This window comes from Protomyctophum bolini, assembly GCF_963924005.1.
Source record: "Protomyctophum bolini genome assembly, chromosome: 8".
Taxonomy (NCBI): domain Eukaryota; kingdom Metazoa; phylum Chordata; class Actinopteri; order Myctophiformes; family Myctophidae; genus Protomyctophum; species Protomyctophum bolini.
Window position 1 is genome coordinate 10,241,845 of NC_137869.1, and position 72,089 is coordinate 10,313,933.

General features: G+C 41.6%; 3 protein-coding genes across 6 annotated transcripts in view; 2 read left to right on the forward strand and 1 right to left on the reverse strand.

Annotated features, from left to right (window-relative positions):
- The first annotated feature begins 8,298 nt into the window (after window positions 1–8,298).
- On the forward strand, window positions 8,299–15,159 carry plvapb (plasmalemma vesicle associated protein b). The gene is made up of 8 exons (XM_080769466.1): window positions 8,299–8,821; window positions 9,096–9,281; window positions 9,652–9,742; window positions 10,066–10,267; window positions 10,393–10,612; window positions 12,070–12,219; window positions 12,837–12,977; window positions 14,394–15,159. The coding sequence occupies exons 1-8, from the start codon at window positions 8,618–8,620 to the stop codon at window positions 14,505–14,507; spliced, it is 1,308 nt and encodes a 435-aa protein (XP_080625592.1). The 5' UTR covers window positions 8,299–8,617; the 3' UTR covers window positions 14,508–15,159.
- A 4,763-nt stretch (window positions 15,160–19,922) lies between these two features.
- gtpbp3 (GTP binding protein 3, mitochondrial) lies at window positions 19,923–53,341 on the reverse strand. The gene is made up of 11 exons (XM_080769408.1): window positions 53,054–53,341; window positions 52,327–52,595; window positions 50,067–50,153; window positions 47,684–47,766; window positions 46,381–46,500; window positions 36,217–36,289; window positions 31,992–32,135; window positions 29,243–29,408; window positions 24,304–24,434; window positions 23,921–24,107; window positions 19,923–22,248 (listed from the first exon to the last, which is right to left on the reverse strand). The coding sequence occupies exons 1-11, from the start codon at window positions 53,113–53,115 to the stop codon at window positions 22,017–22,019; spliced, it is 1,554 nt and encodes a 517-aa protein (XP_080625534.1). The 5' UTR covers window positions 53,116–53,341; the 3' UTR covers window positions 19,923–22,016.
- Window positions 53,342–56,049: 2,708 nt separating this feature from the next.
- ano8b (anoctamin 8b) overlaps window positions 56,050–72,089 on the forward strand; it is a 45,144-nt gene continuing 29,104 nt past the window's right edge. For 3 of the 4 annotated variants that reach the window (XM_080770829.1, XM_080770830.1, XM_080770831.1), the window contains exon 1: window positions 56,050–56,373. In XM_080770829.1, coding sequence (XP_080626955.1) covers window positions 56,205–56,373 — 169 coding nt within the window. In that variant the 5' untranslated portion in view covers window positions 56,050–56,204. Of the gene's footprint in view, window positions 56,452–72,089 lie in introns of all 4 variants that reach the window. The other variant, XM_080770832.1, reaches the window with a different exon arrangement.

Consider the following 72,089-nt stretch of genomic DNA (forward strand, 5'->3'; position numbering starts at 1 on the left):
GCCAGCTGGCCCATTGGCTGGCCCAGACAACGAGGCGGGACTTCCCCCTTCTTCTTCGTTGGTTTTTATTTTGACTCGAGTGGGTGGGGGATCCCGTTCATAGACTGTAACGGTAACCACGCCCCTCAGAACATGCGCGACTTTATGGTCATTTTTCTAATAAATGGGACCATAATTTTCCAAAAAGAATATTATGACATTAGAAATGAGACTTTAAACTAGTGACTGGAAGCAAAAAGTATTCATGACCATGTTTATTAAGGTAATACAGTCTAGGTGAAGTTGGGCCCAAATACATGGACTTCTATGGGGCTATGGGTTTTTTTGAGCCCAATGAGAGCGCCACAACAGGCCATTATATGAACTTTCATTTCCTTAGTGGCTTCACAAAATATCCGTCTGACTGCCCCCCTGCGTGAAACCCACCGCTGCACTTGCATATGAAGTTGCGGAGGGCATTGAAGTGTTTATTAACAGCTTGCAGAACTATTTCAAGCACAACTCAATACAAACTGTGAGTGGACGACCAATAAAGCACTAGACTTGTTTACCTTGTTCACTTCATAACATTTAGAGACAAATATACACTTCTAGAGAGAGCGAGAGAGAGAGAGAGAGAGAGAGAGAGAGAGAGCAGGTGAAACTACATGTTTAAAGTAGTTTGTCATGGACAGACTGGGAAACCGACGTTTTGCTGCCATCTAGTGTTCACCAGCAGACACTGCATGTGTCTGAAGATTATTATGGATCTGCAGCAGTTCGTGACAAACCTTTTCATCCTGCTACCCTAATAGACAGGGGGTACATAGACAGGGGGTAGATGAGCACATGGCCGTTCATTCGTGCTCTATCTCCGACCAAACCACACTTCCACCACACATCTCTCTATGCAAAATAAAACCTGCACACTCCCACAAAACATATAGACTACATTGCATTCGCCAAAAATGTCTTATTTACTGTTTAAATATTACTTTTCTGACCTAATAGACAGGGGGTACATGAGCACATGGCCGTTCATTCGTGCTCTATCTCCGACCAAACCACACTTCCACCACACATCTCTCTATGCAAAATAAAACCTGCACACTCCCACAAAACATATAGACTACATTGCATTCGCCAAAAATGTCTTATTTACTGTTTAAATATTACTTTTCTGACCTAATAGACAGGGGGTACATGAGCACATGGCCGTTCATTCGTGCTCTATCTCCGACATAAACCACACTTCCACCACACATCTCTCTATGCAAAATAAAACCTGCACACTCCCACAAAACATATAGACTACATTGCATTCGCCAAAAATGTCTTATTTACTGTTTAAATATTACTTTTCTGACCTAATAGACAGGGGGTACATGAGCACATGGCCGTTCATTCGTGCTCTATCTCCGACCAAACCACACTTCCACCACACATCTCTCTATGCAAAATAAAACCTGCACACTCCCACAAAACATATAGACTACATTGCATTCGCCAAAATGCATTATTGAATGCAATGATATGGTGTGTCCTGTAAGCCCATGTGGGCTGGGCGCCTTTGGTGCATGACACAAAAATAAAGAAATCTATCTATCTATCTATCTATTCAGGCCCATTCAATTAATCTATCACTAATAATAATAATAATAAACTTTATTTGTATAGCACCTTTCATACATAAATGTAGCGCAAAGTGCTTCACAGGGCAAAAATAGAATACAATAAAAATAAGTAGTTAAAATGATAAAACAATGGCAAAGAACAAAATTGAATATAAGAACATAAAATAAATAAAAACAAATAAAAACAAATAAAATAATAATAAAAACACCACATGCAGCAAATCAGTCAGGGCAGGGTGGGAACGTGCAAATTAAAACTCAATTAAAAGCAATGTTGTAGAAGTGGGTCTTGAGCTGAGCTTTAAAAATGTCTACAGAGGCTGCCTGACGAAGGTACAGTGGGAGTTTGTTCCATGCCGACGGCCCATAGAAGCAAAAAGCTGCTTCCCCGTATTTTTTAGTTGCCATTTTTTTCGGCAGCGCGAGCAGGCCAGCAGTGGAAGACCTTAGGGGGCGGTTTGGGACATATTTAGGCAGGCAGTCATTTAGGTAGGAAGGTGCGAGGCCATTGAGAGCTTTATAGACAAGTAAAAGAATTTTAAAATCAATCCTAAAAATAACCGGAAGCCAGTGCAGTGATGCCAAAACTGGAGTAATATGTTCTCTCATCTTAGTTCTAGTTAAAACTCTGGCTGCTGCATTTTGGACGAGTTGTAATCTGTCAGTTGTTTTCTTAGGCAATCCTGAATAAAGTGCATTGCAGTAGTCAAGCCGAGAGAAAACGAAGGCGTGGATTAGCGTTTTTGCATCGTCCAAGGACAAATAGGCTCTGATTCGTGCAATATTTCTAAGGTGAAAAAAGGCAATCTTGGTAACATGATTAATGTGAGAATTAAAATTCAATTCAGAATCAATAATAACCCCCAGGTTCTTTACTGTACTGTTACTTTCTACAGTCAGGTTACCAAGTCTGCTTATTATTGATTGTTTCTGCTCACTAGAACCGATGATGAGAACTTCTGTCTTATCCTCATTTAGCTTGAGAAAGTTCTCACTCATCCAACATTTAATGCTAGACAAACAGGTCAACAGCGGGTCTAGAGCACAGGGATCATCTGGAGCAACAGAAAGATAAAGTTGGGTATCATCAGCATAGAAATGAAAATTGACTCCGTGATTGGTAATGAGTTCGCCCAATGGCAGTATGTACAAGGAAAAAAGCAAGGGGCCAAGAATCGAGCCCTGTGGAATACCAGAGCTGATGTCGTGGTTGTCTGAATCAAACTCGGCTAGATTGACAAAGTAACTTCTGTTTGATAGGTAGGAGGAAAACCAGGACAGGGCCGTACCAGACAGGCCTATCCAGTGCTCCAGACGCTGTATTAAAATTGAATGATCAATCGTGTCAAATGCAGCCGTTAGATCTAGAAGTAAGAGAACAGATACATGTTTCTTGTCGGCAGACACCCTAAGATCGTTCATTACTTTTACAAGTGCTGTTTCTGTGCTATGGCCTTTCCTAAAGCCAGATTGGAATTTGTTGTGCACATTATTATTCTGTAGAAATACATCCAATTGATGAAAGATGCATTTTTCCAAAACCTTGCCCAGAAAGGGTAGATTTGAAATGGGTCGATAGTTACCCAAAACGGAGGGATCAAGATTGTGTTTCTTGAGTAGGGGCCTAACTACAGCAGTCTTCAGTGAGTCTGGGAAGACACCTGATTGTAGAGAGCTGTTTACAATTTTTAGTATATCTCCAATCACACTGTCCAAGACCTCTTTGAGAAAGGTGGTGGGAATTGTATCCAATGAACAGGAGGATGATGTCATCTGTGATATGGTTTTGCGGAGTTCGTCTTCATCAATTTCGCAGAACGTTAATAGGCTCCCCCTGGGGAGATCTACCCTGGGACCATTAGCTGCTGTTTGAAGGTTTGTGCTAGCAGCAGCACCATTCATAATATCGGCTCTAATGTTAAATATTTTGTTATCAAAAAAGCATGCAAACTCATTACACTTAGCTTTAGAGGCCGGGAATGACTGCTTGTAGGACTGGGGGGGGTTTATAAGTCGTTCAATGGTAGAGAAAAGGACTCTGGCATTTTTCTTGTTCTCATTTATAATGCCAGAGAAATATGCCTGCCTTGCTAGACGCAGGGCTTTGTTATAGGCGGCTGTTGATTTTTTAAGAATTTCTAGTTTGCTGGTGAGTTTGTTTTTTCTCCAGGCTCGCTCGGCTCTACGACACTCTTGCTTCAGTGAGCGGGTATGCTCATTTATCCAAGGTGTTATTCTGGTGTTACGTTTCTTTTTTGTTTTAAAAGGAGCCACTATATCGAGAGCTGACTCTAGTTTAAGATTGAAAATTTGAACCATATCATTCACTGGGGGGGTATCGGGCAGGGGGGGGCCCAGATGACGAGAGAACTCATCGGCTGCAGAAGGGCTAAAAAAACGCTTTTTTATAGTATATTCAGTGATGTTTTTCTCTAGTTCAGTGACAGTCATATTAAAACACAGCAAATAGTGGTCTGATAGCTCAGGCCTTTCAATAGTCCTTTCCACAATGATGTTCAGCCCTTTAGAAATTACCAGGTCCAGAGTGTGCCCATGTTTATGAGTAGGCCCAACAACATGTTGGATAAACTCAAAGGAGTGCAATAACTCTAGGAAGCCCATAGCCACAGTATCTGTAACATCATCCAGATGAAGATTAAGATCGCCAGAGATAAGAGTTCTATCATAGTTAGTGGAGCAGATAGATAAAAGTTCTGATATTTCTGTTAGAAATATTGCTTTACTGCATTTTGGCGGGCGATAAATGCTAATCATTGGCATAGAGGATTGACCAAGTAGTATAGTGGCCTGGTATTCAAAGGATTTATAGCTGCCAAGGGTCAGAGCCTTGAATTTTAGCGTGTCTGAAAAAATTATTGCCAGTCCACCTCCTTTCTTAGCCTTGCGAACAGAGTGAATGAAACTGTAATCTAAGGGGCAAGCTGCTGCTAATAGTATAGCTCCGTCGGAGCCAAGCCATGTCTCTGTTAGAAAGATGATATCAAGTTTTTCTTTTATAATGATATCATTAACTGAGGAGAGCTTGTTAGTTATTGATCTTATGTTAAATAGGGCAAGGTTTAGCTGGACTGGTGGTGACAGATTAACTGTGGTGGGGGCCATTGGGATGGATAATAAGTTTGAGTTTATAGATCTGGGGGGCCCATGCTGGTGGGATGAAATGAGTGGTGTGATATTGCTGAGGCTTGCTCCTACAGGCTTGCTGTTAACTGGTGATGCATCTATGACTGGTGTTAATCTATGGGAAATAATAACAGGAATGGAAAATGTGTGGGCTATGTGACTAGGTGCAGGGTTTAACTGATGTCATACAGAGAGGTGCTGCGTGATGTTTTTTGCCAGGATTTTAATACCTTTGTGATTCGGGTGTATTTGGACACGATATAGTGATGGGGATTTCCAAAAGTCATCAAAGTTATTGATATAGCCAAGCCCGCAGGCATGGCAGAAATTACGCAGCCAATTGTCTGCGCCCATGATGCGGCTAAAGTTTTCGGGACCACGGAGGAGGGTGGGAATTAGTCCAAGGAAGATGCAGGTTTTATTTAATGAATTGATAACACCTACTAGGGACTCGTAGTCGGACCACATCTGGAAGGATTGCTGCCGTCTGATGTCATTTGTGCCTATATGGATAATTACTGTGTGAATGGAGGAGTGACGTTTGAGAATGACAGGAATGTGAGGGATCAAATCAATTATTTTCGCACCGGAGAAGGAAAAAGTAACACAATGGGGCACAGAAAGTCCACGAACAATGGAATCACCCAAAATTAAATATTCCAATGGAGGGGTACGGGGGCAGTTGCTGTTATTAGCTGAGATTGATGCAGCAGATCTAGTGTGCAATGACAGCGGGGGGGACACGGCAGGATCTGATGAGAGGGGGGGAGGGGGTGCTCGACTGGGAGCGGTGGGCACTGCTCCTCGTGCTGGGTGAATGATTGAGAGGGACTGGGAGATATCTGGCCTGTGCACACTGGGTGAGAGTCGTCGGGGCCGCTTTCCAACACGAGTCACACGACCACCATTGTCTCTGTGGATGGGAGTGGAGGTGGAGCCAGGTGAAGAGCCCGAGGAGGAGTCCGGTCCCGCGCGCTTCAACGGCCGGGGTAGCAGCGAGTCCGGGTGCCGAGGATTCCTGGGGGAGTTTGCCAATGACTCCTGTAATGGTGCGAATGAGTTTGAGCACGGGAAAATGTCGGCCATGCTACATGCCTCCGACCCAGACGGGTCGAAAAGAGGAAACGCCAGCCTCGGATGTTTTCCTTTCATCACGGAGGCCCAGGAGTCAGCGCATACGGGCCGCGGTTTGTGCTTACCGGCGTGCGAAGCACTGCTCCCCGGCATGGTAGCAGCCGTGGCAGACATCCCGGGTACAGCGCCGGCACCCGGGGGATCCAAGGATTTTAAGCGGCCCTGGAGGAATGATTGCCGCTGGATTAGGTCTTTAACCAGGCTCGATATGGATCGGAGCTCACTTTTGATGGCGGATAATTCCTCTGTCATGACAGGCATTTTGATGGAAGTGGTGAGTACTACTGACTGTCCACTATAACCACCAACAGACTGTTGAGATGGTAGCATCTAGGCTCAAAAAACGAGCCAGCTAAACAAGCCACCAAACTAGCTGGCACCAAGGCTACAAACAAACCTCCGCCAGCTAGCAGGCAGCAACAACACAGTCTGATACTTGCGTAAAATTGAGTGATCAGCAGTGCCGATCGCTGGGATTGCAGGGTTAGTAAGAAGATGTAGGTCACCAGGCTAAAATCCAGAAGTTTGGTATAAAATAGATGAGTGGAAACTGTTAAAAAACGTAGTAGCAAGCGCGTCGAGATGAGCGACAAACAGCGTCCAAGTGACAGCACTGAGTTGAAGAGGAATCAACTACATTAGTTGCCTGTTCAAAACTAAACTACACTTTATGAAATCATTGTTGCAGCCTACACACATATATTCATGCCCATTCAGAACACATTTCCCAAATCTCAGTGATTTATCCACACATCGCTCTGTGTGTGTGTGTGTGTGTGTGTGTGTGGGCGTGTGTGTGTGTCGCGTCGCCCTCCAGCTGCAATTGCGAGTGTGCGCTGTGTGCAGGGCACACTACTGAGTTTAAAAACACAGCTGAAACATGAAGTGGAGTCTGTCAACTCCCGCAATTTCCTTCTTCCCATATTGCGCTGCAACGACACTGGGATGAGCTGCCCGAAGGGGGGCGAAATTCTAGTAATTATTAATTATGAGCTTCTTTCTGTGTCAAGACATTCTGTGCATGTGATTATTTGTGTTGGAATTTGGAGTGTTGAGTTTGCAAGCGCTCGTTTTCTATAACGCAACCTCCTGCTGCCTCTTGCATTATGTGCAATTTCAAATCAGGTGGTATGTACTTGTAGGGCCGATTACCAATGAGCGCTTCCAAACTCCACACTGAAAGTAGCCAACATGTCTTGTCTATGGTCATTGGTGGATCATAGTATGACGATGAGAGCTTTTCATAAAACTGCAATGTTGGTGAGTAATGTTGTTTAACTTTAATACAATCAGATAGGACTTTTCCATCCGGATGTATGGGCTGTCAACGGCTCTAGATTATGAAAAAATCAAACCAAGTATGTAAATTAACACTGGCATCTGCGTCAAACATTGCTTAGTATGTTCATAAATTAGGCTTTCCGGTGAGAACAGGTTGGCAGTGAGACAATGGGGAGCAGGAAAACGCTGGGCTCAGAGGATTCTCCCCTTTCAGACTCCTCCTAGATGGGCCTGGTTGCTCCTAACGTCATCACCACAAACAACAGCATGGGTGGGAGTCTGTGTGTATGTGTGTATGTGTGTGTGTGTGTGTGTGTGTGTGTGTGTGTGTGTATGTGTGTGTGTGGCTGGTGGGGGGGGGGGGGGGGGGGGTTGCCTCCTGTACTACAGGGAGTATTTGTTATTCCGTTGTCCCAAAAGAATGACAGCTCCCCATTGTTTCCCTCTTTCACTCCTCCGCTGTGATGCCTCCTTTCCGTGCTTACTTGGGACAGGATATGGTGGGAGCTGGGAGCTTTTCTCCCCTTTTTCTCCTCAAATATACATGCACAACATTGTCCATCCACTGCCAATGGAATGTGATCAGGAATTCAGTGTTTCTGCTGCATCTATATTTGTCGTACCTCGAAGGGAATTATCTTTTTTGGTCACTTTTATGTCACGTGGATGGAATACACAAAGATAATTGGTGATGTTTGTGTGTGTGTATGTGTGTGTGTGTGTGTGGGGGGGGGCTATTGTGCTGCCCCAGATAGGGATGCTAGGGTTCATATGGTTAATTGATGGTAGCCCATAATTTGGAGTTCATAAGATAAATAAAGCACTTGTAGGTTGAACAGTATACTGTATAGTGCATTGCTCATGAAACACATGTAGAGTACATATTGAAGGTCAATCTGCACGTGTTATTTTATTTCCATACATACATATATCTGTGTGTGCGTGTGTGTGTGTGTGTGTGTGTGTGTGTGTGTGTGTGTGTGTGTGTGTGTGTGTGTGTGTGTGTGGGAGGGGGCGGTAAAAGACAGCTCTTTGTGACAGCGTAGGGACAGGGGGAGGGAGAATGTTGGGGAGGTCCAAGGTGGATAGGAAGTGTGCCTCCAGTACAACTTATAAACACGGCCCACCTAAGGGTCAGTGTTTACATCCATCCTCACATGTCATCACTGTCTCTATATTAGTCTCTTTGTAGGACGGACAAAAGTATTTGGGAACGCTAGAAGAGAGGGGAAAACAAACACCTTTTAGGTTCTTTTTTCATTTGAGATTTTCAGTGACCATATTATTCAGGCTTCAACACCGTGTGAGTTAAACTGCAAGGAAAGAAAAGCGCGCTTGAAGGAAACTTCACAGGTTTCGACAACCGAGGAACTTCACGTGCTCTATATATATTTTTTTTACTATTTTGCTTCCCTTCATCCGCAACCATTTCGCCCCCAACAGCCATGTACAGCCACAACTACTCCCGGGCCAAGTTTGGCCTGGAGGCGAGAGAACCTCTGCACCGGCCCAGAGGGAAGAGCTGCGGTTACTACATGAGGATCGTCTTCTTCTTCTCCTCTCTCATCCAGTCTCTGATCATTGTCAGCCTGGTGCTGTTCCTGGTGTATGGACAACCAGAGAGGGCTGCCGAAGAGAAGAGGACCCAGGTCAGTCCTTTGGACCATATAAGTTTTTTGTATATTTCTTTATGACAAAGTATTTATATTCTTATGTCTAAGCTTAAACACTCCCAGAAAGAAACAACAACATATCAATATTCCAGTTTGTCTGTCTTATCTTGACATCATTATGAATGACAATGTGTTTGTGGATTTGTTTGTATACGCCATCTTTATCCGTTTCTGCTTTCTAACTGAAAGTGTGATGTAAATGTATAATACAAAAACAGTGATGAGCATACAAATGATTGTCATCATATAGGAACTGGAGCAGACCTATAACAGGATGAGTGAGAACAACATTAAGCTGAGGAAGGAGAAAGCAGACCTGGGAGCGCAGCTGGGAGCTCGCACAGGAGAGAAGGCAGCCCTGCAGAAAGAGCTGGACACGCTTAAGACCGCAGCCAATATCACCACCCATGAGCTCCTAGCTTTGCAGAAGAAAATGGTGAGTACATATTGCTAGGTTGTTATAATTAGTATGAGTATTGGATTGTTTTTATTTATTGGACTCAGAATTTAATTAAAATATTTTAACATTACTTGTTTAGTTTGTTGAGTGAATGGCACCTCGAACATGGGTTTTCACTTTTCAGTGAGTCTAACATTGAGTTCAATGGGTTTACAGTATATAGAATATCAAATATAGAAATATTGAATCGAGCAAAAAAGTCTGGGGTGCACTGTACACACAAAAGCCAGAGTAGATTGTTTTTAGGGATTACATTATTTGAGTGGTAAAAGTATAACTCATAACTCTAAATGAAAATTCACTTAATACATTAAAATGACGTAAGTGATGTATTTGTCCATTCCAGACCCAGTGTGAAGCTGATAAGAAGCAGGCAATGACACGAACCCCACCAACATTACAGTGTTCTACCCCCTCTGTCCGAATGCCTGCTACAAGTATGTACTCTAATGATCAGTACTTTACTTACATCATATTTGGTTCAACTTGTGTTGTGAACGTGCAGATCACAGCTTATACATAATGGCATGTTAAAGTGGTTAATAAATAATAAGTGATTTGTGATCTAATACAATGAACACTTACTGTACTCATAATGAATTAAATGAAAATTACATTTCGACATATACAAAATTGTATATGTCGAAATGTAATTTTACATTTTCATCAGTAATGGATCTCTGACTACAGCTCAAAAGTTAAATGTTAAGCCAGTGATTGATAGCTGGCTATTTGACTAATTCTCCACTGGACCCTACAGCCGGGATGGATACGTTGCAGACTCTGAACAACCAGCAGAGAGCTATGATCAAGCTCATAGAGGCAAACTTCACCCAGACAGTTCTGTACCTGAGCCAGGACAGAGACAATGCCCTGAAGGACCGTGACACTCACCATCACACTGTCATCACCCTTCGCCGGGACAACACCAACCTGAAGGAGCAGCTGGACACCTATACCAGGTCTGTCTGAGTGTGCGTTGATCTCTGTAAAAAGTGTCAAAGAAATCGAGACTTTTTGTAAACCTGCTATTTTCTGATATTTGTGAGGATTTTTTTTAACATTTTATATATATCTTTTTTTAAAGGAAGTGTAAAGAGGACTTTGCCAAGGCTCTGGAGGGTATCCAGCTTGTCACCTCAGGTTTCCTGGACAGGATCAACAACCTGTTTTCTACCCAGCCCACCTTTCACCTCACCTGTGAGAAGCAGCAGGATAATATGGAGAGGATCAGAACCGGCTGCACCAACCTCTCCAGGGACGTGGAAGACAAGTTCCAGAAATACTTGAACAACGTGGGCAATAAGGTACCGTATACTGTGTGGAAAAACAAAAAACATTATTGTAACCAATGTGCATGGTATAGTGCTGAATGTTAAAACCCCAGCATCCATATATTCTGGGAGGAATTAACCAAAAATATGAATAGATCTTTGACGAAAAGATTTGGTGTAGACAGAAAAAAGTACAAAGCTAACTCTGGTCCAGTTTACTATAAGTCTAATACAATATAACCCAAATGCAAACTCAAAACGCTTCACTGTGAGCTTGTAGATCTGCAAAAAAATAAATAAATGTTTTTAAACATTTTTGGAACGTTTTTTTTAATTGTAGGGATGCCACAGTGAAAGTGTTTAAACATGTTTGAGAATAGACCACAAGGAAAGTTACTGTGGTCTAGGAAGCCTTCCTGTACAGTTGATGGAATATTCCAGAGAGCAAATTGGCTGGGAAACCAGTTTCTCCAGGGAGGAAGTCCATCCTCAGCATTGTTCATGATCTAGTCTGGCTAAAGAGACAGGTGACCTCTGAGGCGACGGCAGGGTCAGCGCTGGGGCCAATCATGTACCGCTGCTGATACAGCACCGTACAATACAATCAGTAACAGTAGGGCCAAATTAAACTCCTGTCCTCAGCAATGTCTTTTTACAGTTTTTAGAATAACTTCATAAGACATAAGCTTCCATGTATCTACAAATGTCAACATTTGCTGGCCCTAGAATGTGTTTTCACCATGGCTGATTTATATCATTTCATTTTTCAAATGGGAAAAATAAGTCAAAGCTAAACAATATGAACACGACAAGTTTAGGCTACTTTAAAGCAACATCTAATTCTGTTCACTATTTGGCTTAATTTGACTGATTCAAATTTGTATTGTATAAAACATATACACCCAATATGTTAGTGTGTAGATTTGAAACTTAAAATAAAGCTGTGGTGTTCACCAGGAAAATGTTGGGGAAAGCCATATAGTAGGCTACTGTACTTTGCTGACTGGCAACCCCCAGCGGTCTATACTTGGCCCTCTCCCTTTTCCCCTCTTTACTAAATCTACTTTCAGAAAATAGTTCTACAAACTCGCCTCACAATACAATTTGTTGTGAGATTATCGTTGAAGGTTGCACTCCTATTACATGCCCAGATTAAGGACACTTCTCAAACTCATCCAGGTGGTCCAAATGAGTTAATATACATCAGACTTAACATTGGCTATATACAATTAGACAATATTAAAGCTTAACGTGTCCAAATGCAAGGCATTGTGAACTTGTAGATCTTCTTTTTTTATCTTGGAAAAAGTTTGGAAATAGTTTTCATTTATTTAAAATATTTTTATCTAGGCAGTAGGCAAAAAACATTTTCAGATGGGAATCTGCAGCCAATACATTAATTTGAGGGATCCTTGACATGAAAATGTTTGAGAACCATGCACTGCACTTGAATTTATAGAACATTTATCCACCTGCCGCTTTTCTTCCAGGTGGCAGAGATCCAGTCACAGTCCAGTCGCCTGGAGGTGCAGAACTCCCATCTGAACCAAGACCTGCAGCTGTGTTCACGCAACCGCAGCATGACAGCAGCTGAGGCCAGCAGGCTGCTACAGACCAACCAGCAGAAACACGACAAACAGGTAGAGTTCTTGCCTTGTACGTGTGTGTGTGTATGTGTGTGTGTGTGTGTGTGTTTGCGTGAGAGGGCCACACCTCCTCACAAGTATAGTAGAATTTGAGAAATGGACATTGTTTCATGGTCCTCACTAGACAAATGGCAGATCTACAAGCTCACAACGCATTGTGCATTGCACAGCTGCCAGGCTTTGTTAGCTTGTAGTTCGCAATTTTGGGCTTTAGGGTTAGGGTTAAAAATGGCCAAAAATGGTCAAAGAATGGCATTCATAAAATTGCAGTTGAAAATGTTGATGTCCTCAGTACAGTAATACAAACGTGTGTGTTACATTATCCTAGGCCTATATGGTGTGGTTTTAAAATGACTTATCTACAAATCTAATTATCTATCATCTAAATTCCATCTGCTCATATAATAATGAAATTACTTTTATATACAGTCACATATATCACATTATCACATATACAGTAGCCTGGCCCAGCCAGCATGCTTTCATTTTTTGAGCCAATGCGAACGAAAATAAAAGCCTGGGTACTGAATTGCCTATCTATCTATCTATCTATCTATCTATCTATCTAAACTGCTTCCCTGGACAAATTATTTAATGAATGTTTCATTCAGGTGGAAACTTTGCTGATCGAGCAGAACCGACTGCGAGAGGAGAAGAGGCTTCAGGGAGAGCGTCTCTCTCTGAGGGAGAACGAACTTGCGACCGTCAAAAAGAGCGCCCAGATGTTGACCACTCAATTGGCCAACTGCAAGGTTAGACATGTTTAAACTTTAAACTCTAAAGGGTAAAACTTGACTTAAAAGGTCGGGTGTATTATGCTTTCTAATTGCATTTATAATGCATTATAATGTACTTATAAGGGATAATACTATTGTATGGTAGTATAATGTGATTATAATTAGGGATGTCCCTTTTATCGTTCCCAATCCGATCCCGATACCACAATTTCTGTGTTAGCCGATACCGATACTGCCACAGGGGGTACTGCGCCCGGGCGCATTGCCCGTGGGATGGTGTGGTGATGTAAAAACAATATTTGTACAGTAAATATGACAGTTGCGTCTGTAAAAAGTAGCCTAGCCGGTTTCTGGGAGCGTGCAGGTTTTTTTTGGCATGGAGAGATGTGTGCTAATAGTGTGGCTCGGTCGGAGATAGACCACGAATAAATTGCTGTAAACGGCTGTAAACGGCTGTTTTAAATTCATTATTAATCATTAATGTGTCAAATCGAAAAAAGGGCTCCGTTAAGACCTCCATATTCATATGGTCAATGCCTGTGTGAAAACTGGGAGTGCAGTCAATGATGAGATAACGCGCTGTCAGTGACATTCAGACATTCAGACAGACATTCAGACATTCGAAAAAAGAAAATTACTTATTTTATCTCGTGTTGTTAATAGCAGACTCCTCACTCAAATGTGCACTGTGCCGTTTGGGCAACTCGAAAGCAAATTCCACATGCCCCATCATTATATTTACCTGCTATAGTGTCAACTCCTTACCCCTGTGTCGGATCTGTGGTTAGACTGGCATATTTGCCGATACCGATATGAATCATATACGAATGCTGGTGCATTGTAGCAGCAGATAAAGAAACCTTTTAAACTAAAAGAGAAGTCATGACACCCCTCAGCCTTTTAACCAAACCCTATAATCCCTATTCCGGGTATGTCTATAGGCAAAACATTTTCTAAAACAGAATTTGGTGTATAAGGGAAAAAGGAGGGGTACAACTATAGACCTCTGGGGGACTAAGTGGTTTACACGTAGTTAGCCTGTCAAGTTTACTAAGAACACGCATCTGCGGGCAATAGACTGCGGTAGTGAAAGGTACACATATTTCACACACTGTGGAGCTACTCCTTATTACGATGCTAGTGAGTCCCAGTGATCTAATTGGTGACAGTGACAAGGTGCACAGGAGTCAGCAGAACAGAGGTATCGGAGGGCAGCGGGAGGAAGGGATGGACAGGCAAGATAACAAGAGGAAGCCACCAGAAGCATATTTTTGTCAGAAGTCATAAGGGCAAAAAATGTCCAGTGAAAAACCCACATTTTCTAGGAATATGTGCATTGTTGCATCTGGAATGTACAGTACTATATCCAAGCAGTGAAGGTGTTTGAGGACACATAACATCTTCTCGTTTCTCTCTCTCTCTTTTTTTTAGCCTGCCGTTCCTCCACCTGCTGCTGCCGTGCAGGCTCCACGTCAGAAAAGATCAATTGTGACTAACGGTCCTTCTATTGGTGCACCTGGCATCAGCAAAACTCCAACAGTATAATGACGTGACGTTCCAACTCAACGTATACTACGTTAGTTTCATTGGTCCAAGCCGGAATACAATCCATTGAATGATCGTTGAAATAAACATGCTCTGGAAATGCACGAGACCCACCGTGGGTGGGCCACGATTCCACCGAGACCCACCATGGGTGGGCCACGATTCCACGAACGTGTTCAAGATTTTCAGGTGGGCCCTGATCGAGCAAAGGTTGAGAATCACTGGAATAGGCATTCTTACTATGTACAGTATGCATTCAACAGTGGAGGTTAATATTTTTAGATATTGATTGATAGTCTACTTGCTCTTATTTTTGTCATCATTACCGCTTGCTCTCCTATGTGTGATGCAATGGAAAGGAGAGATATTTTTGATGCCATGTGTTTTATCAAACACAACATGTACATAGTGTTTTGATTGATGTATCATTTTGTCACATACAGTAAGCTTTCATATTCCTAGCGTAACTATGAGGAATGGTTGTTAAATGAATGATTGCTGAGTTCCCCTGGAAATAAAATTGCAGATTTTGCTGTGAACATCTTTAGAATCATTCTCATCGAATAATTCTCTCTTAATGTAAAAATGAATCAAACTTTTGTAAATATTGTAATGCTGTTTTTCAGTGAATTGTGTTGTTTTTTTTTGGGGGGGGGGGGGGTTATTAGTAATTAGTAATGTTGAAAATGCTAAATGTTTTTGCTAATTTATGTTTGAATTAAAATAAAATGAATTCTGCTTATATGCATGAAAAATAATAAACCTTTACACTGAATATTCATCTAGCTCATTCTTATTTTTGCGTGTGTGTGTTTAAAAGTCTCTTGAGAGACTCTCAAGTCTCTCAATGTAAAAAAAACAACAACTCATATTTAGGCTACATACAAATAAATACAAGATAATGATATTGTAAATCTAACACCTGCCTGTCTATAGGAAATAACCCAACCACTCTTCAAAAGGTTTCCTTTGAGTAATTCTTGAAGTAAGTCTAGATAAACAATATTAGCCATGTCTGTATATTTTTGGGAAGCTTACTTATTTACTTATTTACCTCTCTTCAAACAGCAAAATAGAGTATCAATTATTAAAGCATTTTGCTTTCTCTGTCCTTCTTCCAGCTCAACCATGTTCAATTCAATACATGCAAATTAGCTACATCTCCCAATGTTCTGCACTGGTCTGTGTCAGTTATGGTAAGGTAAAGCTATACTGAGATATCATCACAGTAAAACTTGAGAAGACTACCCAAATAAAATAAAATGGAGCACTCAACTGGATCGATCATCACAGTCTGTGTATACATGTCTATGTAACACGGTGTGATAATGGATGAATATGGAAATAAGTCAAATAAAAAGTCAAATATTGTATAGTAGTAGTACAGTATAGTAGAGGAATATTAAGTCAAATGTCACACTTCCACCATACGTTGGATCAGTAGCTCTTCTCAAATGAGTTCCCAAAATTTATATTATGTAACTATTTTGTGCCAGAGATGCATTAGAAGATGTGTCTGAAAATAGCAGATCCGGGCGCCCGCTGGTCTAGTGGTCCAGCCGCATGCCACATATAGGCTCTGGCCTGACAGCGTGTTCGAGTCCCGTTCATGACGACCTTTTCTGCATGTCTTTCCCCTTCTCTCCCTCCCATTTTCCTGTCTGTCTTCACTAATAATAACTATCAATAAAGGCAAAAAGCCAAAAAGAAATCTTAAAAAAGAAAAAACGAATAGCAGATCCACAAGCTCGCAAGCTTCTAGATTGGCTATTTTCACATGGCTAATGTACCTGTATAGGGTTAAAGGGATTGAACGTTTGCTGGAGACCCCCTGGAACCCCTTTAAGAACCCCTGGGTGTCCCTGGACTCCACTTTGAGAACCACTGCTCTAGATGACAAGAGGTGAACATCCATACATCCAGACCAATCTATATATTTGTTCATCTGCCAGTAAAAACATCATCACATATCCATGTAGCTCCATCCCTGGGGCTTCTAAATACACATGGATGTACTGTTCCATGAAATTATAGTACAACAACAATGGCTAATGCAGTACCAGTGCATAAAAACAATCTAAAGATCATCATGCACTTGCACAAATGTGATGTGAAACACGCACACTTGGTCATAGGTCTTGGACCCTGCTCAGGTTCAGTCAAGCCAGCGACAGCTGATAAGAGAAATATAGAGGAAAAAACACTTCATGTCTTGCACCAAATATAGCATCTACTGTATAAGCCCACACACCGCATCGCAACACATCTGCTACTTTCGGTAAGATACTGTACACTGTCTGGCGGGCAGCTAAGAATGAATCAGGCGTCAGTTTCTGAGCATGCCATGATTGGCAGAAATATGGTATGGAAGTAATTTTTAATAATTAAATGTATCTAAATGTTGAAGCTGTATGCCTAATAATTTCCCAACATTATAGAAAATGAAACAGTACACTAAATATGATAGCAAATTCTGTGTAATGTTTATGCCAAGACTGACCTTTCTAAGCATCCTGACGGGAACACATGCATGTACAGTACAGTGGTGGGTATAAAATTATTTTTGAGTATTCCTAATCATTAAGGTATACACATTTTATGTATGTTTTGTGAAACTGGATTACAGAAAGGCTTTCAGTCATGATCATCTATCTATAAATGTGCCACGTCTCTGTGTGTACATATACGTACGTCTGTAATCCACGTACCTCGAGAACTGTTCGCCCTGCCGAGTTCAAATTCGACACACACATTCCACACCTCCACAGGAGTGCAGTGCCCGGGGGCGAGTCGGTTGGATACACGGTTGTCCAGAACCGCCACAAAAGGCTCTGGTCAGGCTTTGCCAGTGGACCTCACCTGTACATTACATGACGTCACATTGAGATTAGGCAAAACACTTAGGTCACAGTTAACTATGGAATCGTGCATTTCCTGTCCGTCAGTGTATCACTCAAAATCCCCATACATGGGAAAGCCCATGGTGCCCAGGTCTTGTGACATCATCAGTGATGAAGATCCCTGATGTCATAATAAATGTGACCTTCGGTCACAATTAAGTCCATATACGGAGATCCTTGATGTCATCAATGTTACGTTCTCAACAGGCCCGAAAATTAAGGCCTGGCTCTACCTGGGCCCTCATCAAACGCGTCAAGACACTGCTCCCGCTGTCACCCTTAGATCTCCATATATGGAGCTGACTTGTTCTGTCATTTCATATGTTGATCTGACCTCATCAAACCCTGTACACTCAAGACACGCTCCTTATATGGCCAGTACATTCCATGTTGATCTGAACCCCCATTACAAAGCGCCTGCGCTTGCTCAGCAGTCTGCCGTCAATGAGGCGGATGGTCGCTTCTCGTCCTCAGGCGTCTTACTGGTCATAATGATTTAGAATGGGTACAAGTGCAATAATAAATGCCAACACAATTGTGTACACTCCCACCATACCACTGGTTAAAAACAAATCATCTAATGCTCTAATGCTTTGGATTTAAAAGCCATAACTCAAGAGTCAAACAGTAGTTGGTGGCCTTTGACTCTTAATGAGTTTTGGATTCCTATATTTATTTGTGAAGAGGAAAGCACCCTTCTGTGCTGCATAAGCAAACAAGCTTAATTCAGATGAATTCAAGCTGCTTGCAACAGGGCATCAGTGCTCAACGCAGCCCAATCTGGGGTGGCTGGCTAGACCGGACTGGCTCAGTACATTGACAAATGTCCTCACTGCAGGTGAGGGAGTCTGTCCTCTGTTCTCAGGAAATCCTTTGTTTAACTTGGGAGTGTTTTTCATCCCCTGTATGGACTTGGACACATGGATAGACACAGACACACACACGCACACACATCCCCCCCCCCATCCCCCCGCACGCACGCACACACACACACACACACACACACACACACACACACACACACACACAAAGGTGAGTGCAGTGTAGATCCTCACATGTATGTAAACCATGATATCCATGATAACAACATCCCCCATCAAGTGTCTGACTCAGTGATGTACTTATGTAAGGCCTCCGCCTCCTCGGAACAGCCATGAATCAAGCCCACAGGAAACAGTGCAACCACACAGACCTAAACATCCACTCATCACTCAACCATGGTCCAAGTCATGACACAGGGCAGGGCACGGAGGCTGTGTGGAACATGTTACCCAATTACAGTAGCTGGGGAATGATTTATATATGAATACATCGGAATACAAACATATACTGTAGTACAGTGTATCGTCGCTGTTGGGTCTGAATCTTGGATGTCCAAAGTTCTTGTTAATGCACATTTGTTTTTCAAAAAACCCACAGGCACACTTTTACCTATTTTACCTTCACTTAAATATAGCACCCGTGTGAAGTGAGGGGCGCTAATATATTAAAGTCTAACTCATGTTGATTAGGTGATGTAGTGGTGATGTAAAACAAACGGTGTGAAAACAAACATTAAATTATCTTTATTGTTAATGGCATTTAATGTTTGAGATGAGATACATTTTCCCTTCATTGTCAATGCCGTTTTTAAAACAAACCTTGAACTTAAAACAAACATTAAACCTGTATAGGAGGGACTAGTGCCCCTCAAAAATAGAAAAAACTGTAGTTTTTGCTACTTTTGTGTGACACTGTAGTATGACGAAGTAAAGCATTAAATGACCATTTTAAATATGGAGATACATAGTGTACAAGGTTTATGCCCGACAGCATCGATGTATTATATAACAAGTTTGATTTATCAGAATATAATCATATAGATGGAGTTTGATTCATCAGAATATATTAAACGGTCTGAATAATATAATCATATTGATAATGTTTAATAATCATAATATGAAGTTTGATTTATTAGAATATATACACCAAATGATGTGAAGTTTAATTCATCACAATATATTCATGAAGTTTAATTTATGAAAATATAATCACGTGTATAAAGTTGTATTCATCAGTATATAATCATATATACAGTATGGAGTTGTATTTATCGGAATATAAATAATTATCCATACGTAACCATTCAAGTTCAATCCTCAAATGAGGATTTCCCATTATCATCCAATTGAGTGCCACAATAGTTCAGGCTGTAATTTGGCTTCAATAATTAAATCAACTTAAACAATTTAAATTTAAAACTTTAAATTAAGGTTTAAATCAATGTAATGTTTTCAATAACAATAGTGTGTTTACTTCTGTACACAACTGCATATGATGCTAATGTTCTAAACAGCATGTATTGTACATACATGCTACAACACAGCCTATGTACAGTATGTATCTATCTTCCATTATCTGATCTGTTTCAATCCTGTTTCTTTCCCTTTTACCTCTCCTGCTCTACACTACCTCTATCTTCTCACAGAATGATGGAGCATGCACAAATAAAATAAGGCACACTGTAGATCGTAAATGGAAAATGTACAGCATTTTTATAGCATTTTTCTCATCTTTCCGACACTTTAAAGTGGTTTCCAATGTACTTCACAATGAACCAACCTGCTCATGGGAAGCAAGAAAAATGCACGTAGTCCACACATCTGACCACTTAACACAGCGGCTGACTGGCTGCCGTGTTAAGTGGTCAGATGGGTAGGAAGGAACCATGCATGCTGAATGGGTATTTGTATAGAGTGAATTCTCTGTTTTAGAGCAGTACTCTCTGCAGAAAATGTATCTACCCACTCTAGCTTTGTGACAATGGCATTTTAAAGTGCAACTTAACAGGGGAACTTAATTTTTATTTGTCAACACTTCAGAGTTTAGCTCACATTTGGTTAACAATCAATGTCAGGACTTTGGCAATTAAAAGACACTAATGATGAATGCATTCAGGAACAGGTCCTATCACAGTGCTTTCAATGGGCTTTCATCAGCTACAATGCATTACTACACATATTGAAAAGACCAGCTGTTCATTAGATTAGATAATAGATAGATAATTCAATATCATCATCATCAAACGTCACATTGAAAGATGCAATCATACAGCATGACATTCAGATTGAAATGAAACTGTAAGCTTAAACTACATATCACAATTACAAGCCATTGTAATTTGTGACAGGTAGTGAGAGCAAACAACACGTGTAAAATGTAGGGCTGGAAATATGGCTGTCACAATGTTATTGAGTTTGATGTCAAGCCCAGTTAACGTATTTCCAGTGTATTGGGATACAGAGGGAGGGATACAGTGACAGCGTGTGATCTTGGCATTTGCGTGTGGTTTATGCCACAGTTGGCATGCCCTTAAAAGCACCAGGTACTACTTTTAGCTGGAACCCCTCCTGTCCTGTAATAAATCTGCAAAGAGATGAAAGGGGGAGAAAGCGGTGACAGAACTGTGTGGAAAGAGGACGAGAGGTTAGCTCAAGTCTCAGAGACGGAGAGAGGCTGAAGGTTTGTGGTGCACAAGGTAACCAATGTCGTCAGAGTCTTGGAGAGAAGGAGCCAACCGGGGGAAAGGGTGAGGAGTTCAACAAGGAAACATAAATATTTAATCAAGGCCAGATTGACAGGGAAACAAAGGACACAGACAGCACTGCCTCCAACAATGTCTCTTTCCCACACAGTGGATCTCTGAACGAAGAGGAGCAGGGTCACCTTGGCTTGTGGTCCTTACGTCACATAGTCATGGTGGGAGGCGGCGCGAAGAGATAGAGAGCCTTGTACAGATGTACAGTACACTGTAATCCTGAGTGTTATTTTTACTCTGAGTGTGAAAAGTGAACCTGTAAGGGTGACTCATGGTTTTACTAGTCTGTTGGACTGCTGGAATAAATGTTGACTGTGCATAAAGTAGTAGAACACTGTCTAATATTACACAAAGTACTACATCGGCTTCAGCACACTTTGTGATGAGTAAGTAAACGTTGTTTTTGTTTTGAATGTTGCAGCCAAATATACACTACAGTAAAAGTGTCTATCATGAAAGAAAAATATATATGAAAGTATAAATAAAATGCCACTGAGGTCAAAACCACAAATATTTCCTAACCGTAAATTATTAATATTTATAAGTTGTTAGCACACAACCTACTGTTGGGATGTGGAGCCCCTTTTGGAAGACAGCTCAGGCAAGTTTTATTAACTACTTGAACCATACACATTTTTGGGATAGGTGTCCCCCAGGGGTCTGTACTTGTCTTGCCCAACTTATTTTTTTCCTCCTACACCAATTATCTTCGTTAAAATAACGATTTATGAAGTTCACAACACATCACAAAGGAACGCTAGGGTTCAAGTAGTTATGTCTAAAAAGTATCATCTACAAAGAAAGAACCAACCATTACATTCTCTTTTATCCTGAGTGAACAGTGAGCGTTCCTACAGCAAAGAATGTGCCTTTTCCCCTTTTTACACTGACTGACACATACTGGCACTCATTGCACCCATTCTCTTTCAATTTCACTGATATTCTGGGACAAGAATGCTGACTTTGATACAGCCTTCCTTTGTGTCCCCTTACCGAGGTTCATGATAAGTCGATTTTCCTGTTTTCGTCTGGCTATTTCCCAATGCAGAAGTCTTTGAAGATGATATCTAGGATCTCCTCGGCTCCGACCCGTCCAGTGATCCGGCCCAGACTGGTGAGGGCCAAGCGGACACCCTCTGCTGCTAGTGCCAGGTCTGTGTCTCGGTACCGCTGGTACTGAGCCAAGGCGGCGATGCACTGCTGCAGGTGGGCCCTATGGCGGGCCTGGGTCAGACTGGGAGCACCAGACAGAGGGTCACCACACCTACAGAGGTCAAGTACAGTAGTTTAAGGACTCTGCACAATGCACATATTATGAAGATACAAACAGTAGAAGCAACCGACTGAGCACATACAGTCAAAGAGAGAGTAATTTGCTTATGCGCTCAATGTTACAGTATCTATTCTAATACATACTGTACGTCTAAAGTTTAAGTTTTTAAATTGAGAAAAGTAATGATTTGACAGCTGTTACATCCCAGTATGTATGATAATCAGTTGTTTTTACACAAAATAGTGCATGCATACATACATACTCTGTATTTACTAAGCATAGCTGTGAATAACTGCCAGGGCTGCAAACCTCTCTGCACTTTGCTGCAAGTTTTCAGTTTAACAGGGTATTTAGTAAGTAAGCACAGCCGCAGTGAGTTCATTTGAATGCACTGCTGAATTTAGTTAGTTAGTTGTTGCTCTTTGGTCTTGATGCCACTGTGTCAAAGTTCCCCACCTCTCTCCTGTAATATATGTGATAGCTCCTGAACACTGTTCCTAGAATAACGTCTAGTCCTGCCCATGTTAACTTGTTAAAAATAATTCTGATTCAGCAGCACGATGACGTAATTTTTTGCTTTTTCCGGGACATCGAGGTGTCAACCTTGTTGCACATGTGTGAGTCACCGGTTGTGTCACCGAAGTCCACACAGCACGACTGAGTGTCAACAGCTACGCTCTGTCCATAGCAAATAAACACAGAAATAAAAAGCTATCTGGAATTTGTCCTATGCATTTGACCAGCCCTAACGATTAGGTGGAGTCAAGTGGGCAGATATTGAACAGCACTCAGGGAGCAGTTGGAGGTTCAGTGTCAGCTCAAGGACATGCACTTCGTCACAATGTCAGGGTGGGACACAATGGCGGATCCTTCCGATTCCATCCCCTGATCCCCAGCTGCCCCATTAAGGCTAGTCACATCAAAGTGTCTCAAAATAAACTGTACTAATGCAAAATGTTTATGGAAATGAACCGATCTATTCCAGACACAACAAGAGAACATGAAAGGACCTTATTGAAAATGAACAACTTAAAGGACCACTTCACACATTTTCAACCTATCTTCATATAATTGGTCTAGTCCTCACTAATGTTCATTACCAATATTGTCTTCTTGTGTGAATAGACAAAAATGGTACCATATTATAATAAGCGACCAATTATATGAAGATAGGTTGAAAATGAGTGAAGTAGTCTTTAAAGAGAATTACATTTAAGGAGGACAGCTGACCACACACAAAACCCAGATAATGTTACAGAACCCAGACAGAAAAGCACTTCCTTGGACATGCCAAACAGTTAAAAAATAGTGATCCGATGTCAGAACCAATCTTGCAGCCATACTTTAGCTTCAATTCACTCAGTTTGGGTTAAGGGTCAGGTTTAACTTTTCAAACCCGTTGAGAACTCTAGGATAGTTAACCCAAAATTCATACTGCTGCAGCTAATAACAGGAACTGCACCAAACAATGGAACTGCACCATTTTAATGTAAGCAATAGATTTGTCATAAAGGATTTAAATGACTAAGACAAAATATATATTTGTCAAAATAGCAAATTTGTTATAAACAATACAGTTAACAAACATAATATATCATTTCCCCATAAGTAACTGGACACATTTACGTTCTAAATGAATAAGATGAGTCATAAGTGTACTCACAGAGCCTTGACTTTGCGGTGCAACACTGTGAGGAAATGCTCCACTCCTGCTTTAGTCTGACAGGAGAGCGGACAGACGGGAGGGAGACCAGCACTTTGATTTAGTTCGGTCTCCAGTTTCTGCCATTGCTCTTCAGGAACCAGGTCAGTCTTGTTCAGCACCAAGACGCACCGTTCTGAGGGAATCTCTTCATAAAATGTATAAATGAAACAATACTGTTGTGAATAAAAGTTACCCCCCCAAAGAGGGCTATTGTAGCCATACTACTATTGATAACTTTGATAAGGGGGACAGATTCTTGTGTGTCTGCTATTAGTAAAATAGGAACAAACAACTAACAAAATGTAGTTAATGATTTAAAATGCGTGGGGAAACAACAGTACCAGACTCGGAGAGTTCTTGACTGGACAAGACTCCTCTGATGTGGGCTTGAAGGAAGGCTGGAGCCCGCTGGATGTCGGCACCAAGCTGAGTGGCGTCCACCACAACCAGAGTCAGGTCTGCCTGCTCCACCCTGGGGGGAAAGAAAGTATTCTGAGTATCCAGAGTCAGGTCTGCCTGCTCCACCCTGGGGGGAAAGACAGTATTCTGAGTTTCAACCAGAGTCAGGTCTGCCTGCTCCACCCTGGGGGGAAAGACAGTATTCTGAGTTTCACCACAACCAGAGTCAGGTCTGCCTGCTCCACCCTGGGGGGAAAGACAGTATTCTGAGTTTCTGACAGCTTCATTCATGAGCACCTATGGATTAGTTCAACTATTTATTTCAGTCCATTTAACAGATACATACATACATACAGGACATGTAAAGGACATATACACTGTAGAACCTTATGTGAAGTATCATTTCGATCTCTCTGTGCACAAATACGGTCAGGAACATTACCATTAGCACTGGAGACTGGCAGTTTTAATTGCTTGTTCCGTGAACTTGGTGAAATTGAAAACGAGGTTCACTTGTTTTATTGCTCTAAATATGATGACATGAGGGATATTTTGGTTAATAAGATGTCTTCTATCTGTGGGGATTTCCTAGATTTAAATGACTAGGTAAAAATGGAGATATGTTTTGCCAAAGGGACTTTTGTTGTGGCAGATTTTATTTGTCAAGCTTGGGAAAGAAGACAGAGTACTCTGTATAACTCTGGTCTGTACTGTAATGAACTATGTAATGTAAACATGCTGTAAATGCAATTGTCTTATAAACCCATGAGGGTTGGGCACATTGTGTGCAGGACACGAAAATAAATAATCAATCAATCAATCAATCAATCATACAGTTAAGTCTACATTATAGATGTTAGTGGCCAGAAAAGGTGTAGTCTGAAGCTGAGACTTATTTTGCCTACCCTATTTGAAAAAGTAACGGTTTTAAAACAAACAGTTTCAATGATTGGTTTAACAAAACTGAAAACATCGGACAAATTAATTAATTGAATAAATCACTATTTAGATATGGAATAATGAAGTAAAATAGGATCTGTTTGCTTTAAAGACTAATGAGAGAGAAGGGTTCTGGGTTGAGGTCCCACCTATTCTATTTCAAGGACATTCTTCCTGATGTAAGCTCACTTTGATTAAATACTGCAGAGGTCCAAAACAGAATGTCTGAGTGTTTGCGTCATCCATCTAAAGTACAGTATAGAACTGTACTATAGATGGATGTATTTTACATAATATCACTTGTTAAGAGTGACATGCCCTTTGTCTTTGAGCAGTGACAAGTGTTTCTCATGAGCACATACTATACTGTGTTGGTTGTTTATCTTAACCACTTAAAACACTATATATTACATTGACTGGAGTTTCCCAGGGGGCTATACTAGGCCACCTCCAATGCACGACTTTTGAAGATTACGTCATATGACAGCCAAGTCTATGGGCTTTTTTTGTTTAGAGCACTTATGACGTACATCGAATGGTAGCCAAGTCTATGGACTTTTAATGTTTGTTTAGGGCAGTAGTCATGTGGCCAATAGAAATACAGTGGTCGCCCCTCACTTCACACGAGTGTGATTTCCCCCCCCTCCACACCAAAACATTTGGCAAAAGAAATTGCAGATCGACAAGCTCACAATGCGTTTCAAGGTGTTTTAGATATTCTATTTCCGTGGAATGTTTGCCCCAGTATGGGGACGTGAGAACTGCAGGACTGTCAGTATGCAAACATGTTCTAGTGATGCCCTGAGTGGAGAGTGGACTGGTCTCTAGAGTGGAGACCATTCAATACTCTCTTAAATACTAAAACATGGGACAGTGCAAATGCATCATTATATTGAAATCAGGTCTTGAAATAAGACACCGATTGAATGATTCTGCTTCATAACTGATAATGCTATAATACTCAGTTCTGTCGAGATAAGCTCAGTTCTACTGTATGTTAAATTGTCAGCAACTATAATTACGCAGTTTTGAGTTTTTATTTAGGTATGAGCGAGGGCAGAGAGATGGAAGGACAGTACAGGACTCCAGTTAGATTCTACTTGGCGCTGATATGGTTGATGCACATTTCGGTCAGCTTCTTGTGCATGCCAAAAAACGATTATACTATATATATATCCACAAAGTAAGTTCGTCATTCACAGGAGCAGCTCCAGGCTGTGCATGACACCGTGGATCAGAGGTCTTGAACCTTTGGGCGTCTAGATCTGTTATTCTGTACTTTTGTACGCTTATGAAATGTAATTTCTTTTTAACCCATTCTGACCGGGCACCCATTTTGGTGTTAGCATCATGTTATGCTTTACCTATTGAAAAATAGCAGATCTACAAGCTCATATCGCGCCACCGAGTGGCGCGATACGAGCTTGTAGGTCTGCTATTTTTGAAAAATTCGAAGAACGACTGACATTTTTAGAATCTGATCTCAGGTCAGAATGGGTTAATCAGACCAGTGTGTGTCCAGTGGAAACCTCGTATGAATCTGATCTCAGGTCAGAATGGGTTAATTGATTGAATATGACCACTACTGAGATTCCTTGGTTGGGCGGAACGGCGGTAGCCCCCCCCCCCCCCCCCCCCCCCCACCCCTCCCCATGTCACCCTAACCCTCCCCGCCACGAGGGAGCGTCAGTGGCAACAGCGGATGCTTACACTTACCACCTCCTTCCTGTCCTAGCCCGGGTCACAAGAACTATGACCTGCTGCTGCCTAGCACATTTTGGGCGGGAACGCCTTTTGGTGTTAGCATTATGTTATGCTTTAGCTATTGAAAAATAGCAGATCTACAAGCTCAGCTTGTAGGTCTGCTATTTTTGAAAAATCGAAGAACGACTGACATAGAAACAGCTTTTTCAGAAAACTGTCAGGATGTAGAAGACATTTTTAGATCTGATCTCAGGTCAGAATGGGCTAGACAGAAAGTCCCCAAAAGCACAATATCTTCCAGCACTTCCTACCCTGGAGCAGCAGCTGCTCCCCCGCTAGGCCTGTGGAACACAGTCAGCATGCTGGACCAATGTACTACTACTCACTGTTTGTGTAAGACCGCAAGCGCATCTGAGTGTGCCTGTGTGTGTGTGTGTGTGTGTGTGTGTGTGTGTGTGTGTGTGTGTGTGCGTGTGTGCATGTGTTTTTTTTGTGTAAGGTATATTTCACTGCACATTCTAATCCGTATCCCCATATTCTCGATATTTGCCATTGCTAAAGTAATTTTCTTTTGTACTATTGCCAACATTTTATTTTTTCATCTTTATTGTCCTCGTTGTATTTTTATGTTTATTACATCCTATATTATCATTGTCTTATTGTTATATTGCATTGATGTCGTTAGTGGTCGTGTGGAACATGCCAAACCAACGTTTACTGTAGCTGCTTGTACTGTTCTCTTTGTTTTTACATGGAAAAATGGAGATAATTATATTTTTAAAGTAAATATATTTTCTGTTGAGTCTTTTTACATATATTCCACATGCGACAAGTACACCTTATTTAAGATGAAATTAACTGGGACAATGTTTGAAGTGCCCCTATATCCAATATTAAGCCATTATAACCGGAAAGTATCTGTGTCATTTTAGATTTTTGCGTTGGCTATTCAAAAATAGCAGATATACAAGCTCACAGCACGTCACTTTGTGCTGCGCTGCAAGCTTTTACATCTGTTATTTTGAACATTTTTTTAAAAATCTTGAAAGTGTGAGAACTACTGATGTGATTTATGAATCAGATTTGAATGTTTTAATATACACCTGACAGCCAATCAGATGGGAGCATTTTCCCTGGTCAGGGGGGGTATAAGTCTGTATAAAGGTCAAGTTAACCCATTCTGAACGGGAACCCATTATGGTGTTAGCATCATGTTATGCTTTAGCCATTGAAAAATAGCAGATCTACAAGCTCGTAGCGCGCCACCGAGTGGCGCGCTACGAGCTTGTAGGTCTGCTATTTTTGAAAAATCGAAGAACGACTTACATTTTTTAGAATCTGATCTCAGGTCAGAATGGGTTAATCAGACCAGTGTGTGTCCAGTGGAAACCTCGTATGAATCTGATCTCAGGTCAGAATGGGTTAAAAGTGTCACTGGGTGTTCTTTTGTCTGTCTTGAGTGTTCTCCTGCTTATGTACCATGATGGAGGAGTGAGACTCGAGTCTCAAAAATGTTGTTATTCTTCCCTGGTGTAAACAGTGGAAACAGCGGTCAAGGAATGGTCAGTCAGATATGTCCATTTTTGTTTAACATATCTGTGAAAATGTATGGCGTATATTGTACCACTTAAGGTTACTACATATTATTATGTAACGGAGTCTTTGCACTTCATCGCGTGACGTCCCATGACATGTTTATCCTCAGCAGGTATTTATAACCGAGACTTGGTAAATATAAACATTGGATGTTATGTCACAGGGATTTTCAAAATATAACCCTATATGAGGAAGAAACATTGAATAATTTCTTTCCTTTCTTTGTTTCGAGGACATTGTCTTTTTGTTCTGTACTGCCATGAAAATTCAACAAAAGAAAACGTGCCGTTAAGGGGCCGGATATCGATTCTTTACATTGCAATCTCATAAGATCTGACTTTTAGAGGAAGTCAGAGATTTCAGATTTCAGCCTTCATTTATGTAGTTTCAAATGTTCGTAACCAAGGGCAATGACCTGGTGGATATAATTGAAAACACAAAGTGAATTTGTTTGTGTGTTTCTCGTACACAAAAAACAACAACAAAACAAACTAACAAATAGTTTGAAAAACATGAAAAAACCCTCAATACACAAATTAATAAAATGTTGAGAAATGAAATAAATCACATAAAGTGATTGAGTACTATATTCCTCACATAGACAGAAGGATGGTCAGACATGGCATATCTTCTAAGTTCTACCTTTCCCGAGCCCTGCGGACCCCCTCTCTCTCCACCAGGTCAGCACTATCCCTGAGACCAGCGGTGTCACTTAGGACGACAGGGAATCCTCCAATGTCCAGTGACGTCTCCACTACGTCCCGGGTGGTTCCTGCGATGGGGGACACGATTGCTGCTGGCCGCTGGCCTGAATTAAAATAATCAAAATAAAATGAGTAAGTAAGTACAAATAGATTAGGTCAACATCTATACAATGGCCTGTAAAAGTTAAATCTGAAGAAATAGTAGTAGTAGAAATGTACACTCTTGCCATATCAATCAGTAAATGAAAACAACTTCACTTAAAAATAGAACACAGCTAAATGTTTCTCACAGGTCAAACTAATGAAACCCACTTTCTTCTAGAATATACAAAATAAACCTTTATAGACACCTTTTAAAACCATCCATGTAAGGCTACTAATGTTCTTAAAACTCGGAATACAATACAGGTTATGCTCAACTGACCTTTCTGCTTCAGCTATTATCAGGAACTACGCAATCTGGCTACTGTACACCAGACTACACAGGCAATGCATTAATACTTGTCAGTGCTGACCAAGTGGGAGCCTGGGCCATGGGAAAGAGTAAGTGAAATAGGAAACAATAACAGGATTTTATCTGAAGTCTGATAAATATGCCCATTATTCTGATAGGAAGCTGTGAGGTGCTCCCGCCAACTCACCACTTCATTTAGTTTAAATGCATGCCAAATGACCTCAGGATGTAATATCTCAAACATGTAGAGGCACATTTGTAAACATGTATACAAGTTTCATTAGGTAAACATGAAATGTGTATACACAAATGCATAAGTTGGTAGACCCCATTTGTAATTTTTTAGGTATCAAGGATATGGGTGGCATTTACATTTCTTCAAACACGTGGGGAAAGAGTGTAAGCAGTTGGGTGTGCTATATGGATATATGAATATGATGATTGTAAAACCTTTTTTTTTTCATGATTAATGATCGCCAGTGTGCTTACAGTGCATTTCTGTTCCTACAGTACATTGTCTCCTACTGTATTTCCTATACTATTCCTTGGAAAGTCCATCCATCCATCTTCATTCGCTTATCCGGAGCTGGATTGCAGAGGCAACAGTTCCAGACTTCCCTTTCCCGGGCAACATTAGCCACTTGATGGGGGATCCCAAGACGTGGATATATAATCACATCTGGTTCTTGGTTTACCCCGACGCCTCCTCACAGTGGAAGGTGCCCAGAGGACCGCCCCACCGACGCCTCCTCACAGTGGAAGGTGCCCAGAGGACCGCCCCACCGACGCCTCCTCACAGTGGAAGGTGCCCAGAGGACCGCCCTAGGGAGACGCTCAGAAAGCCTCCTCACAGTGGAAGGTGCCCAGAGGACCGCCCTAGGGAGACGCTCAGAAAGCATTCGTACTGCACTCGAGTGGCACAGAGGTAAATGGCCTGCCCTCCACCGCGGAGGATGTGGGTTCGAATCCACCGTGGTGCAACCAGCTTTGTCGAGCGTCTACACCAGGGGTGCACAAACGTAGATCGCGATCTACCAGTAGATCACATAGGCTGTGCAAGTAGACCACATGACATGCTCCTAAAATATATAATATAATTATAATAATTGGCATCTGCCACTTGAATTAAAGTGACCTGATTGATTGACATAAAAAGGACCTGTCAGCTCAAACCCACAAAGCAATACATTTGTTTTCAAGAGCGTTGCAGACAAACATTACAAAGTTCAAATATATGTAAACAACATACCGATTCCATTTTGCCCTACTATTTCCCATTCTAAGTGCGTTTGTCTTATAATTGAGAGTTGGGTGGGAGGAGTAGGACGGAGGCTTGACGTCCTCTTGGTGGGGGCTCTTCACTGGTAGGTGTGTCAGTAGGATTATACAACAGAAAAATGTATTGGCTACCCTAAATAAATAAATAAATATATATTTGTAGTAGACCACCATAACTGTCTCCTTTCCATGTGAAGGAGCAGCGGTTATACTTATTCTTTCCATTTTATGCAACTTTAATGGACAATAAAGATCGCAGCGCAAGGAAAGCTTTACTATAGTATACATGTGTTATTTTCATTGTGCGCGGAGACTGAGGGAGGGTGGGGGGGACTTGTGCTTGCTCAGCCCACTCAGGTGGTAACCACAATAAATGTTTCATAAGGGAGCTACAGTGTGCAAACTTTTTCTTCTGTTTGTCGTTTGAAGTTCAGCACCTGCCTTTAAATGGTATGTGGATGTGTGTCGTCCTTTGATCCTCTGGCCTTGTAGAGAGAGACAGACCACTCTGGAGAGAAGGACAGAGCGCTTGGAAAACAAGAGGTCTGTCTGAGCACTTCCAGCCACTCCTCCCCCCGTATTCACGTTGGCTGATGATTATTATTAATAATATTGCTGAAAATGTGTGCGAGAATCTCCCACATTATAAGTGCTACATTTGTGGAAATTAATAAAAATATCCCAATCCCATGCTTAAATTAAAGCTCTGGAACCTAAATGAATCTGTAGGTTTGTCAAAAGAGACAAATGTAAAGAAAGAACAAAGGGTCTGTGCGCATGCAATGAAAAATGTCCTAAGAATCAAGTCGTGAGATAAAAAATAAATAAATAAACTATAATACCGAGTGTTAAAGCCTGTTACACTCTCAGCGTTAAGGTAACACTAATGGTTTGCAGTCTGTGTGTACAGTAGGTGCGTGCGTGTGTCTGATGTGTGTGTACAGTAGGTGCTCACAGAGTGTGTTGAGGAGGCTGCTCTTCCCAGCGTTGGTGGCTCCAGCGATGACCACATGTACTCCGCTGCGGAGCCTCTCGCCCCTCCTCTCATCCTTCAGGTGTCTCTCTATCTCTGCCTGCAGATCTCTGAGTGAGCTGTCCACTATATGGACGGAGGAACAGAGGACAATACCAAGTCGTTTTTTCACAATCACACCGACATACACATTAAAACTTGGGTCCCAGTTACAACCACATACAGTTGGAGCAGCTCCTTTGGAGGTTCAGTGCCTTGCTCAAGGGCACTTGATGGAGGGTTGCTTATTCACTTCCCTACCCAGATATATATTTTTTGCCGGTCCAGGGAAACTAACAAACAAACAAATGCTCCTATAAACTTTAGGCCACAACTGCCTCATGTTTAATGTAATTGAACCCCAGGAACCCTATTCTGGCCGGGCAAAAAGGGTAACAGGTACTGTCACCCATAATCCATCTCGCCCTCGTTTTATTCCGCCAGCTTCACACAGACCGCTCATAGAAATAAGTTTAGGGTTAGGCATAGTTTTACTGGGGTTAAGTTTAGGAATAGGGTTAGGTTTTGGCACTGTTTTATTGAGGTTAAGGTTAGGAATAAGGTTAGGTTTAACCGTTTAAGGATAATTTACTTAGGTTACTTTACGAATAACAGGCTGAACAGTTCCGCCGGCTATACGCCCGGAGTGAGTTGGTAAAAGGGCGACTTCGTTGGTATTCGCAAAAATGACCCCGGTCAACTACGTATACAATAGAGCGTCACAGTCCTGCCCCCTTTCATGACGACGCCAGGCCCAGGAAATGAATCCCAATGCATTTTTCCCAAACTTCAAAACGTATTTTTTAAAAGACCTTTTGACCTTTTTGTCACGAAGCCAACTCTTGTCGTGACAAATCATGACAACACACACACAATATTTTGGACCAAACAAATAATTACAAAGAAGAAAAACAACAAAAAAAGTGTTTTTTTCTACTTTCGAATTCTTAGTTTGGCCCGAAAAATGTAGTTTGTTGTCATGATTTGTCACGACAAGAGTTGGCTTTGTCCGCGGTGTAGACGTCTTTAAATAAATACTTTCTGAAAAGTCTATGAGGAAAATGAACAGGGATTACTTTTTCGAGTCTCTCAAGGGGGCGGGACTGCAACGCTCTATAGGGTTTAAGTAGCTAAACTTTACTTTCCTGGTTTCCTGTATAAATTCCCGTATAAATATGAATTTATCTTTTACTGTAGGTCTAGGGTGAAAAGAACACTAATTTACTAGTTTATTATCGCTTCATACACAGTAAATTATTCAATGTTAATTCAACCATATAACAGTCAGTGGACAATCAGAGTTAAATTTACATTAAGGATTTGAACGTGTATGTTTATGTTAACTGTGCAGGTGACTGATAACAGTGCAAAATGTATTCATGGTAAGGCTCCTGTTATGGTTATTAGTCTATAAATATGTGTCGGCTCATGCCAGCGCCAACGGGAAGATGCATCTATATGCATCCAAAACAAACATCTGTTCCCGGGCTTTATTGTGTTAACAAGATCACGCTCCTTGCTAACGTCAGACGGCTGTCTGACGTGGGCGTTGAGGGGAAATCCCTGCCCTACACCCTGACAAACACACATTTGTGGGGATGTAAAAAGATATTTAAATTAAAAATTAAAAATCACACCGTGTGAAGTGAGGGGCGCTCTTATCATCGTACATCATCATAGACACATATGACAAAAATTCTCCATTCATTGTCAGAGGGAATGTAAAATTGTGTAGGACGAAAATAGCCGATTTGCTCGTTCACATATGATGTAAATTCTCCATTCATTGTCAATTGTGCAAGACGAAAATCTACACTAATAGCTGAATATAGGAGGGGCTAGCACCAGTCAAAAATGGTGGGTGCCATACATTTGTTGCACTTAGTTTGAAAATATAAAGATGCGATTATAAATACATTTCTAATTACTTGCGGAGAGAGCGCAAGTACTGGTTTCGTAGCCTGGCTAATAAACCAGACCGAATTGCCTGCCGGTGCATTACGTTCTGGAGAGGCACAATTGTACGCCCATTTCCTATACACCAGATTACTGGTGTGGCCAATCGTGACACGGTATGCAATATGGGCGGGCTTTGGTACAGTGACGTTCAATGCTTGAGACCTTTGACTGACCGTAGCTCTGACCAATTGCGTCAAAGAGAAAATGTTTGAACCCGCCCCCCCGGGAAACAAGATCCATACACAGCATCTCCAGACTCAAATACCACACAACAGTGTGATTTGAGTCTGGCTTATTTAGCCAGGCTACTGGTTTCGGCCACGTATGCCGGTGGCGTTGCTCGGCCAATCAGGGATTGTGTATTATTTTTTTAAGATTAGCTTTTTGGCTTTTCTGCCTTTATTTGGCCTGACAGGGGACAGAGACGTACAGAGACTCACTAACAAGACTTGACACCTGTTACCAGACAGACCAAAGTTAATTAGGTGCAAGAACCTATTAATTCTCTAAAGTATTTTTGTAGGAAAGGAATTTTATTTTCTATTGGTGTTATTTTAAATGTTTGTTTATAGCTTTCGTCTTTTTAAATGTTTTTTTTTTTGTGGCTTTCACCTTTATTTTATATTTTTTATGGAGGGACAGACAGTAGGCTGACAGGAAATGGGGAGAGAGATGGGGGGGAAGACATGCAGTAAAGGCTGTCGGATCGGGAGTAGAACCCGCGGCACACTGCCAGACTGGATTACCAGCCAAGGTGCCTGGACCATTAAGCCATGGCCCAGGCCAGCTTTCGTCTTTTAAGTTGACACGAGTCAGCAGTAGGTTACACGCTCACAAGTTGGCAGCTCGACAGAGTGCATTTCTAGTTGATAAAGTATTGGCCTGGAGGTTATCAGGTGGTCTCCAGCAACTTTCTTAGAGTGTTTTAAACCTCAACACTCCAGTTGGCGTTCGAGCAGTGATTGGTCAAATCACTGCCCCTCCCTCTCATCCAGGCTTCCAGCTACAGTATAGATGAATCCACGGAGGGGCGCCCCAGGCGCAGCCATCAGTGAGGCGCAACCAGCACCAGCTATAGAATCAGCTACAACCGGCCAACAGGGCACCACATTCATGGAGCAGAGCCCTGCTGGCCAGGTGCAGCCAACCAGCGCAGACCACACCCCAGCAACCGCCGCGCCCAGGGCACCCCCTGCGGACTCGCCCATTGTCCTTTCTCTCATGCCAGAGACAACAGGAGGCTCTGCCTTGTGTGTTCTTGGGGGATTGCAGGCACTGAGGTCTCTGCGACTATGGTTTGCTTCCTGCCTAGGGTCAAGCCTATGGCTTCTCCCTAGCCCTTTTTCGGATATCGGACAGGACATAAGCAACCGACACTCAAAAGAACTGTATGTCTACCATTCCGAAAATAAAACTGAACTGAACTGAACTGAAGGGTTTGTCAAATTATGTACAAATGTCTTGTAAGTCATTTGACAATGAAACATACTGTTTGTTGGCTTCAAGGATGTATAGCCAGGACTGACACAGTCCTGGGTAGGTCTTCACAGTCTGGTGAAGACCTGCACTTCCAGGAGCGCCCTTTGGTTTAACCATAAAAACCTCATCGTTCCTCATGAGAACGATGACAAGGTCGCCCCGCCATAGTGATTTTTCTAGGTTTTACTAGAATATATATATTCTCACTTTGCGCATTCCTTGGCAATACCCATGCTGAGTTTAAAGTCGGCCGGTCTATATACACGCATGCATGCACGCACACACGGTATATATGTATATACCGTATACTGTATAAACACACACTCTGCACATTGTGTGTAGGTTGAGGCAATTAAGTGGATGCTGCTGACATCAGTGTTGTCTTTGAAGGTAAGATGAATGGCTCCAGTGTCCCCATGGTCTTCTCCTTACACTTCCTAAAGGAAGCAGCTCTTTATGCAGTTTGATGTCCATCGCTTCTCCTTACAGTGTGCCGTACTAACTCATCGTCTGGTAAAGATTCCAAACAGGAAAGCCAGCCGGATTCCCCTCGCATGTGAGAGAACATCGAACATCCCCCCCCCCACGCCCACACACCCACCCACAACCGCACGTGCACACACACACACACACACACACACACACACAAACGCACACAAACCCCAGAAATGTCTTGTCTTGTTATTGTTGCCCCCCGTTGTGTACAAAAGTGGGCAAAGTGCACACTTACCTTGATTTAAGACCCCATCCTCTATGAGCTCATCCTCACTGAAGTCTATGAAGGCCTCCACATGAGCCAGGCACTGTGAGAACATACACACACACACACACACTATAATTATTTCGTGATAATCGTGTCCATGATGAAAAATGTTCATACTTAAAAAAGCAGAAATAGCAGATCTACAAGCACAACGTGTCGATGTAGATTGGCTAGATGAACTATTTTAAAATGCTTTTCAAAATATTAAGAAAATGGCAAATAAGTTTACGGATGAAGGGCAAGGGTGGCGCAAGATAGGGCCCCAAATCTAATATCAACCTATTAGCGGCCAAATACCTCAATGTCGATATTGTGACAATATCGATATTTATGACAATATCATATTTTGACAATACAAATTTATTTGAAAACTGCAAACATAGGCAATCTAAAGCTGTGATGCCTTGTGAGCTTGTAGATCTGCTATTATCATTATTTTGGGTTTCTTCTTTTTTTCTCCCAATAAATAAAATAATAACAAAACAATAAATTTGTGCTTAGGTGACTACAACCAGGAATCACAATATGATATCCAAAATTCCAGATGATATAAAGAAGTCTCATATTACTATATATATTGCCCAGCGCTATTTACACATCTATGCTGAACAAATGTATGTATCATCATCAGATTCATCATCATCTACGTATATTTTAAACAGCCACATGCTCATATTTTCTCTTAACTTCACGGAGAAGAATTTTTTACCTTCAGCTGTAGGATTGTTGCTCTTTATTTAAAAGATGTATGCACTTTTTTTGAGTTGTGCAACCAATCCAAGGAACAGCAATGTCCCTGTCCATGTACCGTACGTGTCCCTATGTTTAGAGTACCAGTAGGGGCAAAAGTGGCGCTGTTGTGCTAGAAACAGAGAGAGAGATAGTGTTGCACTCTTGCCTGCTAATTACAGAGAGAGAGAGAGAGAGAGAGAGAGAGATACAGAGAGGGGGATAGGGAGAGGGGGGGGAGAGAGAGAGGAAGAGGTGTCTGCTAATTCCCCCACACAGTAACTCTGTCATTTCTCGACCGTTTCTGACGTGGGCGGCTTGCCGGAACCGGGCTGGCACCCTAGGCACGTTCCTGTGGGTCTGGAAGTTCCGGGGACCCACCGTGGACCCCCACACAGAGTTGCACCACTCAGTTCACACGGGCGTGATTTTTAAGTTGGACTATATTTTCATCCGAGCAATTTTTTATCCCACAATTTTGTAACCCATTTTTCACCCGGTGCTAATCGCCTAAACTGTAATCCTGGACGTTACTCTCCCTCTGCCAACCTGGGGAGAGCCCCAAAATGAGCTCATGCTTCCTTCAATGCATGAGGAGTGAGCAGGCTACATCTGATCACTCTGGTAGGACGTAGCACGTGGTACTTCCAACCAGTTCCTTTACCCTCAATCAGGCGCAACATGCAAACTCCACAAAGAAAGGCCCTTTCGCCAATCCGACCTAGGGTATGGACACTGATGCTGTGGAGGAGAGAGGACAGCCCCAGCACCCACAGCATCCCTGCTTGGAATCGAACCCGGGACCTTCTAGTTGTGAGGCGACAGCTATACCGAATGTGTCACTGTATCCCCATTTTATGTTATCTGAGAGCAAATGTAGTAATTATTATTATTATAATTTTTTTTAATCTAAAATGTTATCCCACGATTTTGTAACCCCATTTTCTTCACCCAGTGTCATACAAATCTAATGTAATCCTAGGCACTACACTCCCTCTGCCAACCAGGGGAGAGCAACGGACTGACCGCATACTTCCTTCACTGCATGAAGGAACACGTTATTCCAACCAGTTCCAGTATTTGATCAGGTGCCCTGGCTGGCCAGGGAGAGGCAGTTTAGAGACCAGGATTACTGTTTATGTGCAATGCCCAAGGACAGGCGGTGTAGCAACAATAAAGCATAGAATATAGCAGGGCTACTCAACTTAAGATGCCTCAGGAGCCACTCAGCAAAATTCCAAGGGCCGCAAGCTAAAGATGTCAGTATAATTTTTAGGGATGTACCGCACTTTTTCCGCTTCTGATCCGATCCCGATACCTCAATTTCTGTGTTAGCCGATACCGAATAACGATACCAGTGTCGTGATCTCATGTTGTGTGTATCGGGACATCTCTAATCATTTTGAAGCGTTTACAAATTTATTTTGTAACAGACTACATGACTAGTTAAAATTCTATTCCAAATGTTGTGCCAAATGTTTTGCTACACCACCTATCCTATTGGCATAGGATCATGCTGCAGCATGTTGTGAGCTTGTAGATCTGTTATTTGTCACATACTGGTACACATTAGGCTGTAATCACGCTGCCTGTTTGGCGAATAACGACTTATGTTACATATTTTGTGTAATGTTATACATGTTTTGGAAAAAGGTTTTTATTAACAAAATCAATAGCAAAAACAATGCATAGCCTACTAATATTCGAGGACCCTTGATAAATTCCAGGATCCTTGACAAATTCCAAACCTTTTCCAGGACTGGAAAATGTTTTTTTTTTCTAATTTCAAAGTACTTCCAGGAATTTCATGACCGTGGGAACCCTAACCCTAGGGGACACGGGGAGAACGTGCAAACTGCACACAGAAAGGCCCTTTCGCCAACCCCACCTAGGGTATGGAGACTGATGACGCAGAGGAGAGGACACGCGTCCCCAGCAGGAATCGAACCCAGGACAGTCTAGCTGTGAGGCGACAGGCAGCGCTACCGACTGGCACTGTGCCACCGGGTCCACGCAAATGCATTACTTGTGTCATGTTTTGAGGGATACCTTTAAATAGAGGCAGACAAATAACACTGAAACACACCACACCGATCACTATCTTGATTGACACTGTGGAATTCAATTGTAAACACAATTCTAAACACAACAATACTAAAGACATACAAAAACAGGAAGCCTCAGTTTCCCATAACTTAATCCATTCACACCCTGTGCAAAGCCAACTGTACTGTATATAGAGAAAGACATCTTCATTGTTTGGGCACCACTTAGATTAGTTTGACCTATAGCAGAGAAGAGGGGCTTTCTTTCCAAAACACTGGGTTCTTAGAAGCTTCAGACAGAAATAAAGGGGCTTTTTGGAATGACATGTATCAGTCTTCCTCAGGAAGGTCTGAATCAACAGCTGAGGGGGGGGTTCTCATGGGGGAACACCTGGGTGATCATTGCTTCAGATCTCCTGCCAAGGCAATGCAAGATCTCACATGCAATTGGTCTCTATGCACAAAGTGCTTCAAAGTTAGAGCAGCCGTATTGGCCGCTGGCCAGGGCATTGGTCACCTAGGGTCAATCACCCTGTTCTCTAATCAACCGCAACATGATGTGTGAAAAGGACTGGCCCAACTGTAGATAGGACCCTTGATACATATCAGCCTTGATTCAGGACCTATTCTTGCTTTCATTGTTAATTTGATTAAGAATAAATAAATATGAATAAATCTTGATAGCATACTGTATGAGACATCATGCTCTACAAAAGTGGGTCGGATGTGACTGAGAACAAATTGAGTTAATGCACTCTCATAAAGAGGAGATTCCTTATAAAGGTGTGGTGAAACAGTGGAAAATTCCTGCCCAACACCACAGAGACTATACCGTAGAGGTCTGAATCCTCCATGGTGCATCCGGCTTGGCTGGACACTCCAACAAACACAATTGGCAATGTTTAAGGGTAGGAAGTGTTACGCCCTCCCAGTGAATCTCCGTAGTGTCAGGTGAAACGAAGTGCTAGGTGACTTCATGTGTAAAGGAGGAGACACGTGCTCATCTACAACCTCGCACGTGACCAACTGTACGTGTTGGCAGGGACAGGCACTACACGTGTGTGGGAGGAAAATTGGGAATTGGTATAAGACTAAATTGGGAGAAAACCCAATATAATTATACAGTTAGAGCTGGACCCCAACCAATATATGTTTGGCCGATATATAGGAAATCGTCAGATTAATCAAACACACAGCTCCTCCCCATCAAACTCTTAGAAACATTAAGCTTTCTTTAAAGAATAATGAATTTGTACCAGCATACAACACATATACGGTATATTAATAATGACATAAAGAAATACGGGTGCAGGCTTTAGTTCCGACATACTATTGATCCGAAACCTCAATCCTAACCTAACGCTAACCGCAAGCACGGGAGCAGCGCATGTCGGACCATCGCTTTTTCGCATCGCATCGCATGTCCCCCCACTTCGGATCTTCGGTGTGTCGGAAAAGCGTGCGCACCCCAAGAAATACATGGGCAGGATTTCGGTTGAGGTCAGCACTCTTTGTCTAATTGTCTAAAAGATGCTTTTCTTTGTTTCCTTATTCAGGGATTTAATTTTCAGTTACTGAAGTGTCATTAAGGAAGCTTGGGGTCAGTTCTTGAGACTATACATGTTGCACTTTTAATTTATATAAAAAAAAGTTATATAATCGATTTTTGACATTTGTGCATCGATGAATTATCGTCCATGAGTCATGACGGCATCGCGATTTATTGAATCATCCATTTTTTTCCCACCACTAATATATTACCGGTATATATATATATATATATATATATATAGAGAGAGAGAGAGAGAGAGCGAGAGAGAGAGAGAGAGCATGAAAGAGAGAGAGAGCGTGAAAGAGAGAGAGAGAGATTTTTATCATTTTTGTTTAAAAAGAAACACAAAACTGACAAAAGCATTAAATTCATTAGCAAATGTTGCACTTTTTGGCAAAATATCGGTCAAAACATCGGAGGGCTATGACCCAAAATCGGGATCAGAGCCAAAACTCAGGACAGGCTCTATAAATAAGAGATACGTGAATTTATAGATCAAACAAACTCAGAATACCTGACTCAAAGTAGTACAATTGGTATAGTATAAAGAAATATTCTTGACTGGAATCAATTGATCAATGCATGCTACAACTTGTAACAGTAAAAAGCCACCTGTTCAGAAACATTGTTTGGGTGTCATTATTAGTCAGGGCGGAACTATAGTGTAGTACAGTAAAGTACAATACAATACAATACAATACGGAAGGAGTTTTTTTCCAAACACCTTGTTACGAGTCGTTAGTAAGAAAGTCAAAAATAGAGATATGTCTTTGCGTGGCCACGAGCCTCCTTCCTGAGGAAGGTCCAAATTATCAGCTCAACTGGACAAGGTTTCTTCAAGACTTTGGAGTGTAAGCCAAGGTAGTGCAAGGATATACACCGGTATTTTATTCACGTGAGGTTATTGACCTCTACTTATTCATTGTGGTAGTACTACTAGATTTTCTTATGCCATTGTTTTAAAACCATTTAAAAATAGAAAAAAAGTGGCACTTATTGATAGGTGCTCATTGGTGATACAAGTGGGAACATAATTAGGAACAAACAATGACTGTGTTTTGTTGTGTCTTTCCTGCTGTCCAGCTCATAACATTAGCAGCTGTTGTCGCTTCGAGGCTGCGGTCGTACAGCTTGCACGCTGCGGTGCGGAAATCAGTCCTTTCACGGTGCGTGTGGCATAGCTTAGGAGGCAGGCAAGCATACCACACTCCCATTGGCTTAGGCAGCGTGTGTGGCAGCCAATCAGGCTAGGCCGTCAGTATGACTAGGTGATCTTGTCGTCTACATTTCATGAGCTTTCATTAGTTAGGTTTCACCTGACAAAGTACTGCTTTATTCCCTAAAGGTGTGGACTGCAGAGAATCGATCTGATCTACAGAAAGACCCTGATGAAGACCTTCTAGGTCGATACACATTGATCATAATGGTTGCCTTGCTCAAAATAAACCCTTCATATTTTTTCATAAAAAATGGAGTCTGCAATTAGAGTCTGCAGTCCACACCTTTTGGGAATTAAGCAGTACTTCTTTGCAAACCCTTTTTTGTTCATGTTTAAACCCTGTAACACTTTGTGATGTGCAAAAATGTAAAGTGTGTTCTAAATAAAATGTATCATTTATTATTACTACGATTTCTACAACTGCTGCTATTGCCAAAAATGATGGCTGAAAACTATTCATATTTTCGTAGCAGTTATTCTATTCTTCATTAATCAAAACGGAAAAGCGTTATTTTTATATATACATGTATATATTTCTAAAATGTGTTATCACGATCAATTACTACTTACAGTAAGTGTAATTCATCATACAATGGTGTTGTGCAGTTACAGTAAAACTACTACACTGAACATTAAACTTTAATATAGGCTACTAGACTTGTGCCCGTCGGCCACCGGCCTACTTGGGAACGATGCAAGTTGGGAACATAGTATGCAATACCCGTAATACCCGCAATACCCGTCATTATAGCACCCGTTTTATCCATATGGAAATCTCTGTATCTGTCTGTCTGCCTGTGTCTGAAGAGTGCAAACTGACTGTGAAAAGTGGACTGGCTAAGTAATGAATTGGCAGGTGTGGGGTTGCTATGGCAATCAATTGTCTGAGGCAGAGGCTGGGAATTCTACAGGTAAGGGTCTTAGGCTCATTCGGTCCACTGGCAGAGCCTGACCAGTGCATTTTGTGGTGGTTCTCGACAACTGTGTATCCGACCGGCCCAACCCAAGGCCGGGCACCGCACTCCCTGTGGTGGTGTAGAACGCGTGTCAAAGTTGAGTTACTGCACAGATTGTACAGAGATGTGGTGCATTTATTGTAAGATTTCAACTTTACTGTATCCTCCGCAATGATTGTCCAAGGAAGATTGTCACCATTGAGGATTAGTTCCATAAAAACTCAATGAACTCCATAAAAACCCATTCCTGTACGCAAGTAAATAAAGCAACTGACATAATTGGCAGAACAAATGGAAATTATCAATACCAGCTGTCAAACCGATTAAGTCCCGGGACAAGTCACACAATGTGAGCGCAGGCAGGCCACGACATAATTATGTCCTATATTTGTAAAGTAAAGTAACACTTAATTTCTAGCAGGCATATTCTAGGTTACTCCTTCTGTTTTGTTGTTTGTTGACCCTTTTCAGTTTCTGATAATGACGGAAAATGTATACATATCAGTGCAACAGATACAGATCAGTGCCTTAATTGACACTACATGAATCGGGAGCCAACACACAATTGCACTAGAAGCTGTACAAAAACAGGATGCTTTGCCTTCCAATACGGTTATCGTTTCACAACAGTGCAAAAGCCAAGTGCAAAAAAAGCCAGTCCAAAACACCTTCTTCTGAGAAACGTCATTCTAAAATAGAGATGGAGATCTGCACATGGTTTCTCAAGGGACTCCTTCTGGCACTTCGGCTAAGGTGTGGTGCCAAGAAGACCATGCAGAATTACACACAACCATGGTCTATATTCACCGAACACCTCTGAGCAGAATTAAGGGACTAGGTTCATGTGGTTTATGGAAATTCAATCCAGCGACTTTCCCGTAACAATCTAATTTCTCTAGAGTATCACTGCTGGCTGCACATAAAGTACACTCACTGTGGATGAACTCCAGCCTCTGTAATCTATTGTGTGAAAACATCCGAGTCTTGAGAGCAATATTCTGTACTTGGAAACTAATCTTTCTCAGAGTCAGACATGCAGGACTAAATTATAGGGGTGCAAATAGAGAAATATACTCTAGTAATATTTGCAGCTCCATTTCAATTATTTTAATTACCAATGTTTCAAAAAGCTGTCTTCACCAGCCAAGGCAGCTTGTTGAAATGTTGGTAATAGTTTAAAAGGAGACATGTAGAGTGTACAGTATTTTTTTATGATTTCAATCTTGCTGCCAGTACCAGCACCTCACAAAGACTAAAGTGGACTATTTTTTTATTTAAACAAATCACACCTGTGTGAAGTGAGTGGTGCGACTATACATGTATTTTTATAGTTACTGTACTGTAGTGTACTGTGCTCTGTAGTCTGTACTGCATTGTAGTGTACTGTGCTCTGTACTGTACTTTAATTATCTTTGGAAAAGATCTTTGAGAAATGACAGAGTTACCGTGTGGGGGTCCCTGGGGGGTCCCCGGAACATCCAGACCGACCAGGGGGCCCGGGCCTTCCCGTGTCCGAAACGGCTTTCCGTGCTCGGACACACATACATACATATGGACATACATAGCTGTGTAATGGAGCGGAGGCACCGCTCAAAATATATATTTTGACTGGAATGCTTTGTGTCGATTTGTTTATATTGTTGTATATTGTTGTTGATTTAGAAAGTAATTGATAGAATAACCGCAAATAAAATAATCAATAGTTACAGCTATAGATTTTATTACGACTTTCAGTTGGCAACTGTTATACTCATCCAGAATCTGTAATTTCACCTCAATTTGATTCCATTCTATTATTCTTTTGTTCTGCTACTGCTCTACATCCTCTACCAACAACACATTAGAACTCCAATTGCTGGGGGCAGGTCTGCAATTACGGCACCATGAGATCAGCATCAACTTTATCACAAGGCCCCAGACTTCCCAAAACAAAATGGTCAGGCTACTACTTGGCCTCACTCCCCGAACGCACCTCACCCCTGCCCATTTTGACAGGCTGGAATGGCTTATGGGTCTGGTGGTCCACAAGATTCTCTACAACACGAACACGAAGATACCCATGTACAGTACCTGTATACTTCCTTAATGTCAACGAAGTCCACACACAACACCAGAGGGAGTTCAACAAACCACGTGCAACGTGCAAACCAGATTCGGACTACATTAATTTCGCTCCTATGCCACCAAAATGTGGAACGCCCTACCAACAGGCATTAAGACATGTGAATCCCTTGACTCCTTCAAAACCACTCTGAAAGGGGACACGGGCACCTACAGATGGCTGTAATTTGAAACTTCCCCTCACTGTATGTTTTTCCCTTTTTAATTCCTTTATATGATGATTTCCTGTTTGTGTATATTTGTAGTGTATATTTGTGTATATTTGTGTATATTTGTGTATATTTGTACGTCTCTAAATGTTCTGATGAATTGCAAATGGTGGACCCTGTTGTAAATGCGTATATCTTTTCTACGTCCGAGCATAGACATGGTAACGCCCCGCCTGCATCTGATTGGACTACAGACACTGCCAGCCTTACCAGAGTTTCCTCCGAGGTGGAAGATACATGCTGGATAGTCTGCGAGGTTACTCTGTGGTGAGAAATAAATAAATAATACAAGTACGACTCCTATATTCAGCTATAGAGAATGACAGCTTGGCACGCGCGACAGTAACTTTTATTTTTGTAGAAGAGGCAAACTAATATTGTTTAAGCCGTTGGCCTGTTTATTTGTATACATGTGTAAACTTGAAACATTATTGTACTGTAAAAAGGTCTCTTTTCCCTTGATCTTTTTTGTATAACAGTATTAGTTTACTATAATTAGATTAATACACGATAATCAACACTAACACTTTATTCAATCAAAGCAAATGGCACAAACAATATTAGTTTGCCTCTTCGTTTTTTGCCTTTAAATTTTTATCCCACGATTTTGTAACCCATTTTTTACCCGTGTCAATTATCTAATGTGATCCTGGGCTCTACACACCCTCCGCCAACCTAGTCCCCATATATGGGGGACATAGGGAGAGCAACGGACTTGAACTCATGCTTCCTTCATGCCTGATTGTCCAAGTTGCTCCTTTACAGCTGACAGGGGGGAGTTTCCCTGGTTGGACGTAGCGCGTGGAAGGAACACGTTATTCCAACCAGTTCCTTTCCCCTCCATCAGGCGCCCCGGCTGGCCTCTTCTACAAAAATTAAAGTTACAAGTTACGCGTGTTGCCATTCCCTTGTACTATTTCCCACCACGGAGTACCCTTGCATCTCGGAGGACAGAAAAGACGGGCAGTGTCGGTAGGCCAATCAGAGGCAGGTGGGGCATTACCATGTCTATGCTCGGACGTAGAATAGAAATACGCATTGTAAACAACTGTAATGCATCATGGTGTCGTCCAAAGTAACAGTTTTGTATTGACTTGTGCTTTCGTTTGAAATGTACCCATTCTACATACTGTGAAATAAACATTTCAATCACTCAATCACACAACCCTCTTGACATGCCGCTAAGCAATAATTACACATTTTCTATTGAAAAAGTGCCTATCTACTATTTCTGCCATGAAAAAGATGACATAAATGTAGTTTGCCACACTATCAAGCGTTGTACATTATTGCTACCTACCCGTTTCAGCCTGTAGCTCCAGTCCTGGTAGATTTGTCCCAGCTCTCCAGACATCTGCCTGAGAGCCTGCCTCCTCTGGGCCTCAGTCTCAGCATGGATTAGATCTCCCAGACCTTCAACCTAAGGAAAAAGGAGCATAATTTCACAAATTTCACTGTAGCCCCGTTCACACTTGAAATCCTGGTCATTTACTGGGATCAGAAATCAAGACTATGAGTCAGATATATCGGTGGTGTGACATAGGTGTGAGGGCTGCGTAGACTATTGAACTATCTGGACTTCTATTACTACTGTATGAACTGTCTGGATGTCTAGTTCTGTAAATTCTATGTGTTTATTTAACTCTGAGGGCCCTATTTTAACGGCGGAACTTTGTAGCTTGGCTTAACTTGCACGGTGGGGGTTGTGTTTGTGGACACTGTGTCTGCACCCGCTAAAGGCCTGAATTAATAAAACGAATCAGAATGTCAGGTGGCATCCTTTTTAAGAACCAGGTTTGCGACCAGCGTGAGGCACAGTCCTATCTAAGTGGCAGAGAGCTGAAGATGCCCAGAATGATTTTCTAGCGAGAAACCCAAAGTTCTCGTGCATGAAGTGAAAGCATGCAATCTACAGGATCATTAATGTGATATAATGATGACAGGAGACACAGGGGAAACAACATCTCCCTGCTCACCAAAACATGAAACAAGAGGTGTCCAAAGTAAACACAGTGCATGGCTTTCAGAATCACTGTAGCCTATGTCTCTTGTCTAACAAACATCTGTGATATCTTGACATATCAACTTAGTGCACATGCCCATTCTCTGATACTATGCATTCACACCACATTACGTTAAAAGAGGTAGGCTCTTTTTATCAGCTGCATGAAGATGGCTCTCCCTTTCTTTCTTTTTTCAGATGCATTCTCCAAAATGCACAGTGCACACGGAGTGGAGACACATTCTTATACGTTATATGTACACCTGCTGCTAAAACGGCACCGAAGATCTACTACAAGCTAACGTGTTGCAGCATGACACGTTGTGAGCTCGTAAATAATATATTTTTGCTGCGCATGGCGTGCAACTACTGTAAACTAAGCATACGCTTCGTTTCTTTCCATCACTACTCGTCTGACACACATAGCAGCGACTTTTTCTTGTACTTCCCCTAGGATAAATGAAGAAAGCGCTTCCTCAAACGCAAAGTGTTGCAATCAATGTGTGCACTGCACATTGTGAACCCACAACGCCAAGTCCAAACAATGTCCCCCGCGTGCGTGCGCACGTGACTGTTTGCACGTGTTTCTGTTGTGTCTTACCTCTGTTAGACCCAGTTTCCCTGCATGGAAGGCCCTCCGCGTGAACTCTCCTGCCTCAGCCGGCCTCATGCTGGGCAGGCTTCCTGAGACACACACACACACCGTACAAACATGAAAACCCTATAAACCTCCACATCAAACTCATTTCATTAAATAATCGATTAATAATCAATCCCTATTTTGGGAATGTCATTAGTGGAAAAAAAGTTTTAAATATATAATGAAAATAGCAGATCTACAAGCTCACAAGTGAGATTGTAGATTAGCTATGTGTCGTGCGTCACTATGTTTGCATGTCACAGTTGTGTGACTAAGTGTAAAATAATGCTTAAGTGGCTAATCAAGTCGTTGATAAATAAACTTTTTAAGTATAAAACATTTGTTTCTTGATTATTCGATTAGTCGAAAAAGTAATCGAAAGTATAATCGCTAAGAAAGTAAGAAAATACTTGATATCCCTAGAACACACATCCACACATAAACAAACTTTGGCAGGGTCAAATGCAGGGTCAAAGGGTCACCCAGAGTTCACTTTGAATGACGAAAACAGCCACTGATGGGCGGGTTAAAGAGGTTATGTTTTCTGACATTCTTCAAAGTTAATTAGGAGAGGAGGATACTAAAAACAATAGCATTCAGCACATGGGGTTTTCCTGCACGTAGATGCTACCAGGTACCCCTGGGAGTTAAAGTATAAAATGAAGTGAAGTGCTGCTGCTATTGTTATTATTTGATCAATATATATTATACAAGCGACTGTTATCTATAACTGTCATGTACCTTTAATTACAGCTAATGCTCGAGTTGCCCATGAATACGGTAATATAGGCTAGTACTAGTACTGTTATGTAACTCTTACAACTTTTCATCACTGTGAATATTGCAGACCATGCCAATGATAAGTGTGAACAATCCTTGATTTATACAATACTGCCCTCTATCTGCAGAGTGTGTGTAATGCATTCTCTTCTAAACAGGAACCATACCGAATGAGAGTGTGCTACTGTGACAACTTAATAACACTTAATTGCCAGCGTATACACAGTATAGGCAGCATTTGCTCTTGCATGTCTCTACTGTTGGTAGAACTTGGTACAGTATGTGAATGAATGTGTAAGGGAATGAGTGAATGTAACACCTAAATTGCAAAGCACAAAATGCCCAATATCAATGCAGACCATTTATAGCACCATAAAATGTACATACTGTACTGTAGCTGTACTGTAGATGTAGAAGCTTCATGTATATCAAGTCTATAGAGACTGGTCTATAAGACAACAAACTACAATCTGATTGTGTAAGAATGCAGAGGCAAACAAATATTCCTGATGCTTTTGGGGTTGGCTTTGTATGAAGGAGGAAAAAAAAAAGAATAGAGTAGTATAGTGATGTACCCTGTTTGATATCATACAAATCATAATGTATGTCATATAGGGTAAGGGTTCCAAAGGATTTATGGAAACTGAATCCTCCTCTCAGCAAAAATGTGTTTATGTTGCAACATGCTTGTAGTGTCTCTGTTTTAGGTGCATAACCAAGTATAGTTTAGGCATACTGTAAAGGTCTCCACACACCGGGCACATTTTTAAGATTTTTAGCGGCGTTTCTCCATCGGTTTTCCGAAAAACGCGTCCAGTGTATACTCAAGTACTGTATAATAAAATGGTGTGATATCAAACATGTACTCGCATAATTAATAATGAGCATTTATGGCACAGTGTTCATCATCATGTGTGCTATTTAGACGCCGGGGTATCTGCAGTTTCTATTGTTATTTTGAATTCGTATGGCTTTTTGATTGCAAGCTGTGTGCATGCATTGCTAACCCATATACTGTATAGAACAAATTACAATCTATGATCTAATGCTCACTTGAAAACTTTTTTTATAACAGGCCCCCATTTTATGGGGGACATTTTTTGGCAACCCCACTTTATTAATAGTGCAATTTTAGTTAAAGGAGTTGCAAGTTGCGACTACCGGTACGGTTGCACTGGTACAATCTGGCCTGGCTTAATGTGCAATCATATTTCAACCATTCTCTGTGTAAGATAGCATTAGGCCAGACCACACCTAATTTTAAGACCAGCACACCCATGGGCACAGTATCATTTGGTAATTCTTTCATACAATGTGGGTACTGTGCATGAAAATAAATAACAACTGGGTCGGTTGAATAATAGCATGGATAATTGCGCTCCACTGAGCGCCATTTACACCAGTTGGAAGATATTAAGATAATGCACAATGTTTCACATAACTCAGTAACAGTGAAATGTGATACAGATTGTATCACATTTCACAGTTAGTTATGTCATATCCTATTACAGTATGCGTTGTACTTTATTAAATCAAGCTGTAACAGATCTTATCTGGTTCTTACCTAATGCCTGTAAGATGGAGGTGACAACAGCAGGGCCACCGTGAATATGGAACTCTGCACTGTCTTCCCCGGTAAAACTGTGTGGGCCTGGTGATACAAGTACAACAAAATATCCTGTAAAACTGTGTGGGCCTGGTGATACAAGTACAACAAAATACCCTGTAAAACTGTGTGGGCCTGGTGATACAAGTACAACAAAATATCCTGTAAAACTGTGTGGGCCTGGTGATACAAGTACAACAAAATACCCTGTAAAACTGTGTGGGCCTGGTGATACAAGTACAACAAAATACCCTGTAAAACTGTGTGGGCCTGGTGATACAAGTACAACAAAATACCCTGTAAAACTGTGTGGGCCTGGTGATACAAGTACAACAAAATACCCTGTAAAACTGTGTGGGCCTGGTGATACAAGTACAACAAAATACCCTGTAAAACTGTGTGGGCCTGGTGATACAAGTACAACAAAATACCCTGTAAAACTGTGTGGGCCTGGTCGTAAAAGTACAACAAAGATATTGTAAAACTGTATGGGCCTGGTGATACAAGTACAACAAAAATATTGTAAAACTGTGTGGGCCTTGTGATATAAGTACAACAAAAATACTGTACAACTGTGTAGGCCTTGTGATATAAGTACAACAATAGTCAGGCTTCTTTCGTGTAACGTCAGAGGTCCAACTCGGTGAAGCCACGCCCACATCTCTGGTTCCAGGTCGAAGACGCTGGCTTCCGAGGGTGCTCTGTATATTATTACATGATTATATGTCTTCTCAGGGTCACTCAGGCACTCGCATACTGCACTGTCCGCCAAGCCCCGCTTCACTTCTGCAGTGATGCCTGGAAGCGACCAACACCAGTTCGTAGGCGGTTCAGTGTGGTCCATTGCCGGCGTGGTAGGTCGTCTCCTCCTATAGCACCATCTCCTGGGTCCCAGATGCGATGGATGCGGGAGGGCCCGGATGACTCCCACTCCTGCTTCCACGCTGCTGATGTTGTTGGAAGTCGTCGAGGCAGTGTGTCTCCTGCAGGAGCAGGACCGCGGCCCGTTGGAATCAGACAGGTGATGTAGGAGTTTTGCGGTGGTTAGGCCCTCGACAGAACGTGCAGACCAGTCTAGTGCTCCAGTTTGTTTTATTTGGGTAGTCTCTCCTGAAGTGAATATATGAATATATATTCTTTCAAAGTGAATGTTTTTAACTCAGGTCTAAATGGGTTAAATTGCATCATATCTTGATCAAACCTCATTCTGACAGTAAAGGAATGCATCCCCAATTCTGACACAAAATCCCATCTCTCATGATGGATTTGTGACTCACTTACACATATATTTTTGACCTCCTATGCCCAGCTTTGTGTGTTTGTGTGTACCAAATTTGAGATGATTTGATTTGGCTGAGCACGGAATGTGATATATGATGATGTTTGACGATAATAGCGCCCCTCACTTCACTCAAGTGTGATTTATAGGGGGCGCTAGCCCCTTCTATAAACAGCTTTTTCCCCCACACGTCTCAAGATTTGCCATAGACAATAAACGGAGAAATGACGTCAGAATTCCGCTAAATAATAATATAATATGAAATTAAAAAATATGAGAATTAAATCAAAACATTAAACGCCATTGACATTGAAGGGAAAATGTACGTCATGTGTAAACGAGCAAATCACATGTTAGTGGGAGTGCTTGGCCAATAAGGGACCACCTTATGTAGCAATGTCAAATATCATCTAACATAAATTGATTTATGGTAACAAGAGCGCCCCTCATTTCACACGGGTGTGATTTTTACTTGCACAAGCACTAAAGAGCAAGTACTGCGATAGGCTGGGTATGTCGGTGTTGTCCACCGGCCAATAAGGGATCACCATTCTTGATGATGTAACTAATGTACGTTTAGTGATTGGCTGGGTATGTATGTACAGTATGTATGTATGTATGTATGGGTAAGAATGGTTGTCCCTTATTGGCTGTCGATGGTGACGTAACTACGGTACGTTTCAAGGTTGTTATAAGGTCAACAGCGGGTCTGAAGGATTTAGAACAGCAGTTGTAATGGACATTAGTTAGTAGCAGTACTTGCACGCTCTGCTTGCGCACAAGTAGGCCATACGTATGCACGGCTTAGTTAGTAGCAGTACTTGCACGCTCTGCTTGCGCACAAGTAGGCCATACGTATGCACGGCGCGAGTTGGCATCTTGGGAGAGAGAGTGCATTTCTAGTTAGTAAATGTAAACAAATGACAAAGTATATCCCACCTGGGAACCAGAAAATGAGCCCACGGTCTAACACCTCTTTGGTGTAGGGGTGCGTGACGCTTCGCAGGAGGGCGGTGCGGGGAGTGGGCAGGTTTTTTGAGATTCCAGCCATACTCCTCAGGGCCGCAGAAGATGCAGGGCCGCTGACACGAATCACAGCCACACCACACCGGCCTTGGCCAGACGATAAGGCGAAGATGGTCTCAGCGTCACTCATAGCACCCAGGATACCACTGCAGGTGCCCAAGCATCTCCTAACTGGAACTAGTCTGTGGAAATGGGAAACATATGCTGTTCTTCTAAGAGTATTATACTTATGTAGTAAATATATAGCACAATATCTAATCTTGTCAAAATACAAGAACAAATGATAAACACAAAGAATAATAATGTAATGTACATATTACAGTATATTATATATTAAGTGAAGGTAGGCTAATAAGGCTACATAACTATTCCTATCAGAAAACAATAATGGACCTGGTTATCAGTTATCAATCCTAAAAGTGCCTCTTTATGCTTCATGTCAACTACTAGCCCTACAAGCAGAACCCAATGCTACTGAAGTTTCTGACATTTTTTTGACCAAAGCGACATCCAAATTTCATAAAAGCTTTACGGAGGGTTCCGAGAGGGGCTAGTCAACTACATGAGTAGCCTAGTACACAATAAGAACATGGCTACACTAATATATCAATACAGTTCAATAACAAATGTTGACACAAACCTTGTCTTAGGTGTGTAAATGCCACATCTCCATATTCTAGTGGACATATATAGCAACAGCATAGTTAACGTAAATGTTCACAAAGCTCTAAAGAGATTTAAAAGACTGAACACAGAACGTGCTGTCTTTGACAACGTCATTTTATGGTTATCGCACGAGTTTCACATTTCACGACGGGCAATGACCTTAGAGCGACAGACTACCGTTAAAACAATTATAATTATTGACAGACTGATACAGTCTCAAACGTTATATTCACAACAAACGGGTCATTTGGTAACCGTTCTGTTCCCGACGCCGTATGTTTACAACATGTACAACCTCAAGTTTACAATTCTTCCGCCAGCTGGTTTTCATTGGTCTAATTTGTCCAATGCAAGTCGATCATCATTTTAGGACCCTCCCATTGTGCGCTGGTAAAATTGGTCCGTGTAGCTATTACTTGATGCAAGTTGGTACCGTTTCTTTGTGTGTGTGTGTGTGTGTGTGTGTGTGTGTGTGTGTGTGTGTGTGTGTGTGTGTGTGTGTGTGTGTGTGTGTGTGTGTGTGTGCGTGGTGTGGGGTGTGTGGTGTGTGGTGTGTGGTGTGTGTGTGTGTGTGTGTGTGTGTGTGTGTGTGTGTGTGTGTGTGTGTGTGTGTGTGTGTGTGTGCGCGTGTCTGTCTGTCTGTCTGTCTGTCTGTCTGTTACCTTAATTGAAATTGTTACAGGCAAAATGCTTATAACAAAAAATTGTAAATGTTTGTAGGCCTACACAGATCTTTAATAGTTTTGAATCAAATGAAGCCTGTATACTTTACTTATTTATTATTAATAATTGATGAATATTAAATGACTATAAAAAAAATTATTAGCCAAATAATAGTCAGTGAAAGTATAAACTGTCTTTTCAATTTAAGGCCATTAGGCTATGTGTTGCTTAAACAGCGGAGCATTCATTTTTAATAAACTCTGGAACCAGTGATGTGGTGTATAGCTGTTCATAGCCAATATACCTTATTTTTGTACCGTGCAAGCACAAGAACTTACATGGTGTAGGCCTGTGTGTGTGTGTGTGTGTGTGTGTGTGTGTGTGTGTGTGTGTGTGTGTGTGTGTGTGTGTGTGTGTGTGTGTGTGCGTGCGTGCGTGCGTGCGTTCGTGCGTGCGTGCGTGCGTGCGTGCGTGAGGCCCCAATGCAGATCTTTGCAGCTGTCAGCTGACAGGGTGGTGAATGGTGAGGTGAGTAAGCAGAATGTATATGCTTGTAGACCGACTAGGTACCTCGGTTCTCTGAGCCATACTGAAGGGAGGGCTGCCTTCCTGCCTGCTTTGCTGTATGAGAACAATGGTATCAGTATAGATATGCATGGGGTGGCGAAGCTAAATAGATTGTATAGCCAGAGCCAGCACGTGAGGCCAGGGGTAACAAACCTTAACCAGAGATCTTAATAATTTATAGCCAACTTACATGTGCGCACCAATTAAGCACGCACGTCATTAGCCGCCATCACCAGTCCCTTCTGACCAAATGGACAGACAATTTTTGGCATCTGCCACTTGAATTAAGGTGACTTGATTGATTGACATCAAAAGGGCCTATGTGCACAAAAAAAATGAAGTGGCTCTCAAGTCAAAAAAGTGTGCGCACCCCTGGACTATATGTTTGTTGTAGCCATGCTAATGGATGAATGGGCCCCCATTGAAATGAGCAAATGTATCCCCCTTTTTTACATATTGTCTTTCTTTTATTTTGCGTGAACGACAAAAAGTGTGACAATTACTAAAATGACAATGAACCTGTTGTAATGTATACCACAGGGCATGGCAGGCCACACCTAACATAACACACTATACCTGACATTACAGGGATCATCTGGCAAGCCTTCAGTGTTTACTGTAGAGGATGTGTTTGTTCTTAAAAGTAAGAGCATATGTTGGCTACATCGGTAAAGGTTCAATGTACAAATTGTTTGCCCATTGATTGAACATTGGTCTTTTTACAACATAATAATTTGTTCTCACTTGAATAAAAGTCAAGACTATTATGCAAAACGGTGGACTTCCCGCACAAAGTTACTGACAATTCACGATTTAACACAATGTGCAGTGTATGTATCAAAGAATAAGAAACGTGGCTCTTTGAGCTGTGTCAACACTTTTTTCAGTAAAACATGTTATTTTTTGTAGCTGGAATATATGGAATATAAATATAATAAATCATAAATCAGGCTTTTTGTACTGTATAGCGTGTCCAAAGGACAAGAGAGAAGACAGATAGCCTAATAGACCCCAGACCTCGAGAGACTCACTAAAAGATTAATCTATGAAGATATTTTTGCATTGATAAATAAATCATAATCTATTTAATCTTCCAGGAGAGGACAGTGCATTTTCATTCTCACAGAGTCACTGAGGAGCTATAAGCAACCTACAATACTGCACCTTCCAGACAAGAGTTTTATATACTTCTGCTGTTGAACATTGAGGTATGTGAATGTTTATTGTATAGGCATATGCTATAACATGTATTTATAACTACAATATGCCTAGATGCAACCATGCAGTCTCCTTTTCATCTAGTCAGTGTACAGTAGGTGCTACCAGAGCTGGGGTTTATGCTGTTGCCTATAGAATATTCAAATTGTGGTTATGGACTATATGGCAAACAATGAACTCTGACAGCTGCCAGAGGTCAAGTAGGAAGAAGATGAACGTCTCTCTCCCCTTCACCTCTCCCTTTCTGGTTTTAGCCACATGTGTGGAATTGTGGATTAGTGCGCGAAAGTGTGTCTGTGCACTGTGCGCGCGCGTGTGTGCGCGTGCGTGTGTGTGCGTGCGTTCGTTCGCCTCAGTAGAGGAGCCTACCCTACGTCCGTGTATGATGTATGCAGTTCGGCCAGTCCCCCCCCCCCCCCCCACCGTCTTTGTCCCTCCTCTATAGTGAGATCCAACGGGGTGCTATCAATCTGCTCGCGTCGCGCATCCTGCTTCAAACCAGGATGAGAGCCGCCACAACAACCTTCACTTCACTTTCACACTCATTTAACCCTTGAATCAGACCCGCGCCGGACAGTGCCCGATCCAATGCTTTGCCTTCCTGAGATGCGATACCGCTCCAGAATTTACCGGAGAATATCATCCGTCGTCGTCGCTCCCCGCTGAAAGAGAGCAGCATGCCCGACACGGGGGTGGCAGCCGCGGCGGCCAGTGCCGCAAGTATCGCCGACGGCGCCGAGAGCTCCTCTCGGCACAGACACCGTCCGCAGGGCGAGGGAGAGAAGCCCGAGATGGGCGCTGCTGCTCCGGGGCAACAAACGTCCTCCGGCGGCAACGGTGTATTAGGTGAGTCTGCCTTTCCGATGGCCGATATAAACGCCGGAGACTGCTGAGAGCGACTCAGCAACGTACACAGGGCTGCAGGTGAATGTGATGCACGCCTCACACCCGCTCCCCGCACCGTCCTTTTGTCTCCCGAACAGCTTTTTTGACACACTAGGCTATATTTAATGATGTCATCCAGGGATTTCATTTACCGTCCGTTGTCTAGCCTAACTGGGTAGCCTTGACTTAAACTAATTGGCAGACCTTGGCCAGGCTACCTCCACTGTTAAAAACATTAAACTCAAATTTGAATAGCCATATGTCACTGGATGGCAGGTGCATGTATTGTTCTTTTCAGTGACGGAGGATTTAAGGCCATTCAAGCTTTTGATGCGCTCCCCCCTTAAAAGAACGGACACGCTGCTTCATGCATATAGCTGATTTGAATTGGCTCTAGTCTAGTGAAATCATAGCGACCTCTTTGTAAAATTTTAATTGCATGTTATTTTTGGAATATCCCACGTTATTAGTTGAGGGAGTATGTCTGAGCAGCGCCTCATGCAACTGCCTGCCATATAGGATTGTTTTCCCATGTGTGGGGCCGCAAAGCCAGCCTCTGATCCCCACGAGTTGTGCTGCAGAGTGATGCAGTACTACAGTATATGAGGCTGAGCAGTGGGTTGCCGGGGGATGAGGGCTCGATTCCAGAATCCAGAGCAGGTGAAAGTAATCTAAGAATGCTGCTGGAGCAAAGCAAGCATCATATATTGTTAGTCTATATTATGTAATAACAGTTATAGCACAATGGGCTTAAGCATGTAGCCAAAGTTTGATGAAGCCCTATTGCAGAAGTGAGGGAATGAGAAAGCACATGTTTTACAGATCAATAATGAAAAATAAACATAAATCAACTGTGTCCTGCACAGGATCATGCAGTCACTAAGACAAAAGCCTGTATACATTGTCTACACATTGCAAAAACATTAAACTGCACGTTGACAAAAAGTGAATTGTACCATCTGAGCCTGTTCTGCATTTTCTGCATCTTCATCGTTCTTAATTTCTTTCCATGGATCAGGATACAGTATGGGTTGGTCATGAGAAATTCACTGGGATTATATCATATAACTGTCCTCACATGTGTTAGTGTCAGTCAGACAGCAAGGCAGGGTGCATTTTCTTGCTGAGATTTTAGTTCCAGTCTGGAAGGATTGGCTTGGATGTTTGATCATCTGCAGCCTCCCACCATATTTTCCTAATCCCTTCACAGTATGACTTTGATCCTCTCAGCCATCTTCGACATTAGTTCTTCTTCATTTCAAAGATTAATTAAGCAGCCATAATTGGAACGAGCAATGTAAAGGTCTGCAACTCTCTGAAATTAGTGCTGATACAATACTGTGTTGTAGTTCTGAAACCAGGCAGTGTGTGTGTGTGTGTGTGTGTGTGTGTGTGTGTGTGTGTGTGTGTGTGTGTGTGTGTGTGTGTGTGTGATTATGCTGTGTTCCACTAACATGAGTTGAGTTGAGCATCAACAACAGCGTCACTGTAGTGTACTGTTAGTAACTTCTTCTTTTAGTCACATGCAGTGATCAATCATTATGGAGTGTCAGTAAAAGGCTGCTGTGACATAAGCCCTTCAGAAGTCAGTGTCCAGTTACATTCCTGGAGCATGTGGAAGATTGGCACACTAATCTAAAATCCTGAGAATGTACTTGGATCTGTCAGTTAAATGAACTCTGAAGTTTTTGCTATGTAATTACATTGGACCTGCTGCTGCTGATGTAGCCTAGCTGTGCATTGCAAATGCTGTATGTGCTTATCCATAGAAAATATCTTTCAGTGACAGTGGAGAGAGACAGGAAACACAGGGACAGAGTAGGGGAGTGACATGAAGCAAATTGTATCTGGCCGGCCGGGAGTCGAACCGGTGACTCACTGTCAGGTATTAGAGCCCATGTGGTACTACTTGGCTACCGGGTCACCCAAAATCCTCAGTGTTTAACCCTGAGAGTGTAAAAGTAAGATGATATCTGGCACAGCCCTGCAGTGTGGTTGGTGTTTTTAAATTATCTGATACATTAGATACTGTAGTTAAACAGAACTCTTTTGAGTTCCACAAGATGGAGCAAATATGAAACTGTCTAAAGCTAGCTCTTTCTTTAGCCACTCTGGACTTATTTATAAACATGTTAGACCAGGTTTCTATGATTCATGGTATTAAAAAAGGCACTTTACATTGTGCAAAATGCATGAGTGAAATGTATTAAGCAGGGACCTGTCAGGACTGAGTGCCCCTCTCTCCTTTCTGAGTGAGTAGAATTCCTCTGTCTGCATTACTTCAGACAGATTTAGTCAGACAGCAGGTTGGTTTAAAATAAATACAGCACAGTGTAAAGCCATGCAGCAAGGTAGGTAAGGTTTGAGTGGTGACTGGCTAAGTTTTCAAACTGAAGGGCTCTTCTCCCCAGCAGCAGTTGCACACAGAGCCAATGAACTTACCTTATAGATGAAGGGGTGATGAATATGCTGCAGCAATGATATATTGACATAAGTGTGTGTGGTGTCTAATGACTTTGAACCTAATGGCTATCTGTCTGTGCCTCTCGGTGTTGGGTGAAATCACCCCTCAGCTATACATTATTCTCTCTCTCTCTCTCTCTCTCTCTCTCTCTCTCTCTCTCTCTCTCTCTCTCTCTCTCTCTCATTGCATGTTAGATGGAGATATACTTCCTTTCCTCCCATTCATATCCCGTTCCAGACCTGCATTAGCAATACAGGAAAATTGTCTATGCGCAGGGTGACCTTGCTGCCGGTAATAAGATAGTTGTCAGATTGTAACATATTTCCAATACTCTTAATTCCTTCCCCATTGTTGGGCGTTCCCTTTCGTGTTAATGTTACCTGGAAGGGTCAAACACGATACAGTACAGTATGTGAGACAGAATTTTATAAGAGAGATGACAAAAAAATATCAACCCATCAACCTAACAACTAAATGTACATGGCTAGGGCTAGGATATGGGCACACTGCCCATGCCTGAAATGGCATCTTTATAGTTGAACATACATGGTTGGACCTCCCATGTATAATTACCCTAGAGCCATTACAAAGAGATCATTTGCAAATGTCCTTGATGATACAGTTGGGGAATTGAAAGCCATGCATCACTCCCCCGGTCCCGACTTCCAATGTGCTTGTCCCAGATTCCCAAGGGTTTTTCTTTTAGAGACTTTAATCATATTGACCGTCTCTTTTCTAGCCAATGGAATTATGAATCCTCATTCATGCCCTCTGGAATTTAATAGACTTTATAAACCATGAAGATTATCACACATTGTAAGCAGGGAATGGTAATGCCATACCCCAGAGATTACTGCACCCTGAGCAGAGGGAAACCGCTGCTAGTACTGATACAGGTCTGCTCTGCTGCCTTGTGCTCGATATGGGATGGAAGCAAACTACTGCATGTAGAAGAAACCCTGTCAATGTATTTAGAATGTCTTTCTCTGTGGTTATAGCTAGGGTCAATACCAAGCCTTTTCCTGCCGGCAACTGATATTGCATTGCTTGGGGAAACGATATGCATTCAGTCACCCTGTCCTTTATCCTCACTAGGTTGGGATTTAATTTTGTAGTTGCTAAGCAAAGCTAAGAGAAGTGCAATGACCATGGTGAGGAATGCTTCTCGTCTCAGTCAGTATGTAGTCCTTCATTATTCCCTCTTTACTTTCTGGCGAAGAATAACAAGTTCTGAATGTATAGGCTAAAATCAACACGTCAAAACAAACATGTCAGTGTGTTTAAGTACCATTGTTTCATCTGTATATATGCATTTAACAGTGGCAGGGTGTTGCTGTTTTATTACAGACATTTCATATCCAATTCACACACTTGTGAGAAAACAACACAGCTGGGGCTCTGTCTATCTTCCATCTACAGAACATTCAGCACTACGAGTGCTCCATATCTAGGTCAATTCACTTCACACACTGTGGGTAAACCATCTAAACAAGAAACTTAGCCTGTATTATGTCAGCATCACATTGTAACAATTTAGCACCAGGTACAATAATGAAGTAAGCAACGCAACTGCAAAGCAAAGCAACTGCGTGTTGATTTATTATTAGAAGAGTTCCATAATTTATTTTGACCCCTCCCCCAAAAGTCCCATCTGTCCTGACTCCTGACCCCTTTATCCATAGTTTATAAATTATGGATAATTATTATGGACTTATGGTTCTTCGTTTTGTTTTAGACCATGCACCTTGAACCTTGAGTATTTGTAATTCTTCATTTGTGGTGGTTTTCATTCAATTAATGTCAATAGTTTTAAAGATTATACTTTTATTACAACTCATAATGTAAACCACTAGACAGACATTTCCCCTGCTCATTACTGTGCATAGGTATTGTAATTGTAGTGACTATGTGTACTTAAGCATCAGTAGCCAGAACGTTTCTAGCTGCCAGCCCAGTATGAGTGAAATATGTGCAAACATTGTCCACCACTGCTGCTACAACTCCATCCATGATGTTTCCCATCAGACTTCTTCACTCTCTTTTGTTTTAACTCATTTCCTCTAGTGCTATCCCATTTAGTATTGTTTTTTTTAATCGTTGTTAAGGAGAACAACAACTCTCCATTACCCATATGCAATATCTGGCTGATTACACTGTGTTTACCTCAGTCAAGTGTCATAGGAAAGCAGCACATTTTGTTCCAACTAAAAGAGAGGCCCACTTGCATTTGGTGTCACTGTAGTGCAGCCTAACACACACATACATATTAACTGTATATATGATGATTTCAGGTGTATCAGTACAGTACAGTACAGTACAGTACAGTACAGTACAGTACAGTACAGTACAGTACAGTACAGTACAGTACAGTACTGTACAGTACAGTACAGTACAGTACAGTACAGTACAGTACAGTACAGGGACACCCACATGGTAACTCAGTCATTTCTCAACCGCATTCCTGGGGGTCTGGAGGTTCCGGGGACCCCCACACGGAGTTGTAAAACTTACTTCACACGGGTGTGATTTTTAGCTTTAACTTAGCTTCTAGCTTCTTCTTACATTATTTTTCTTCAGTAAGTATAAGGACCATGAGAGTGTAACCTACATCTCTGCATGAAATAATACAGTACTTTCTGTTCCAGCTGATACACATTTACATACTGTTACTGTAGCCTGTTGTTACTGATGACTGATGATGAGCTCCTGTGAGGACCAGTCCTCTCAGACTCTCTCCTTGATTTGGTTCATTCTACCCTCTCTCTTTCAGTCAGTTGTCTTGCTTGTTGTGAAGAGAAGACAAGGGAAAGTTTGGTCCCACACTATCACTTTCCCCCTTGAGACATTTTCCCCCTTCTCTTCTGTTCTCAATCAATCAAGACTGTTTTCTTTTTTTGCAGCAGTCTGTTTAAGACACTGAAGGAGACAGAAAGAGTAGGGGTCCTAGGAGAACATTCTGTTCCAGCTACTGCATTTATACATACAGGTATAGTCAATGTTGACAGATGATGAAAGCCCACCACTCTAGTAATTACAGGCAAAGTGTTGTCACTTTCTTTTTCCACATGTTTTATTTCAATGTAGGCCTACTGTACAGTACTGCCTCTGGGCTGGGTGATATGGAAAAATCTAATATCACTATATCCTTGACCAAATACATCAATCGATATTGTGGGGAATTGGAGATTAGACACTAGTACAAATAAAAAATAAAGTCATGTCCCCAACACTGGCATGGTCAGAAACAGCAATATTTCTTATAGTGGACAGTGGACATGCTTACATCATTGTCTTTAGTCCTATATAATTTACCATACGACCTAAAATAACAGATCTTTTTGTATTCACTTGAAAATCTCTTATTTTCTGTGAACGATACAGGGGTACAGCAAAGTACAAATTAGACAGGCAAACATGAACATTGCACAGTGTTTCTTGTTTCTCTGACATTCTCCGTTCATTCAGAGCTCTGAGAGTCCCAGAGCGTTGCACAGGACGGTTGAACAAATTGGCTGTCAGACACGTCACCTTTGCTCTCGTACAACTATTTACATGTGAACTATTTCCAGTGATTGTCTTTCTAGTGATTGTCTCTCTTCTGATTCTTGTTGACTGAGGCAGGAAAGTCAAGGCCTGTTTACGTTAAGTCAGTGCACATCCCTTTTGAAAAGCAACCGTAATATGGAGAATATGCCCCCCTCTTGTGGCCGTGGGGGGTACTGCGCCCGGGCGCATTGCCCATCGTGTGGTGATGTAAAAACAATATTTGTACAGTAAATATGACAGTTGCGTCTGTAAAAAGTAGCCTAGCCGGTTTCTGGGAGCGTGCAGGTTTTTTTTGGCATGGAGAGATGTGTGCTAATAGTGTGGCTCGGTCGGAGATAGACCACAGACGGATAAACGGGGGTAAACGGCTGTTTTTATTCACTAATAAATTCATTATTAATCATTAATGTGTCAAATCGAAAATCTGTTAAGACCTCCATATTCATATGGTCAATGCCTGTGTGAAAAGTGGGAGTGATTCGTGCAGTCAATGATGAGATAACGCGCTGTCAGTGACATTCAGACAGACAGACATTCAGACATTCGCTGAATTATAGTATGATGATGATGCTGATAATTCTCTTGAATAAAATTCAGTTGGTCAGGGTTAGTTAGTTTGGTTAAAATTATGTTAATGTGAAATGAAAACCTTAAAGGGACATTTCACCGCTGGAAGAAACTGCAGTCACTCAATGTTATTAGTATTTGTAGTAGACAGTAACACAAATTTTAATTTGCACCCTAGGGCCAGAAAAAGAATGAAGTCTGTGTGTTTGACTAGGGTTTGACTGGATTGCTGAATTCCTACAATGCCCATAATGCTTTAGTGCACTTCCCCTCCTTGTGGAGAGGGAGGAGGCTGCATGGAGGTGTGACTTGTAGTCCAGAAAGGAAGTTAGACCATGTTCATGACCCCATGAACATGGCTTCACAACTAAAATATATATAAAAACATATTACACACCCCAAGAAAGTGTTCCTTGTGTCCTAAACATCATTATAATATGCTCTGGTTGCAAAAGGGGTGAAGTGGCCCTTTAAGCTTGGATTAATTCACAATTCATTAATTCACATCCATGCGATGCATTTCTTTGTTATAATTAGCATTTTACCATTTATAATATTTGTGTTTGTTGTCCAGTGTTTTTAATTTCTCCTCCATTTGTGTACTATATATCTTCTCTGTTGAAGTCTGTTATTTGATGTTATTGACATGCTGCATTCATGTAAATCCAACATCTCTTACTCACACAAATTGGGGATTTCCCACTGACCAACGGAGATCAGGTCTACTCTGCTACAGTACACTTACAGTATATGTGCTATTCTTCCATTCTATTCTATTCTATTCTATTCTTCCATCAAGGCCTTTTCAAAGACAAGAGAAATCAAAGCCACATGATCACTGATGCTGGATGTCTTCCTCTGCTTGTCATTGAGCAGACAGGAAGTGGATGCCAATGTGTAGTAATATACATCAGAGTGAGCCCCCTGGCTATTGATCTGGCTTAGTGCCTCCTGTGTTTCCTGTCCAGGAATAGCTTAGCGCAGTGGTTCTCAACCTGTGGGCCGCTGCTATTGTGGGCCCCCAAATGATTTAGGGAAAAAAATAAGTTTTCTTTAAAATCTTGAAAAATTAGTTTGCATTGTGATAAATAGGAACTTTAAGTATACTGATCCAGATCAGAAGTTCAGAACACCATCCTTTCATTAATTATTAAAATAACACGCTCTGAAAATGCATGTGGCCCTCCCATCTGACCACGTCAGAATAAAATCACACCTGTGTGAAGTGAGCGATGCACCTGTAGTGTGTGGGGGTCCCTGGGGGCAACATCCAGACCCCCATGGACGCGCCCAGGGGGCTGGCCCGGTTCTGGCTAGCTTTCCCATGTCCGAAACGGTCAGAGAAATTACAGAGTTATCGTGTTGCAGCTTTCCGTGCTCATCCGTGCTAGGACGCGTAGACATACATACATACCCATTTTAACCAAATACATACATACATACATTCATACATATTACATACCCATTTTAACCAAATACATACATACCGGTACATACATACAGACATTCATACATACCCATTTTAACCAAATACATACAGACATAGGGACACACATAGCTGCGTAATGGAGCGGAGGCACCGCACAGTGAGTGAAGAGTGATATTCTTTGTGTACCAAATCAGGACATTATAAAATAGAAAACCTAATCTCTCAATGCTTTCTTCTTTTGTTTAATATTTTGCAATTTAACTTGTTTGTTTTGTACACATGTGTAAATGGTGTCTAACGTCAAAACTTAAATCTCAGTTTTCAACTGCTTAACTCTGACTATACCTCAGTAATCTTGACCCCTTCCTTAAAGCCCCCAGATGACCACGCGTGGTTGTGTTGGCATTGATGATAAGAGTAATCCATGCCTTTGTTCTGTGTGCTCATTAGCAAAACCCTTCGTGCGCCCAGAGATTCAGCAGTTCAGTTTGACAGTGCCTGCTGCCCGACAAGCAGGTCTGTTTGGCACACAAAAGCAGGCATTCATTAGATTGTATTCATGACCACTCACTTATTCATAATCCCCCTCCCCATAATATGCAATTCAGCCATTTAGTTAACCAGCCTATATCTAAACAAGATCAGTGAGATGGAAGGTTTTAATTTAAATACTTAACTCTAGAGTTAGTAAACACTACCTGAGTTGGCTTTCTACTTGGACGGCATCGGCATCTACTCTACACCATCTACTCTACACCAAATCTGTTACAATGCTTGTGTTGCGAACTTGTAACACTGTGAGCTTTTGCTGAAGGTTGTCATGTAAGCAGTTCAACACTGCAGTTCTTTCATCTTTGTAACCTGGCCGAATAATAGACTGCATTGTCTGTCCTTTCACTGTAGCTGGCATCTTATCCACAGCTCTGAAAGGCAGTGACACACACACACACACACACACACACACACAAACTTGTCACCAAAATATTCCAAATGCAAGTATTTGTGTCTCTCCCTTCCTGCACTGTCTCACATGGTCCTTCCCTTGGCTCTCAGCACTGGTGTCACGTGTGATCATTGTTAAGTCGTAGCAAAGGACGTGTCCCCATTATCCTCTCCGTGTGCGTTAATGAGGGAAATGGACTTGAGATATCCACCAGCACTGACATCTTCATCCCATTCATCAGAGTGGGAGAGCTTGTGCGTCAAACCACCCTGACGCAGATAGACAATCTAGTCTCAATCTGCATTACGTCACTTAGGACAGCCTCTCATCTCAGAAGCTATTAATGTCAGAATGAGCTCCCTGCTGTACCAAAAGGAGAAACTCATTTAGGTTCTTTTGAAGCGTTCCATTACCTCTGTATTGGAAGTTATATGCATATAGATCATATCTGCATGTAATAATGGTTGAGGAAAAAAAGAAAGGCAGTTTGATTAGCCACTTAAACCCCAGTCGTTGCTGAGCGAAATCCGTCAGGGCTCTATGCTAGTGTTTTTCTGTTTTCGCTTACATTAACCCATTCTGACCTGAGATCAGATTTATACGAGGTTTCCACTGGACACACACTGGTCTGATTATAACCCATTCTGACCTGAGATCAGATTCTAAAAATGTCAGTCGTTCTTCGAATTTTTCAAAAATAGCAGACCTACAAGCTCGTATCGCGCCACTCGGTGGCGCGATATGAGCTTGTAGATCTGCTATTTTTCAATAGCTAAAGCATAACATGATGCCAACACCAAAATGGGTGCCCGGTCAGAATGGGTTAAATATCCATTGAAATAGCCAGTCGACAAGCTTACAACGCTTCGCAAAGCGATGCATTGTGAGATTGTCGATCTGCTATTTTCTGCGAAAGTTTTCCCCCAGGATGCTGGGGTTTGAAATAGTAATGGAAGTACTAATTTAGACAACAAGCCCTTACCTGTTTGAATATATGAACACCAAATGATGTACAGTGAGTGTAATGCGATTTAATAGATCATAATTATTATTGATTATGTAATCAGTCTGGTGTCAGAGGCACTTGCCTATCAGGCAAGTAGTAGGCCTACAGGAAAGGTGTAATTCTAGGGAAATTGCAAAGTGTGGTTGGGTCGAAGGCATAGATGCCTTCGGAAATATAGGACCTCCCACTGATTTAGCTAGACAATTTCAATGACAAGTCACCCCTGTGATCATGTGTAAGAAATTAGGAGGGGATTTATCCCTCAAAAATCAACCCTCGACATGTGATTAAAATTTGGGGCGGATTGGACATTCCGTTCCTGATCTGTGTCATTGTTTTAGTGTGTGGCCACTAACTTTGTGGCCACTGACTTTGGAAGCCAATTACGGCCGAACGATACGGAATTACGGACTATTAAAATTCTGCCTGTGGTGTTTTCATCGGATAGGTCCAGAGATAATGTGTACTGATTTTTGTGAGGACAAAATCTGTAGGTGGAAGAGCGAAAATCTATCCTATATGGGGAGTCATGGCCCAAGGAATCCAGGGAAAGAGAAATGTTGATTTTATGAGCTACGGTTGAAGAGTTATAAGGCAAAATGTAAAGCGGGACTGATTATTTATTACATTAATTTTAAGAATTATTATGAACCAACGGTTTCTGAGAGAAAAGTACTTGAATGTGAGTTTTCGCAAGTCGATGGCAAATTTTAACCCATTTTGAGCGGGAACCCCTTTTGGTGGTTACATACATAATGTATGTTATAATTTAGCTATTGAAAAATAGCAGATCTACAAGCTCATACGAGCTTGTAGGTCTGCTATTTTTGAAAAATCGTGAAAATGTGCCTCAAATCTTTCAGAAAATTGTCATGATTTCGACGTCAGGCCTGAATGGGTTAATTCACTAATAAATCTAATTGACAGAGTTACATTTGTTAAATTGAAAAAAGGGCCTCGTTAAGACCTCCATAATATAATAGTCAATGCCTGTGTGAAAATTCAGAGCTATTGGTGCAGCCAGTGTGAAACAGCCACAGTGTTTCTATCTATCCATCCATCCATCTAGGCCTCCGTACACTTTTGCATTGCGAACTATAAGCAAGCCCCTACGACATACTAGTGTCATGTCCAGGGGGTTTACTTACTTGTAAATCAAGCTGCCTTACGTTCAGAAATAACCTATTTAACCTATCGGTTTAAAATGACATGCGTGCATTTGTCGATCTGTTCAGCTGTCTATCGTTCTGTCTGTCAGTGATCTTATACTGTCAGTGTCTAGCAAATATTTGTGTCTAGGCGGTGGCTCATTGAGTGTGTTTACTTTAAAACCTAATATTGCAACACTCAAATGTCAATTCTTCTTGAAATGCTTGGCAGTTGGCACTGCTTGTACTGTTACTCAGAAACACTAGGCATGAATGCCCCCTCTAAAATCCCCTTAAAACGTACAGGTATGAGTCTGTTTTCAGTGATCTTTCAGTTATTTATTTCTTTGAATATAAGAATAGAATAGAAGAATAGACTTTATTTGCCTTTATTTTTGTGTATAGGACATTTTGGAGCTCAGCTCCCATGGTCAGCATTAAAAGATACAGAAAATACAGACCCTACCCTATACGTAAAATCGTATATCCTGCCATACTCTGGCAGGAAATTTTGAATAAATAAGTACTTCATAAGTTCATAGTCTATAGTACCAAATCAAGACATTATTATAAAATAATAACCTAATGTCTCAATACTTTCTTCTTTTGTTTAATATTTTGCACTTAAACTCTGACGTTCTTTATTGTTTTGCAGTTCACATTTGTAAATAGTGTCTAATGTCAGAACTTAAATCTCATTTGACAGTAGCAGTCCCAGTGTGCGTGCGTGTCTGTTCAGCTGTCTATCATTCTGTCTGTCAGTGATCTTATACTGTCAGCAAATATTTGTGTCCAAGCTCATTGAGTGTGTTTATTTGGCTCTTGGCACTTTATTACTTAATAAATGATGCTAAGTCTTTACTCATAATAGCCTACACCCTACACCTTATTCTTTTATTAGCCTACATATTGTTTTTTCTGTCGGTCAGTGGTGGATCATACTACTTGCTACACCAACATTTCACAGACGTATGAACGTGATCTATTTGAGATAGAGCAAGCTCATTTTGGCCGTTTCCGAGCGCACGCTGCGATTCAAGAATGCATGACCTTTTACAACCCCGCCCTCCCTCGCCTTGGTCAGTTTGAGGGCTGGCATAGGCCATGCCCACATGAACACCACAGTGACACAATGACGTGTGTGTGCATGTGTGCATGTGTGCATGTGTGCATGCGTGCGTGCGTGTGCAGTAATAAAACAGAGTGCAACAAGGGGAGAGAGAGATTGAAATGGGGGGTAACTGCTGGGACTTTTCATATCAGCTAAAACAGATCTGTGTGCACAGCTGCCTGAGGAAAAGAAAGAGACGATAAAGTGTGTGTGTGTGTGTGTGTGTGTGTGTGTGTGTGTGTGTGTGTGTGTGTGTGTGCATGTGCATCTCTACAAAAATGCATAATGCTTACACACTTAGTACATAGTACAGTATGTGTGATTCTTATAGTGTAATTTGGGACTAGGGGATGGCCATTGCAATAAAACACGTCAGACAGTGTTTGGGAGAGAGTGGGGAGGAGGTGGAGACAGAGAACGAGAAGGAAAACGAGGAACTGACTGGAAATGTTTGTGTCAAGGCACATGCAGGGAAGGCCGTGCATCCTGCAGATTTTACTCGGATCCACAGTAGTTTCACTTAGTATGCATCACACAAGCACACGTCCTTCCTGCATGTTTAGGGTGCACATTTCACCTCCATCATACAGTTGTAGTGCATATTAGTAATCTAAATAAATATGATATAGACTAAATGATAGGCTTAAAATGGAAAAAATAACACGATGGGAAATATGCACAAAAACGAATTTCACCCACCTTTTTACTTGTAAAACTGTGATGTGACAATAAAGATGATTGATGATTGATTCTGATTCTGAATGTGTGTGTTTGTGTTTGCTTGTTTGTGCCCGTTTGTGCCTGTGTTTGATTGTGTCCCTCCCCGCTTGTCTCTGTTATGTACCATATGTGTGCACCTAAAAGATGGGAACAACAGGGTGTCATGGGGTCATCTTTCCAGGAAGGTGACAAACATTACAGTACAGACAGAGAGATGCTCTAATTGAGGAAATCATGTTTGAACCTGATTAGATCCTCTAGTAAAGACAAATACATCTAGGGTAACTGCAAAATTTTATTATTTGTGATTTGTTATGTTATGTAAAAATGAGTCGGGTCCTAAAATGGTACATTACAGTTAATTAGTTAGGCTATATATAGCTTTTGGTTTATTTGCTAGGTATACAGTATATGCCTTGTCCTCTGAAAATGCCCGCTGTTTCAGCACATTGTTCAGTTTCTTCACATGACATGATTTACAGTGACATATAATGTAAAGCTCACGCTCTATAGATAGATTGACGGGAAGCTCTGATGTTATGGAATTACAAACTAGTACAGTTTACAGTGTTTTACCAGTCGCTGGTCTACAGTACATTACAGCATGTAGCTGTTCCCTCTATGTCATGGGACTGGGTTAGCCTATAATATATGGTAGGGCTCAGCAAAAACAATATATCAAAACCCAATAAAAAAGGGGTTGTTTGTGGATACGCAAGGAAGACTGATGAACAGCTGGGGCCTGATGTTCAACAAAATATATACAGTAAAGGTTTTCCAAGAATGTGTTCACTGTAATTGTCGATAATCAGCTTACAAATTAACTAGTCCTACTCAAAAGACTTTCAAGATGACATGAAATAGTCCATTTCAAATAATGCATAAACATTCAGTGAAAACATTCTGCAAGGGAACATTTACAGCACACCCTTTTAATTAGGGTGGCAGGATGTCAAATATCTCAATATTGAATCAAGCAACTTTATAACTCTCTGGTCTGGGTTACATACAAAATCCCAAGTAGATGTGAAATATGTGTTTTAAAGCTAAATTAACCTTTAAATATCCATCTTCTAAATACTGCTCTACATACAATGGGAAAACCCTATCAGTGATCCTCATTCTGTATAGCTTAGTCCGGACCTGTATATCAATGGTTCTCAAACATTTTCATGTCAAGGACCCTCAAATTAATATGTATTTAATTTTGAACCCCATACACCCGCCCCCCGCCTCCCCACACACTCGTTACACACACTCTAGTATCATTGGAACAAGCACACACTCTTTACCTTTCGTCAGAAGCTTTTACATGGCGGCAGTACAAAGGCACAAATTCAATCTGAAATGTGAATGGCAGAAAATTCACCAAGGACAGTGATTCTGGAGTCGGACTTATGGAGGTTTGAAAATCCTCCGTTCAACTGCTTTGCACTGTGAATATATTTGCAGTTGGAACAGTAGGGCGTTGCTTAGGAACGGGACCAATGTTAAAAGCGTAGGTATCAAACAGTATATAGACGGAGTCTATATAATGTATTATATAATATATATAACATATATATACGGACCTGGGAAATGACGCCACCTAGCGTCAACGTCCGTATATAGACTTGGGAAAAAAGAGTTAAAGCATGATGTTAATTTGGAAATTTTGGTTGTCTATGGTGTGGTATACAAAAATGGCCATAACCTAATAGAAAAAACACAAATAAAAGGTATGTCATGACATCATAGGTCCCCTCAAATTTTGGGTGAGTGGCTCCCCGGCTAATTGTTTCAGAGGACATACTGTATGGACAGTACACTAATAAGAAATTTAATATAAATACTGCAAAATATAAATTCCACTAAAATCATTGTCATATTATCTGGACTTTACCAACCAAGTGTAGCCTATTTATTAACAGCTTGAACAAAATATCTATAAGCCACTAAGCCAGAGAGAGTCACTTTAAAGAAATCTATGGCTTTGATGCTATGTACTGTAGGCCTATTATGCAGAAACATAATTGCTTTAATGCATGTAATTAATTGTGTTGCCTTGACTGTGATCTTCCTTGGTGCCCACCTATCCTGTTACCGATAGTTGTTGTCTGCTGCTGAAGCTGTATAAAATGACTTTAATCCAAATTGTGTCTTTATTGTTGAAGCAAATTATAATTGTGGCAGTCTCAGGATTCTCTGCTCGGGAGCCTATGTGTGTGAGAGAGACAGTCAGTCAGACAGACAGACAGACAGTGTTTGTATGTTGTTCATGTCCTTAGCAATGAATACACGACTCATTAGAATGCCTGTCATGATCATGCTAAGAGACCTTGCCACTGCCTGCTGTTTCTCATCCCAGACGCAGCGAGGCAACTGGACACACTTCAGCATTTGGGAGTACATGTCAAGATTAAAGAGTCAAACATCCTTATTTCCTTTTACTATTCGGTCTGTTGTGATGTTTGAAAACGTCCTTCAGAAAGGGCGAGCGGCATGGAACCAGACAGGGTTGGCGCAAGCTCTTTGTAAGTACTGCACAGAGGATACGTGATGGATCATCTAAAAACTAAGTGCTTGCTCCTAGTCGAACCAGTTTAAGGGGAATAGTTGTAGCACCTACATGAGTTGTTTTGTCATGACAGAAAATCTCTAATCTCATACAAAGAAAAGTCAAGTGAATTTCCTGAAAAGGTCGATGTTAGCATTGATTTTAAAAGGAGGGGAAGTCTATTGGCAGTGTTCAAGCCAAATATTT

What these genes read in the sequence shown, in the direction of transcription:
- plvapb (XM_080769466.1), top strand. Translation starts at nt 8,618, where the DNA reads ATGTACAGCCACAACTACTCCCGGGCCAAGTTTGGCCTGGAGGCGAGA. An exon ending in CCGAAGAGAAGAGGACCCAG is followed by an intron (nt 8,822 to 9,095) that starts GTCAGTCCTTTG and finishes GTCATCATATAG; the next exon opens with GAACTGGAGCAGACCTATAA. An exon ending in TGTCCGAATGCCTGCTACAA is followed by an intron (nt 9,743 to 10,065) that starts GTATGTACTCTA and finishes TGGACCCTACAG; the next exon opens with CCGGGATGGATACGTTGCAG.
- gtpbp3 (XM_080769408.1), bottom strand. Translation starts at nt 53,115, where the DNA reads ATGCTGTTGCTATATATGTCCACTAGAATATGGAGATGTGGCATTTAC. An exon ending in GCTCATTTTCTGGTTCCCAG is followed by an intron (nt 50,154 to 52,326) that starts GTGGGATATACT and finishes TTGTATCACCAG; the next exon opens with GCCCACACAGTTTTACCGGG. An exon ending in GGAAACTGGGTCTAACAGAG is followed by an intron (nt 46,501 to 47,683) that starts GTAAGACACAAC and finishes CTTTTTCCTTAG; the next exon opens with GTTGAAGGTCTGGGAGATCT.